Consider the following 63,497-nt stretch of genomic DNA (forward strand, 5'->3'; position numbering starts at 1 on the left):
CAAGATTATTGTTAATGTTCGCATGGCACTAAACAAGCTTTTTCCTCTTGAAGTTTTCTAGTGTTGAAAACCATGTTCTTATTGTCAAAGAGAATAATAAGTCTAAACTATGCCATTTACAATATGTGCATTTGAAGTGAAAAGTTTAAAATTGTTGAGTCAAAAAGAAATTGTTTTTGGATTGCCAAAACATGAGTCTTTAAATTTGTGTGAATGGTGCATATTGGGAAACAATGCAAAAAGTCATTTCCTGTAGGCAACTCTATAAGGGCATCTGAGTGTCTTGGGCTTGTAAATGTTGATATTTGTGGTCTTATGAGAACTGAATCATTAGGTGGAAGTCATATTTTTATTGTTTACAGATGATTATAGACGCATGAGTTGGGTGTAGTTCTTTCACTCCAAAACAGAAATAATCGAGATTTTTAAAAAGTTCAAAGTGGTTGTTGAGAAGCAAAGTGGAAAAAGTATAAAGTCATTGTGCACTGATTAGGGGGGAGAATTTTTTTTAAATGAATTTAATCATTTTTGTGATGTGCAGGGTGTGCACAGAGAATTGACAACACCTTATACACCGCAACAAAACGGAGTGGCTAGACATAAGAATCGAACAATTGTTGAAATGGCAAGAAGCTTGCTGAAATCTAAAGGGTTGCCAGATAAGTTTTAGGTAGAAAGTGTTGTTGTTGTTGTTTACTTGTTGAATTTATCTCCAACAAAGGCGGTCCTCAACCAAACGTCATATGAAGTGTGAAATGTGTAACACCCTAAACCCGACCCAATCACCAAGCCCAAGCTATGGGATATATCAATTCTCAATAAAGTAAAATAGTCCTTGTATGTTCAATTTTGATTTGATAAATTTTGCTAATTGGATGGTTAATTAAAGTACAAGTGGTTTGACACTAAAGTCAATGGTTTTGGAAAATGATGTATCGACACCTCATTTCCATAAACTGAACCCATTTACGGAGTTGTTATATAGGTGTATTTAATTTTGGTCAGGAAATTTTAGTACTTGGATGATGAATTAAGGTGCAAGAATTAAATTGTAAAAACCGTAAGAGTTAATTATTATTGATTAACTAGCTAAATGGATTAAAAGTTAATAATGCAAGTGTTAATATGGAACATTTACCACCTTTTAATGATAATAGCGGTTGGTTTGAATTTCCTAAGTAAAAAAAATGTTATATTATAATTTAAAAAACTAAGTTTTATGTTATATTAAAATTAAACAAAATGTGTCATCCATTTTTCATTCTTTCTTTCCCCAACTGAAAACTAAAAAGAAACCTAAAGAAGCCATAGTCATTCTTCAAGTTCATTCGGCCTTGGTGCATGGTAATTAAGCTCGTTTTTTACATCGTTATAGGTTAATCTAACTAACTCATGTATTAAATCGTAAAACTGCTAAAGATTTTAAAAGTTACCATTGTTTTATTTGAAGCTTTTTGAATATTAAATGGTTGAGTTTGAAGCTTTGATGGAAAATAGGACTATTTTGTAAAGTGAATTTGGTTAGTTTTGAGTTTAGGGATTAAAACGATAATATGTTTAAATTGACATGAAATTCTTATAAATTTAGATGCTTGAAGGCTGTATAAGGATGGTTTTAAAGTTGGATTAAAAGTTTGAGGGTTTAAATATGAAAAATATGCTTGTTTCGATTTTAGAGATTGAATTGAATAAAAAGTAAAACTTTAGGGAAATTTTTAAAAAAATGAATAAAAGATATCATATATATGAAATGAGATGATTAAAAGTGTTTGGAACTGATAATTGGAAATAAATTACTATATAGATCAAGAACCGATAAATAATTGAAGAAAAAAAATTACAAATTAGTCCCTGACACTCCTGCTTTTGTTGTTTGCCCCTGGTAAGTTCATATGATATAATTAATTATATTTATGTAATGTGTGTGGTTGGATTGTAAAATTATAATATTTGAATCCATTTTACAATTGTTTACAAATTGGTACAAAAAGGTGAGAAAAGGGCTACATTGAGAAAATGCGGTAAATACGGATAGATATATAGTATTGAATTAATGTAAAATTTATTATACGAGCATATGATTTATTCATGGTTATGTTAGATTGTTAAAAGACATATGTATATATATTTTTGATATCAAGAGGGCTAAATTCATAGTATGTGATTATATCTTGAGTTATGATTGGAATAGTACAAAACGTGAGAAATGGAATGAAATGAATTAAATGTTTTGATATGTGTATTGAGCCCGGATGAACATAGGATTGGATACAATTGGCATGCCAATAAAATTATATGCACGCTGTAAAGGTTTTATATGAGATGAGATGTTGACAAATGAGATGTATATATTCACTTATGATATTGGAATATGGTATTTGTTGCGAATTACTGATTTATATTCATAGTGATTTATGTGTGTCTTTGGAGGGATGTTTAGCCTACGGGGTTGACACTCAGTTCCCAAGCGTGTTCTTGGATGGTTTAACTTGTTTGAGCAATTAGACGTGTTTTGGGTGGTACCTGCATATCCGTATTTGTTCTTTAAAGTTCATCAGGCTAAATTGTTGTTGCAAATGGATAATGATGATTGATAAATGGTTAAAGTTAAAAAAATCAATTTTTCGATATTGTATAAATGGATAATGTCATATGACCGAAATGATTATATGTGTTGTGGATTGAAATATTATTTGATGATTGAATAATGTAATTGTAGTAGACAAGAATTGATAATGCTGATTAAATGACATTGAATGGAACCAAATGGTTTTATAATAGAAATGACGACTGAATGGTGATATATATAATGTAATGAGGAATGAATGTTCTAATGAATTAGTATTGAACTGTATAGCAAGAAATGAAATGAAGTATAATATGATTGAACATGATATACTCACCTTGTATCTGTGAAATGTGATGACAGAAAGATTGTTTAATTAGCTAGTTTGATATGTTAATTATGCTATAAAGTGAGTTTACTGTTTTTGTTTGTATGAACTTACTAAGCATATAAAATGCTTACTTGGTTACGTTTCTGTTTTGTAGTTGCCCTTTGCGGAATGTGGCGATCAGATCACCTTAGAGCTCACACTATCAAACCTTCGATTTGGTAGATTTAACGTTCTAAACTCGATTATATGGCATGTGTCTAAGTTTAAGTGTGATTATATGTTTATTTTGGATGTTGAAGAAATGATATATGTCTTTAATGTTTATATTTGTTGGCAAGTTGATATGTTAACTTATGGATTGAAATGGAAGTTTCGAATGTGATTGTTAAATACAGGAAATGTGATGGTACATAGGAAATATTGATATGCTTGAAGGTGAAGTTTGTTGGATGACATGATACAATAGTTTGATGCCTATTTGCAATGATATAGGTATGATATGTAACACGGTTTTGGTATTAATCTCATAGGTTGTTGGTTTGGCATTATAGTCAATATTAAGTGAAAGAAAATTTGGTATTTGATGACATATAAGACATATGCATGGTTAGTTCTAATTTGGTATGAAATGGATTATAAAATTGGTATTGATTCATGTTTGTGATGGTTCCTTGAGACATATTGGTTAGAAATAGGAAAATGATATGTTTGACATATGTTTGGTGCATTTTGAATAGGTTTAAAAATGTGTTAAGTGCATACCTATGGTATATGTAAAATTTTGGGGTTATATTTTGTATAATAAAGTACCTATTGGCACACATGGGATAACACACAACCGGTTGTCACACACAAGCACATGACACAATCGTGTGCTCTTACTAAATGGGAGGTGATTAATATAACACAGTTAGAGTTTGTTACATGGGTTGGCCACACATCCGTATGGTACTGTAGATTTGGTTAATGTATTTTCACACGATCTCAGTCTCTTACACGGCCTAGCCACATAGCCATGTGAATGTTAGTAAGATTTTGCATTTAGGTCCACACGGCCTAGATACACGGTTGTGTGACTACAACTTACACGGTCTCAATTTTTAACACGATTCCCACACACGACCGTGTTAAAACATCTCATTTTTTAGTGGTGTCAGAAATAGTGGTTTTGGGACCATAATTCCAACTAGTATGTCAGTTTTTTTATTAATTATTATTTATAGGGTTATTACAAGGTCGTATTAAAATTTGGGTAAGAAATGTTAATGTTTAGTTGGTTAATTAAATAAAAAGGACCAAATCGTAAAAGCTATAAAAGTTAGTATCTATTAGTTAAATGTGTTGAATGGCTATGGAAATGTAATTAATGTACTTAAAATATAAGTATACCATATAGGTATATAGTGGACGGTTATGGACATTAGTTTGTTATTTGTTAAGTAAAATTTTATTAAAGGTAAAAGAGTAATTAGATAAATAAAACTAAAACAAATTAAACTAAAATGAAGTTATCATCTTCCTAAAGCCACTACCAAATTTTAAAGGGAAAAACACCATTAAAGAAGCTTGGTTTCGGCTTGGTTAAATTCACTTACCTAGTATGTAAATTTTTACCCGTTTCTAGTGGTTTATATTTTTATGATTGTTTTAGCTTAATCTAGCTAACCCGAGGGTTAATTTGTAAAAATATTAAATATTTTAGATTATGACATTGATGATTTTAAAGTGTTTTTGAATTTTTATGATAAATTATTAAGCTTGGTTGTTAAATAGGACTATTTTGTAAAGTGATTTTTAGTGATTTTGATGTTTAAAGATTTAATTGTTAAAGTTGTAAAATCTCATGAAAATATTGTGAAATAGAGAAATTTATGGGCTTTTCATAGATTATAGGAAATTCGGGTAGCTTGGTTTAAGCTTAAGTGTGTTCAATTTGATGGTTTCAGGTTTAGGGAATAAATTGCATAAAGTGTAAAGTTTAGGGGTAAATTTGTAAAATATGATTAAAAGGACTTAAATGCATAAATTTGATTTTTTATGTGGTTTGAATTGACTTAATTAAACTAAACTATATTTTATGATCAAGAATCTCAATGATTAGAGGACGTACGAGGAAAAGAAAAATTGTCGATTAGTCCCTAATAGTTGAATCACTTAACAAGTAAGTTCATACTACCTTCCATGGTTACAATTTGTTATTAAATGTTGTTAATTATATATATTTTCTTTTGAAATGGAAATCGAACTTTATGGTAATAAATTAAATTTCTGATATACTTTCGATGGAACGAGTAAAACTATCATATACAAGGTTTCTGAATGATTCCCATTTTGGACTGAGCTTCAACATTTTTTGCGGACTCAGATATACATGTGACACTGATTTAGCCTAAACTAGTAATCTATTTTCGTTTTAAAGGTTTAGCCTGAACCGGTAACCTTACATGTATATATAGCCTTGTCCAAGCTATTTTTCTATGTTGCCATTGGTTTAGCCCGGATGGGTAACCTGACACATATATTTCTGTATCTGATTAGCTCATACGAGCATCATTTGTTTCCGGACTTGTGTATCGGATTCTTTTACAAAGTTATATCGGAAAAACAAAGAATGTGCAGTGTTAAACTATTTCATTAAAATGGATAAAATACGAATTCTGAATATTTGTATATTGTTGTTTACTGACTTGGAAGTGTTGAATCATGTTGTGTTAAGGTTAACACTTTGAATGGCTATATGAAATTAACTATTAATTGAGTATGGTAAGTTATTTAATTGAATTGTATGAGCTTGCTAAGCATTTTATATACTTATTTATGTTATTATTCTCTATAGATTTTTGGATACTTGGAGCGTGTCGAATGGATCAACGGAGCTCACACCTATCGTCTTCTATTTCGTTAAGTTTTGAAGTTTTGAACTATGGTTACTTGTGGAATGTATATAGGGTGTTTGTTTTGCTAAGGTTGAACATGTTTTGATATCTTGGTTGTAATATCCATATGCCAAATTGATGTATATATTGTATGTTTGGCCTTTTGGTAGTGTGTGATAAATGTCATGTTGAATGGTATTTTGGTTGATATAAGGTATCAAGTCATGGATGTGAATGTTGTTAGTTCATTTAGAATAGATGAAATGAATGGACTTGGACAATTGTTAATTTTTTTTGTTGTAATGTGGTATCATTGGTGGCACATTGGTTAGACACATAGGTTGAGTGTTTTTTTACATGTTTTGGTTTGTTTAATTGTGTTTTGAATAAGTGAATAGGGTTGGAAATGGTTTGACTTGATATATAATAAATGAATATTGTTTTGCCTTGTTTTGGAAGCCATTTTAGGTGCACATGGCCTAGGACACGAGCTGTCACACAACCGTGTGCCACACACGGTCATACCATACAGCCATGTGGATTATTTAATTTTGGTGCAGGTTTGTCCCACATGGTCACAGGTTGTTACACGGTCTGCAACACAGCCATGTGACCTTATTTTCAAATTGCACACGATTTGGTCACACAACCATGTTCCTGAGCCACACGACCTAGGCTCTATTACACGGCTTGGTCACACAAGCATGTGACCCCTGTTTTCAAAATTTTTAAAATTTTCTTCATGTTTTCTATTTTGTTTCGAATTAGTCTCTGATTGTTTCCAAACTATTTTTAAGGTCCTATAAGCTCGATATAAGGCCTATAAATGTATATATATGTTATGTTTAATGTGTGGGTTGAATATTGATATTTAAATTAATAATTGAATAGTTTTATGATGTCATTTGTTTCGATATGTGTTGAAATATTCTATAACCCTACTCCAATGACGAAGACGAATTAGGGGTGTTACACTTGTGACATGCCCTTCTTCGTTTTAAAAGTTTTAATTTGGTCCTTATTCAATTCCAGACTTGATTTAGAGCTTTCATTAGCTCAATTAAAATTGGGATTAGTTCGTAAATCATGTTTTGTATGGATTATGAAATGAGTAATTTATTTTAAGTCTAAATTGCTTGTGATGTTCTCTATTTTCAGTGATAGCATTCCTGTAAACTCGAATCCGGTGACCGGATCAGGTATGGGGTATTACACCTCCAAACTTGTATAACCAATTTACATGGTCTTTCACATGCCATCCATATCCATATATCGTAAATATGCATCTATAGTATTATCAACTCATATTTCCAATTCATTTTAAAAATCCTTTTAACCAATTTACATTTATATCCCCTATTAACATGACTCAGACTCAAACGGATACACGAATTCCAACCAATGCACTAATTTGACACTCAATGCCTCATTGGAACATCCAAAATATATTGATTGTGCCTAACGCTCATCAGTATAACCGAAGTAAAAGTTGTGCGCAGTACTCATCAAAAATGTTCGAAGGAAAATGCACCCAACACTCATTAACATACAGTCGAAGTAACCCGTACTCAATCTATCCTATGACATGCTAACTATATGTAACTCTACCCAAACAGTTAATAGGGTACCAATGTTCAATTACATTATACAATCCAATATATTTATATCATCATCTCATTTACATTTCAATTTATCAACAAAACACAATTATCACATATCATATAGTATATTTCAATCCATTTTCACTTCATATTTCATATCTCAACTAAATCATGCAACTTTCTATTTTATTCGATTCAACCTACTGTCTCGATATTCAATATTAATCATAGCAATTCAATTCAAATGACCATTATCAACTCACCTCAATACCACATTATGCAAAATATCATGAATATGCATTAGTTAAACTGATCTCAAATCATAAAAATACAAACCGAAATATCTCGTCACTCATCGTCGGTTCTCACTTTTCCTTTCCCTCTCGATAGCCCAATGTCATCTTTAGCTACAAATGATAAATCAACAAATAAAAAATATTAAATTTCATCCAATTCAAATTCAAATAGAATCCAAACATATTTTTCATTTTATTCAATTTAGTCCCTAAACTCGGGATTTGCATAACTTTCGATATATAGCTTCGAATTAAAATTCGATTTCACATTTACTCATTAGAGACCTATACTTTATATTCCTAACATAATTTTGTAACAAGTTTTAACTTTATTCAATTCGGTCCCTAATGTAACAAAGTTACCAACTAAGCTTATTAAGCTTTACAATTTAGTTCTTTTCATAATTTAAGCTTAATTTCTATCAATTTCAAGCCTAATTCTTTAATTTCTCAACAATGAAAAATTATCAAAATTTCAACAATTGAACAAATTGATACATGAGCTACCTAAATCAAGCTCCCATGATCATAAATCTATAAAAATCAAAGAAAAAGGGACTTACTTGAAATTGATGGCCGAATGTTTAAGGGTTTTTAAGCTTTCTTCTTCCTTTAAAAAATGGTGAATAGTAGAAAGGGAGAAGATGATGTTATAATTAAACTTAGTTAATTAGTTTAATCTTAATTAAATTATACATTAATCTTCAATTAACAAAATCTAATGAAATCCACCATCATAATCATCCACTATTACCTATTTAAAATTGGTTTATTAACCATTTTAGTCCCTTGAATAATTACTATCTAAGTCCTCAAGTCTTTTTCTATTTAAAACTCTATAACGATTGGACTTTTACAATTTACCTAACCAAATTTCAATATATTTTTATATTAATTTCGTAAATATTCGAAAAGAAAGTTTATGTCTATCAACCAAAGGTTTTGTTGTTAATGGGAAAGAACAAGTCTACAAATTAAAGAAGCTTTATGTAGCGTAAAGCAAGCTTGGAGGGCGTGGTACAACAAAATTAACTCATACTTTCTTTTTAATGGCTTGGAGAAATGTAAGAATGAACCTACTTTGTGCTTTAAAAAGCGAGGTAAAAATGACCTCATCGTTTGCCTTTACATTGATAACATGGCATACATGGGTTCTTCTTCTTTTCTTATTAATGAGTTTAAGTTGTGCATGAAAAGAAAGTTTGGAATGTCAGACTTGGATTTGTTGCATTATTGTCTTGAGTTAGAAGTGAAGCAAGTTGTAGATGGAATAATCAAGTTGCAGTATTGTAATACAAATGAGCAAGTAGCTGACATTTTTACGAAGTCTGGCCAGGGACAAACATGTTTCTTTCAGAGATCAGCTTGATGTATGCAATTTTGAATAAGGGGGAGTGTTGAATAAGTGATTTAAAATATTTGACTGTTGCAACATTTACTTAGTTTGTAGTTTGTTGCTTTATTTTTCTGAGTTCGTTGAGATGTGATTTAGTGGAAGATTTTTTTTAGTATGACATATTGCTTTGTAAAACCTATATAAAGAGCTTATTTCACTTGAATAAATGTATCCATCTTTAAGAGTATTTCAACATATTTGTGCCCATCACCTGTTTGTTTTAATTCCTCTTAAAAATTTTCCCACTTCCTTTGCAATTTTAAACACTATTTTTAAGTTTTTGTCATACTTTGAATTCTCTTCCTCAACAGGTACAACATTTTACAATTCCCGAAGAAGTTGTATCACCATGGTATGAACAGGTAAGTGGGGAGCCAACAAATGGTTTCTCATTTTGTGGTACCAAAAACAATCTTAGGGGCTCCATAATTTTGATTTTGACCCATATACATATTTAAAAGCGATATCTGTGATAGTATGGTACATTAGATATCAGGAACCTGTCTGGCTGTTGATGCAAAGGTTTAGACTCACTCCTGCTTTTCTAATGCTTCCTTTTTCAATATCAAGAACCCGATTAAAAGAAACTGCTCTTCTTCAAGTTCTGACTGACTTTCCCTAGAGATGAGGCTGTTGAATGCATCAGAGAATTCAATTTACTTTCATCACTCTTATGGTCTGCATGGACCCCAGAGTTGTTATCTGTTGATGTGATCTCTGGCACTGGGGCGAGAGATCTAGTGCCATGTGCTTTAACCGGAACCACTACTTTTGACATCGGTTGGTTCTCAACTACATCAAACTTGACCTTATTTCTCGTCGAGGCTCCTTTATCACCGGACAAATATCTCCTTACAGGAGGGGTAGGTGACTGAGGCTTTCCAAGACGTGAAGCTCTCTCTTCAGGCACCTTTAGTGATATGTCCTTCCCTATGAGTGCAGACGAAAACTTTGATCGCCTTAGCTTAGCTGAAGAAACAGTCCTGGCCTGGAAATCACATACAAACACAAGATATAGCATTAGCTTCTAAGTTTGCTTTGGCTTTATACAGTTTCTTGTTTCTGGTTACCTCAGAGCCTTTAGTATCATCATTAGGGCGTTGATATGTCTCAGGCTTAAAGTTGGAAGAGATTCCAAATCTAAGCACTTTTGCCTTTTGAGATGGTGTAATGCTTCCAGCATTTCCAACCTTGAATTGTTCTACTTCAGCTTCTTTCTTCTCCAATGCCAGCTTAAGATTTGTTATCTAAGATAGATACAAGAAATACTTAACAAGGATATGTTGCATTTAGAAACAAGCAAAAGGGATGCCATCCATTAAAAAGAAATGAAAGGAACTTAACCTCTTCTTTCAATTCTAGTATGTCATCAGTTTCTTTGTTAGATCGAGCTGCTCCGAGTTCTATCGAGGCTACTCTTTCAGCAAACTTCAATGTGCTAATTGTCTCTCCAATGGCATCAGGTTCAGGGCTTATATGTACAAGCATTAATGTCTTAGCATGCCCACCTATCATATTCAAAATCAGAGTGTTGAAGAAACAAGAAGAGAAAATGGGGAATTGTAAGGAGAAGAAAGCTGAATATTGGAAAAGAACAATAGACCTAAAGAGTTCTGCAATATTTGAGTTAGCTTGCTGTTTCTGTAAGGAATATGTGTACTCTTTTGGGCAAGAGCTGAGATGACATCTCCAAGTGCAGAGAGTGATCTGTTGATGTATTGAGCTTCCTTCAGTCTATCGCCTTGAACTTTCGATTTATCCATTCTTTCACTCCCAGCCAAGTCCACCAAATTGAGGGAACCTTTGAAAATCGATCCAGAAACCAATTCTTTTCCATGAACGTGAACGGTCAAAATGCTGGCGAAAAGGACGTAGACATAAACCATGCTTAACAAAGTATTCAACATGATTAACACAATTTTCCTGGATAAAATTCTACCTATGAGAACGGCTGCTTCGCTCATTAAATGCAGTTGGACCTACGATACGATTCTTTTGGCCAATTCTTATCAAATCAAGAACATCTTGAGTACTAGAAACTGGAACCCAACTTGCATCAGGAACAGTAAGGCCATTCAATTGTGTATTGTTATATATATCTAATGTAACATGTAGTTATGGGAACTTTATGCCTGAAGGAGACAAAAGTAAATCCAAATCTAAACAAGATAGAAAGCATAGCAAGGCTTCTCTTAGATATAAACTGAATTGCAGATAGAAAGAAAATTCAAAAGGATATCTTTTAGTAGAGCCATCAATAACTAGCAAATCTCTCACTTGTTCATTGTATATTTCAATCATTTGGACCCCAACTTTGTATTCTATGACATCTTCTCTTGTTTTTGATATTTGAAATAAGTCACATATAGCTCGAAAGTTCACGCCCCATGTCTCCTTAGTGTTCAAGTCATACCCGCTCTATCAAACACACACAAATTCCAGCAACATGTTTACACATCTGAATGATAAGCTTCTTGAGCATCATAGCAACATGCAGATTGTAATATCATCAAAAACAACTCACTTACCATGGTATATGTCTTGCCCGATCCAGTTTGTCCATACGCAAAAATGCATACGTTATAACCATCAAGTACAGACCTGATCAATGGTTGAATGTTTGTGTATATTTGTTCTGCACATATAGCAGGAGAAAAATGAATGATCACCTTTAGCTTATTCAGGTCAAATTGAAAGCTGGAAGAAGAAGAAGAAATCAAGAAAATACCTTGAGAAACAGTTGGTCCAAACACTCTGTCAAATGAGAATACTTTTTTTGAATCTTTTCCTTTCCTTAAAGAATTGACAATGAGGATACTTCCATTTTCTCCAACATAATCTACAGTTGATTGATCTTTCGATTCCCCTGGTAAAATGGGCCTTACTCGACAGTATATTCTTATTTTTCCTACATGAAAGCATGGAAAATAAGTCCATCTCTCAACTATATTCCAATTTAGTTTTTAATAACAAAAATAAAAGAGTATGCACCTTTGAGGTCTAACACTTCATTGAACAGCATTTGATTCTCTTGTAAGATCTTGAGGTAAGAAGAAGATGCCACTTCAAGATCTCTAACATGATGCTCTAAGGTAAACGGGCCAAGGTAATTCCAGTCAATGGAAAATGTAGCATTTTGATAGTAGGTGTAAGTTTAATGGTGACAAGTTTGGAAACTTTTACCTAATCTTTTAATATCTGCCTCCCAATATGAATGAAACTTTCTAACTTCTAACCTTGTTTCGCGAAAAAATAATTTAAGATCCTGAGAGTTTCCAAAACAAGGAAGCAGCAGGAGTTATAAACTAAATTTGGTACTATCTTACAATTTTATTTAAAATTTATGTAGGTTGGTGGGAGATTTTTCACCTCGATATGTCTTTGTATAAGATCGGTAAGTATTTCGACACGGCCAGGAGAACGACAAACACTATTGAGAACAACCTCATTATTGCCAATACAGATGTAGGCTTTGGAGATATCAGTTGCTGCCTGCAGGTTACTTCTTTTGTCAATATAATCTGAGGTCGCTTCTATAAAATCAGATTTGGACACTGGACCATCATCAGCTTTCAATATTTTCTTCAAAAACAGTCCAAGCTGTAAATAAAGGTAAAGAATCAATATCCTCACATTAAATCAGCAATGTAATTAAGTTTTTATGGTAAAAAAAGTAACAATAAAATGCAGACCTTGATTCCTTGAGAAACTAGAAGTGTTGAGAAGTTATTAACTATCTTGCTGAGGAAAGCATCAATCACCTACAAATATTCAGTGAATCAATGCAAAAAGTCTTATGAAATCTAATACAACCAAGAGTATGAACTGATTGATATTAGAAAGTGTGGTTCTTGTTAAATGGATAGCAACTAAGTATGCCACTTGCTATTAACTGGTCTTGAACAGCTTGGCTTGAGCCTTGATTGAAGGATAATATGAATGAATAAATGTGAAGTGAAAATATGATGGATCTTACCTACCATTGCATTCAAGGGAAACTCTTCATCCATGTTGCCATCTGTAAGATAAGCCTGTAGAAGCCAAAGGCCGAAGCGATCGAACAGGAAAGTTAGAGCATTGGTTGTTTTGGATTCTTCAATAGAGGCCTTGTTAGAGAGCTGGATAAACTCTCGTAGCTGCTCATATTTTGATAATTCCAATTCTTCCCCAGATTCATCAGCAGCTCTTTCAGTTGCAGTTAAGGCATTTGGTAATTCATTTGGGGAGGATGTGATCTTTACAGTTCCACCATATCTCCAAACCCCAACTCCACCTGCTTTCTTCCACTCATGATATCCTTTTAGACACAGAATGCAATCCACCACTTTATTTATTGACCCACCCTGCACATATTAATTAAATTTTATATAAATATATATATGTATAAAGTTTATGGCTATAGTGTAAATGTGAAATACAGGTAACCTAAACCTTTTCCATATCTGATGTTTCAAAGGCCAGGAGCTGCTTGTCTTTAACTGCAGCCAGAAAGTTCGTCATGTTCTCAGAATCCTGATTTGGGGACTCTGCTGCCTCAGAAGAAGTCATAGAAGCTTTCACCACCTACATTTATGTTTTCAAAAAAAAGAAAAGGAATACTAATCAGGTTGTAGTATTGGTGTATTACATGCAACCAAGTTCATGTTAGAGTGTTTGAAAGAGAACCTTAGGAACAGCACCGGGATTGACTTTGTTGAGGACGTTGCAAAGAATGAATCCATTGCAAAGTGCACGGCGAAATTCTTCTTCAGAGGGATCTTTGGGCAGGAATTCCATTGCAACTTGATCCATCTGCCTTAACCACTCAGCTGCTTGGTACCTCCTTGAAGCTGATCAAGATAACAATAATTTTAGCTATATTTTTCATTTTTTATTAACTATTTTATCTCTCAATGATCTTAGTTTCAATAAGTACATAAATTGTATTGCCCCATTTGTTCATTAACTGGTTGGTTGAAGGCATATGTTCAAATGGCCAGTCCAAGTAGACTGTGACCAGGTACAATAAACAGTTCCTATAAACTATTTTAGAGCAATAAAAACAAAAGTTACCCTACCCATGACTTGCTTGGCTTTATGAGGGGCTTTTTCCATCTCAGCTAAGGCCTTCATAGAACTGACACTTGGGTTGGCACGCATCCATGGCCCATATTTCGGCAGTGAAGGATCTGGAATGGACATCACTGTATCCTTGTCACAGTGAAATTCTACATGGCCTACGCAACCGCAGCGGTAGCAGAAATCAGCTAAATGTTCATACTTGAATGAGACCCATACATTAGATTTTCCAGCTCTCGAAGCCCAAAACCCTGAGGGTAGTGGTTTACTAACATCTATTAGTACCCGAATCCTGAAGAAACCCCTTCTTATTCCATGTGAAGATATGGGATCCTCAATTTCCAACACCTTGCCTATCTGATCTCCAACCTTCTTTGCATTTTTGGGGCTCATTTGGTCCAATGAGAGGCCATGCACCTGGACCCAGTAGGCCACTTGTGAGAAATCCAGCTCATCCAGAGTAAGCCCTGGTTGCCATCGGTGCAAACATATGCAATACCCCATTACTGACCATGGCCCATCCTCCAATATCTGTTCAGCTGCTCTTGCTTCCTTGAAGGTGAACAGAAAGGTGTTCTCAGATAATTCAGTGATAGTGAAATCTCTCCATTCTCCCCACACTCTTCTGAAAACACCCTGTACTCCTCCTTTGCTCAGCGGCTTGTCTGCTATGATTTTTCCCAGCAAAGCTAACCTTCTTCCATCTAACTCTCCAGCCTCACTTTCATCAAGGGTCAAAACTTTTCCTTCTATCCAGGCTGTTTCCATTGTGTTATCAAACCACCAGATGGCTAATCAAAGGAAATGGATTCACTCTATTTCTGATAGCAAGCAAACTTGAAATAAGTAAATAGAAACCAAGAGAATGAGATGGATAGGATAGGATAGGATACAGAGAGATTTAAGTTTAAGTTTCTGAAAAGTACAGTTTATAGTGATGAAGATGAAGAATATGATCAGAGAAATGAAGGTGACAATATAAAAAGAGGCAACCAAAAAATGGTCATGGCCATGGAAGTAGGAGGTGGATGGTACAGAGACACCATCCACCATTAGTTGCAATGTCCATTGCTTTATACCAATAAGACATTTATAGAATTGGTAGCTCTATAATTCTCGTATCAAAATTTTCCTGTAATAACACTAGCAATCTAGAACAACCAGAAGCTGACAGTCAGGGAAGAATAAATGGTTTATAGGCATTAACTTTTCAGCCAAAGATACCAGCTTGAAAGCAAGCAACATTAATGGAAATTCAATCATGAAGCGTAAGGTAAACATTAACTATTAAAATCACTAATCTGCCAATGAAAAACAATTTGATCATGACATGTTTTATGTCTGCTTGCAAGCGAAATCCAAGCAAACTTGTTTAGCACTTATATGATTTTGTTATTTGATATACATGACAGACTTTTGAATAATTGCTATTTAGATATATTAGTTAGGTTTGAAGGTATCCTGGGGTTCAGAGGTAGTTTTCATTTATCCATATCTGTTATAGATAAATTATCATGGGCTCCATGCAACAAATAGCCAATTTTAGGTGGATTTTTTTTTCTTTTTTCTTTCCTTTCTCTTCATCAGTCCTTTCTCTTCTATTCTTTTTGTTCCTAATTGGATATTCTGTGAAAATAGAGGCATTTTCTCAGGCAAGATTGCCCCTGACCCTGAGGGAAGAAAAGAAAATCGGATAAAACAAACCATCTAAGTTTTTTTGAGTATAAAGACATCTTGATCAATAACCTCCTCTGAAAATGCAACCACTGTACAAAATTTAAAAGGAATATTTCGAAGGGTAGGAAACTAGTTCCCATATAGTGTAGAATCCTCAAGGCAAAACCAAAAATTTTCCGCGAGGAGTAGACCGGCTCCTTCTAAATTCAGGCATCAGATTAGTGTTACTTCCCTCCTTTGGAGACCTGTCAGTTTTTCCTCCCTGCAATGGTACTACCGCTTGCGGTTGCACTAATCCCCTGTACATGATGAGAATGCATTATTGGTTATAAACTAGAAATCAGGATACAAATCTTAAACTTGTGAAACACTTTTAAGATTATGTCAGGTTTTATTTATACCTTTGTTCAAAGTTGTGTGGATACCTTGACAGGTTGTGCCCAAGCTTCTTCATCTTCAAGGCAGCATACATAGGAGAGCCAACAAGTGATTGCTCAGTTTCTGGCTCAGAGAAGTCACTTTTTGGAGGCTGCTCCATTTTCTCACCATCATCCATTTCAGAAAGCAATGTCATTGCGACATCAGTTTTCTCAAGTGTTGCTGGCAGTTGGTGCTTTATTTTAGCCTTACTCTCAGCTTTGTTTTTCCTAATTCCACCTTGCCTAACATTAAGTGCTTGCCTAAACTGCTCATCTTCAAGTTCTGAGTGGACTTTCTTAATGCTAAGTTTACGGAGGTTGTATAACGCATCTGAGATATTCTCTTGTTTTGTGGTTTCTTGGAAACTGGAATGGACCCCAGAGGAGGTGGCATCTGAAGAAGGGGTCACAGTAGTTGTGGCAAAGGATTTGTTAACAGGTACTCTAGCCGGGAATGGTACTCTAGAGATTGGTTGATTGTCAACTGATTCAACCTTGGTCCTGCTTCTATTGGAGGCTCCTCTATCAGTGGATGAGGATCTCCTAACAGGAGGGGATGGTGACCTTGCCTTTAAGGCACTTGCTAATCTTTCTTCAGCTGGACTAGGCATCTTCGGCAACATCTCCTTATCTGCGACTGCGAATGCAGATGGAAATCTTGACCTCCTTTGCTTACCAGAAGAAGCGCTTCTGCTTGTGGCCTGAAAATCCAATAAATAAAATAGATAAAAAAAAAACATTCATTATTCAGCCAGGGGCGTAGCCCAGCCCGGGGGTCCCGGCCACCCTAAAATGGAAAATTTTCCATTTAGGCTTTTATTTTTTAAAAATTTTAAATTAGTAAAAGGTAAAATTACATTTTACTACCCAAAAATGATAAAAATTTGATTTAATCCTTTAAAAATTATAAAGATATAAACAAAATTACTTTTTTACTATCGTTAAACTTTAATTTCAGTCCCTGGTAAAGAAAATTTTCTGCCTTCCCCCTGTATTCAGCCAAGTTCAGTTGAGAGGCCATCATTTTTTAAAGTTACCTCAGAGGATCTATTATCGTCACCAGGCTTAATGCTGGAAGACGTTCCATGTCTTGGAATTTGGAAAGGAGAAACCGCTCTTCCTCTCTGAGATTCGGTCATGCTTCGAACGTTTCCAACTTTTAGTTGTTCTACTTCAGCTTCCTTCTTTTCCAATGCAAGTTTAAGATTTGATATCTAAAACAGATTTTTGAAAGATAAAAACCATGATAATGAAATAAGGTCCTATTGAAGCAAATAAAGTTTGCACCCAATCCAAAATATATTAATAAGAAATGCATTTGAACATGTTAGATTTTCACCTCTTCTTTAAGTTCTTGGATTTCACCAGTTTCCTTGTTGGATCGAGCTGCCCCAAGTTCTATGGAAGCGACCCTCTCGGCAAACTTCAGAGTGCTAATTGTCTCTCCAATGGCATTAACTTCAGGACTTATATGTACAAACATTAACGTTTTAGCTTGCCCACCTATCACAAGCAAGAATGATATGAATATAAATCACTATTATCAAATGACTAAAAATAGGATATATATATATGTATACATATATATACCTAAAGAATCCTGCAATACTTGAGTAAGCTTGCTGTTTCTGTAAGGAATATGTGCACTCTTCTGTGCAAGAGCAGAGATGACATCTCCTAGTGCAGACAGTGATCTATTGATATGTTGTGCTTCCTTCAATCTTTCGCCTACAGCCTCAGATTTATCCACTCTCTCACTCCCAGCCAAATCAACCAAATGCAGGCAACCTTTGAGAATAGATCCCGAAACCAACTCTTTTCCATATACGTGAATAGTCAAAACACTGAGGATGACAAACGTGCCAACAAGATAATTTTAAATTGCTTTAGTACAGTAGCTTGCTCGCATGAAAATAAAGAGAAGTTTTACCGCAATGGCCCACCTGTGAGAACGGCTACTTCGCTCATTTAAAGCAGTGGCACCTACAGCACGATTCGTTTGACCAATTCTCATAAACTCAAGAACATCTTGAGTACTTGAAACTGGAACCCAACTTGCATCCGGCACATTTAGGCCATTCAACTGAGAATTGTTACGAATATCCAATGTAGATGTTGTTAAGGTGAACTAAACCCCAAGATAGAAATTAAGCATTAACTTAAACAGTATAAGCTAGACTCCTGAAGTTGCAGTTCAACTATGTAAAGTAAACTAGAAACTAAATGGAAAAGGATATCTTCTATTAGAGCCATCCATGACTAATAAATCTCTCACTTGTTCATTGTATATTTCAATCATCTGCACCCCAACTTCATATCTAATAAAGTCTGATCTCTCCTTGGATATTTGAAACAGGTCACGTAAAGCACGGTAGTTTACGCCCCATGTTTGCTCGGTAGTCATATCTGGGCCACTCTATGAAGAACAAACAACAAGAAATCAAGAATAGCAATTTCCAAGTTGAATTGATAGAATATTACAGAAAAGGTTTGTCCATCGAAAGAAAAGAAGACTCTGTGCATTTGCATACGCAAATAGAGTGGATGAATATACCATGGTGTATGTCTTTCCTGATCCAGTTTGTCCATATGCAAAGATACAAACATTAAAGCCATCTAGGACAGATCTGATCAGTGGTTGAGTGTCGATATATATTTGTTCTGCACATTACATTATCGATTATGCAAAATGTAAGTACAAACAAGTGAAGGATAAAAACAACTTAAGTGAATGGATAGGAATAGGAAATACCTTGTGAGACATTTTGTCCGAACACCTTGTTAAAGGAGAATACTTTTCTTGCATCCTTGCCCTGCTTTAAAGGATTGACAATCATGATATTTCCGTTTTCTCCTATATAATCTACAGTTGATTGTCCATTTGTTTGGCCTTGCAGAAAGGGTCTCACTCTACAGTACACTCTTATCGTTCCTGTTCGAAAACCATAAAAGAGTCAAAATGTATAAATATCCAACACGAAGAATAGTAATAACAACAAAAGAACGAAAAAGTGCACACCTTTGAGGTCTTGAACTTGATTGTAAAGCATGCGGTTTTCTTCTAATACCTTGTGGTAAGAAGAGGATGCCACCTCAAGACCCTTGATATGATGCTCTAAAACCGCAGAATATATTGTTAAACAACCATCGGAAAGTCTATGGTAAAACAATGCTATAGATTCTTACCAAGCCTCCTAAGTTGTTCCGCCCAATTCGAGTGAATTTGTTTGACTCCAAGTTTTGTTTCTTGAAAATCTAATTTGATCTCCTAAAATGATATAAGCAAAACATAATTGTACAAGGTGTATATTGTTGAGAAACTTCACAAACTACCAAATGGTAAGGGAAAATGTTTAAACCTTGAGCTCTCTCTGGTGAAGATGAATAAGTTGTGCATATGCAGTTGAATGGTTAACTGTTTGGTGAATAACCTCACGTTTACCACCACAGATGCAGAACTTGAAGAAATCATTCGATGCCAGGCTAGTCCTTTGACCAAGATACAGTGAGATAGCTTCCATAAAATCAGATTTTGATAGAGAATTGAAGTCAGTTTTCAAGATTTTCTTCAGAAATAGCCCAAGCTGGAACACAGCAGAAAAACAAACTATTAGATCACTACAATGGCAATAAGGTCTTCATCTTTAAGAATCTCACTAACTTGCTTGAGTGGTAATAGCAAGAGTGGCAACTGAAACATATCATTACCTGAGTACCCTGAGAAACAAGCAATGCTGAGAAGTCCTTAACTATCTTGCTGATTAGTGTATCTATTACCTGCAAAGTTTAACCAATCAATTAATCAAACAGGACTGCATTATATAAGATATAATGAAGAAACGACTCATTGTTTGCTTTTCAGTTTAGACAGCAAGAATATTTCATCATTGAACAACAATTCGACATGGATCTTACCTACCATTGCATTCAAGGGAAATTCTTCAATCTCATTGCTCTCTCTAAGGTAAGCTTGTAGAAGCCAAAGCCCAAAGCGGTCGAAAAGGAAAGCCAGAGCATTGGCAGTTTTGGATTCCTCAATTGCAACTTCATTAGAGAGATGGAGAAACTCCAATAATTGTTCATATTGTGATGACTCTGATCCATCCAAAGAATCATCAGCACTTTCACTTCCAACCAAGGAGGGTGGTGACCCTTTCGGCAAAGCTGTAATTTTCACTGTTCCTCCATACCTCCAAACTCCAATGCCTCCTGCTTTCTTCCATTCGTAATATCCTTTCAGACAAAGAATGCAGTCTACAACTTTATTCATAGACCCACCCTGCCAATTAAAGCCTTTCATGTTCATAAAACAGCTAGCATAGCTACTAGATACCATTGAGATAGAAAGGGAGAAATTATGCTTCTTAATGACATATTTGTATAACGAAGTTTAAACTACTTGGTTGCCAAGTAGGCCATCAAACGAGTATTGAAGATTGAAGGTGCAGTAGTCCATTAGAACATTTAAGTTTCTCAAGGTTCATTTTGATCTTTCTGTCAAAATGCAAAATTTTAACACCACCCGTTATTATGTGATTCTGAAACTGAAATGTTGTGTCACGACCCATCCTAGCTTGGTAGGCCATATCATGAGACACAAACAGGAATTTTCCTCCTTGGTATCCACAAGTAACCCAAAGTTTTGCCAATCTCAGGTGCACCTACACTGCAACTACACAGATTCGAATATACGTCCTCATACATAAAGTACGTATCCATTCCACCCAGTGCACTCCTCTGTGTGTGAGAATGTCAATTTGAATCTGGAGAGACATACTTGATGGTGGCAAAACCTTTAGGGACTTGTGGATAACCAAAGAGGACAATTCCGATTTGTGTCTAACAATATACCCCAACGAGCTAGGTTGGGTCGTGCCATGTTGAGTTTCAGTATGTGTAAAGACTGAAGCCTTTAAAATGCATCTTTTAGGAAAAGTCAATACCTTTTCAACATCAGAAGCTTCAAATGTCAATAGTTGCATATCTTTTACAGATACCAGGAAATTCCTCATGTTCTCGAAATACTGGATTGCAGACTGTGCTGCCCCTTCTGTTGACTGCACTGGGATTACTGGATTTTCCACTATCTGTATTAATTACAAAAAGAAAAAACAAGTTTCATATTTCTCAAAAAAGAAAAATATTGGAGGGTAGAAATTAAGAAATGTAAATGAGTTGCAGCAACAAATTCCATTTAGAACCTTAGGAATAGCTCCAGGATTGACTTTGTTGAGGACATTGCAAAGAATGAGACCATTGCGAAGTGCAAGGCAAAACTCTTCTTCAGAAGGTTCTTTGGGCAGGGACTTTGAAGCACCCTGGTCCATCTCTCGTAGCCATTCCGTTGCTTGGTACCTCCTTGAAGCTGATTTGACATAAATAAATCAAGGATTAATTACATTCTTTAAGCTCTGAATTAAATTCAATTCTATGTAACTTGATAAATGTCATCATTCTTATTTTTTATCTGTCCTAGTCACAGTTATCATATGTTTTGAAGGAGAAAACTTTGATTCGTAGATAATAATTTTGAAGAATACAAAGTTGTTTTTTAGCTAGATAGTATGTGATGATTAGCGGATCATACTACCACTTCTTTACCACGTTCTTAGCACAACAAGAGTTTCTGTCACAATCATGACATCACTGTACCAAACGCTACTATTGTGGAAAAGACTATATTCAGGTTTTTCTATTTATTTCATAGAAAATAACTTTAAAAAAGAACTTTAAAAAATTGAGCTGTTTTCTAGAAAATTTAATATTATTTTTATGTTTGAATAATTCTGTTTAAAATATTTTTCATTAACAAATTTTGCAAAAATTATATTTTGAAAATTGTTTTCGAAAATATTTTATAATAACTAATATATTATATAATTTTAATAATAACCAGTGCCTCATTAAAATTTAAAGTTATAGTAAAGTTTAAAGCAATAAATGAAGCTAAAAATAATCATATCTATATTATTAAAATATTTTAGTTTTATAATATGAGACATTTATTATTAAATATTTAGAAATTATTATATATTATTAAAAATTAATATAAATTTTTTTCAATAAAATATTATGAACATTATTGAAAATTTAAATTTTAGAATTATTATTAATGTTACAATTTATTTATTAAAAATATTATTAAATAATTTTATTAAAATAATAAATTATATTAATAATTTATTATATGATTAAATATATATATATGTTTAAAGTGTTGAAAATTATAATATTTGAGATTAATATTTTTAATATTTTTAGCAATTAAAATTAAAAGTTTGTTATTATAATAATATTTGACTTTATTAAGTTAATTTTAATATAAAAATCGAGTTTCTTTTCAAAAAGTAACATACACTTTTAAAATGGGAAAGTCACAGTCATGATATTAATCAGTAAACCATTTTCTGTTATCAAATTACACAAAAAATTATTTCCATAAAACAAACATATCCTAATATTGTGCTCACAGCGTCTACCAACACAAGGCAAAATAGTGACAATACCTTACTGGTCTAAAGATGGTGACATAGTATATACTTAATCGGTCCTTCCTCAAGCACCGAAAGGAATAGTTTTGCCAAACGACGGACGTCTCAAAACTTTACACAGCTGCCATCAAACTAACATGCCTCTTCCAGTTTACCCACGTGATCCCTTTTTCTTTTTTTTTTTATCATCTTAATATTTATGATGAAAAATAAGTTAATACAATTGTTGTCCCAGCAATAAGGAAAAGAAAAATAAAGCAAAGAGGGATATGGTGCTTTATTAGTTGGAATGTCTGAATACCCCCCCTACACCAAATATAAAAGTGATTGTCAAGGTGGGTCTAAGCTAAATCAAAATCTTCATAATCAAGAACTAAACCTAGCTAGCTCTCCCTTTATCATGGCATTGGAAGTGGTGACTGCACTATATCATTTTCCACACCAACATCATGCATGTACCATATATGAAACCAACAGGGTTAAATAATGATAGTAATAATAATACAAGAACTAGGAGTCCTCTAAGTTATCCTAGGATGTAGTTTGAAGGATTGTTGTTGAGATGGTACCTGCTTCTTCAGCTTTTCTTTGAGCAAAGTCATAATAAACATTGAAGGTATCTTCAGAGAGTGGATTCTCCACATTGTTAGAGGGTAAAGCCTTTAAGCCTCTGGGATTCCTGGAAGGAGAAGTGGTTTCCTGTGGCATTTTTCTCTCTAATCTCTGAAACAAAAAGAGAATGAAATTGCATCAGAAACAATGGTATTGGTAGTCATTTCTGCATTATCGTCTCTTTAAGACAGAATGTTGGTAGTAGCAGTTACCAGCAACATGGAAAAAGAAAATAAAAAGAGGCATGCGGATGGAATCAAATAAATAAGAAAAAGACGAAGAAAGAACCAGTCCTTCCCACAAACAAGCTAGACATTCTTCAAGAAAACAACTTATTCGTTTATATATAAGCAAAGAACAGTAAACCTTCGAAGGGTGTGGCAGAAACTCGAAATAGGATGGAACTGATCAGTTTAATTATTGGTTGGATCCAAAATTATATATACATCTGACAAAGAAAGAAATAAACCAAGAAAGGAAGAAGGTGAAGCAGGTTTCCCGTGTGGTGTGAAAGACATGCATTCATCAAATAAAAAACTCAAAATATAAGGTCTTATATATAATGGCTATATACCCTACTTTAAGGTATATGCTTGTACTATTTTTATCATCACTACTATAAACTGCTAAAAAATAAAATTTAAATTATCAAATGGTTTGATATATTATTTAAAATTAATTATGGAATATAATTAGATTGCTCGGTAAATATAAATTTTAAATTATAAAAATAAATTAAAATTTTACTTTTTATCCTAGAGTCATATTTAGGGTTTAAGCTCGCGTATCATTATGTAAAAATGCACATTACAATATCATAATTGTATATAATATTTCATATCATTAATAATCTACCCTAATTATATAATGCTAATTGTATATATTATAATTTACCATAAAGTTATTTTTATTATAGAATATTAATTAAATTTTTGTTTAAAGTAATTTAATTGATTGAATTAATCAAAAAGGATACGGGCAAATTTAGTGATTCTATGACTCATTTCATTGTTTAGTTAAGTTTATGGATTAAAAAAATGGATTTAAAAGAAGTTACATGAGATTTAAGAGAAGAACATGTTAAAAAGATAATTTTTTTTCTAATAAAAAATTAAATATATTTAAAATAATTACTTTAACTATTAATTATTATATTTAATTTTATTATTAATTTATTTTTATAAATTATTTTTTAATTTTTATAAATTATAATTAAGGTTCAAGGAAAGTATTGATGGTTAAAACATGATTTTATATATAAGATCTTGAATTTAAATTTTATTGAAAGTAAAATTTAAGTATTTTGTAATTAATATATGAATAAATTTATTTATATCCACTTCAAATTCACAATCGATAATAATTTTAGTATCCAAATTCGTAAAATTTGAACAAGATGCATTAAATACCGGTATTAATAGAACATGGCATTCTGCTATTAAAATTACTGGTTTTATATGTATGTGTGAGAAATAGCAAAAGGCACAATTTCTTTGTTTCTTTTTATGTTGCTTTGTCTCTTGTGGGACCATTTTAATGGATGGACCGGACGGCAAGATTTGGCCAAAATGATGAATGGGGAGGGGAGGGCAGGCAATTAACTTTTGTTTGCTTTTAAAAGCCTTGAAATATGATGTTGTTTAATGTCTAATCATGCCTTTTACTTTTCTTTTTTCTTTCCATTAAGCATGTACATTTCTTGATTGGGATTTGTAATGATTATTAGTTTGGCATTGAATTCAATTGAGCCATGCATGCCCATACGAGTTACAATTCTTCATTTTTATATTCAACCCACCATATTTTGACTCGTACAAGTCTGGATTTCTTTTTCCAAGAGTGGTTCAAGCTATTTTTCATTAGAATTTTTAGGTAGGATCATGATATCACTTCCATACAATTTGTTTTGTCCGATGTATTTTACTAAATGTATTTTTCTAAAAATTTTATAAGTACTTTTTTTTGTCTATATTATTGTTGATACTGTGTACAACAAGAAAGGAGTATTAAAGAGAGGGGAGTGATTGTTATGGAGGTCGGTTCACCTAGTTGAGGTGAAAAGTCGGAGGTTATGAAGAGTGGTCATGAAGAGAATGTAAAGGTCGAGAGTTGAGACTGTGTTGGCATATGGTAGACTTAATATTCTTAAAGAGCCCTCCTTTCTTCATCGTTCCTGAGGATATTTATAGGTAGGGGTCCTGTGTAATATGGTGTTAACGTGTTGAACTTTTCATCTAGCCATCATTACAAAGCGTGTAGGAGGGACGTCTTCGGTGAGACGAAGATGTTTGTCGCAGGACAGATCTTGCCATTTGTTCTAACTCTAATGGGATAAAATAGTTGAGCCCACGTGATGTTTGATGACCAAACGACTCCATGTTCACAGTGAAGATTAGGTCATTTGTCGCCTAGGTAGTGATCCCATGAGGGTGAGTTCACAGGTGACCTCCCGGATTACCGGTGGTAGGTTTACTGTTGTTAGCGATTTACTAGTCTTTGTTGGTTTTCTGGAAAGATTTCTGCATTTTTGAAGTTCTTTTGTTTCAATTCTCTTTACCATTTTTGTTCACTATCGCTATCAAAGTTATTTTCACCATTTTGCTAAAAATTTGTTAACAAATGGCTAAAGGAGATGAAAAATCTAGCAGAACTCAGGGAAGATGTGGTGGTCGTATTGGTTGTTTTTGCCAAGAGAAGCGGCAAAAAGTCAGAAAGCAGCCATAGCGAAGTTTGACGAGCTACTACCATTAGATCCAAAAAGGGGTGATGAGCCTTCTATTAGTCACAACTATCTGTGTTCCATGATCCATCAAGAGATGAAAAACTTGCTATTATGTCGTGGTTTGATTACTAAACATCACAAATATGAGTTTAGTATCCCAGAAGGATCGCATCATCTAAGTGAGGTTTTTTGGCCCTAATTCTACTAGTGGAATGCCTGATTTCTTCCGTTACTTCTTCTTGAAGCGGGTTTTCCTCTTCCCTTCCCGAATTTCATTGGACATGTTCTGTACAATTTCCACGTAGCACTAGGTCAGCTGGTGGGTCTTTCTTGGTGGCTACTTGTTGGTTTTTTCATCATGGCTTGTAAGGAAGGAATATATCCTTCCAGTTGGCCATTCTGATACATGTTTTTCTTGTAGGAGTTGAACGCGGATCAATTTCTCAGGTTGTTCAAATTTAGGCCTCAAACATCCACTCCTTGAATAGTGAGCTTATTCTATGGTGGGAAGGTGACAATGCTAGTAGATTACAACAAATATATCCTCATAGAGTTGAAGTTTCGAAGGAGATTCACGCTTACAGGATATTCCTAATGGTTCTCATCACTTCAAGCTGATGAACCAAAAGGAATCATTGGTGCTCAAGCTAGTAGAAATACTTGGGATAGGTGGTATAAAGGTGTCGAGTGGAACGAAAAAGTTGACTTGGTCATCTGGGTTGTTGGTTTGGTTGGTTTGATAATTTTGAGTGCCATTATGGGATTGAAAAGCCATGTCTTCCACGCTTATTGCACCAATTGTTGATGTTATGTACAACGAGAGGAGTATTAAGAAAGGGCGAATGCTAGCTATGGGGATTAGTTCACCAAGTCAAGACAGAGAGCCAAAGGTTATAGAAAGTGGTTGTGAAAAAAACATAAAGGTCAAGAGTTGATAGTATGTTAACAAAGCACAGACTCGGTATTCTTGAAGGGTCTCCCTTTCTTCATCATTTCTGGAGATATTTATAACTAGGGGTCCCGTGTAATATGGTGTTTACATGTTGGACTTACCATTTAGTCATCATTACGAATCACATGGGAGGGATATCTTTGATGGGGTGAGGATGCTTATAGTAGGATAGATCCTGCCATTCATTCTTACTTTGATGGGATAAAGTAGTTGAACCCACGTGATGTTTGATGATCAAACAATTTCATGTTCCCAATGAAGATTAGGTCATCTATCATCTGGGTAGCCATCCTGGGTAGGTGAGTTCACAAGTAACCTCTCGATTTACTAGTGGTAGGTTTCTTGTTCAGGAGTCTTCTATACTTGCTACCGTCTTTGTTAGAATTAAGTGACCCGAATCCTTATTTAAATAAAATACAGTGGTAAAATAAAATAAAAGTAAAATCTCTATAGAACTACACTTCTTTTATTTTATTTTAGAATAAGGTTTTTTAAACCTTATTAAACTCCATCTATTTGATATTTATTAGAATAAGGTGTTTCAATCTTACTACACACCTATTAGAATATGGTTTTACAAGCCTATAAATAGACATAGTCTACTCCTCTTGTAATCATTCGAATTCGACATAGTAAATTTTTTCTCCTCTACCTGTGGGTTTTTTCCCGAAAGGGTTTCCACGTAAAAATCTATGTGTTCTTTATTTTTATTTCTCTTTTCTTTGCGATATATTGTCACTACCGACATTTTATTTTTTTACAGTCTTAAAGCGAATGGGGTATAACAATTATTATTAAAAATTTTGATTAAGTTAATGTCACCTCAATTGGGAAATTATCAAAAGTAGAATATTTTTTTAAAGCAACAAATACAAATTTGAGGGTATTTTTTTTATTTTTACATACAATCTAGAAAAATACATTCACATATTTAAACCTCGAAATCTCAAAAATCTTTTTTCTCTTAATTTTATCATTTCAAACAAAATTACATATAAGTTTCGTATCAATTTTTTTAGATTTATTATATGATTTTTTTTACTCATGTTGTAGGTATATTATAATCTAGTAATTGGGAAATTTTATTGTTGTTTTATATGTCAGTTACAATTAATACCATAGTTTTATAAAGTTTTATACCATAGAATATTAATAATAATAATAATAATAATAATAATAACAATAATAATGATGATGGTAGTGGTAGTGGTAGTGGTATACTTATAGAGGTAAAAAAGAGCAAGGGAAAAAGTCAAAAGAGTTTATTTTGGGAACATTGGATCCCTTAATATAAATGATTGTAGAGGCAAGCCTTTTTGTTTTTGGTTAACATTTTGTACCCACTGGCCAATGCCATTTGATGAACCACTGATTAAGAGAAGGTTCTCAGTCCCACACTCTCTCTCTCAAAGTATATAAACTGTACATTTGTAAATCGCTTTACTTGCTTTTGTGTTTTTGGTTTATTAAAGAATTACTACAATGCATATGTAAAGTTAGGTTCTCCTTGCACATCAAATATATAGATATACGCGTGTATATATAGGTCAATATATGTTCTAGGTCCTTGTACTTTTTACACATTTGGGATTTAGTTCTTCTACTTTTATTTCAAAAAATTTAATATTTTTTCTTTTAGATTTAAAAATATAAGATTGAAAAAAAATATGAGTTCAATTATTAACATAGTTAAAATTCTTCTGTTAAATTCAGGTTCAATACAACGTCTTTTTCTTTTGTCATGGTTACTACGTGAGTATTTCTTTCAGTTCAAAGTGTCACAATACAAATTTAACAAATAAATTTTAACAGTGTTAACAATTGAACTTAAATTTTGAAATATAAAAAAGTAGGAGTAAATTCCTAAGGAGATATTTGGTTCGCCGAATCTTAAATTATCGTTTCGTAATAGAATTATGGGAATATAACATTATGGGTGGAATATGAGATTATCTTATTTGGTTCAATTGGCTGAAATGTAAGATTTAAGTATTTGGTTGAAGGAATGCAAGATACCTGGAAGCACATTTTACTCAATTGTCCTTATTATAGAATTTGTTTTTCTTTTTAACAAGTTTAGTTCCTTTAATAATTTTTTAGTCTCAGTTTTCATAAAATTATGATAAATTATTACATATCTTACTCTTTCTATTACAATTTATATATTAATAAGTAAATATATTGTTTTGAAATAAATTTATAAATCATAATTCATGAAAAATTATTATAACACCAACTATAATTATAGTTATAACCATAATTAATATATTAATAAATAAATTATAATTATTATAATTGTAATTGTAATGTACGATACCTACTAGTTCACTATCAAGAAAAAAGAATTATTTTTAATTAGTGTTAAACTTTATTTAAGACGAAAGTCTAAATTGATCAGAATAATAAAAATAAAGGGCAAATTGATCCTAAATTTTAGATTATGCCCGTAATTTAAGATTACTTAAGAAATGGTTCGTAATGAGATTATACTTTATATTATGAAATGACCATAATGTGAGATTATAAAATAATCGGGATGTTGAAATTTAAACACTGTACTCTCATTCCGTGATGTTAGATTCTATGAATCAAATAATATAATGAGTATAGAAAAATCTTGAGCATATTTTAATCCAATTTTATATATATATGTTTTAGCTTATCTCTCAAAATATGATTGTAGCTATGCATGTGCAGGTCTTAGATTCTAAATTCTCGTACGACCGAGTAGAAAAGCTTATTTTTGTCAGTGTTAGATCATCTTTCATGTCTGTAGAGATGTATTAGCTTTGATGACAAACTTCTAAATTTAAAATTAAAATATAAATAAATAAAAGTCAAAACGTAAAATTAATTTGGGTACTAAATTAACTACAGTTAGTCTAAATAATTAATATCATTCACTTTTCGATTAAAACATTACGTAGTTATATATAATTTGAATATCTTAAGAGTCTCAGATATTAACACTTGACTTACCATTTGTTTTAGATTTACGTCTCTTTTTTCGACATTATATGACAATATTTGAATTTTAATTTTAACTTCTAGACTATGCTGAAACTTGAAATTTAATCTATATACTTTATTTTTATTATATAATTTAGTTCATCTATTTTGATAATGTCGCCAATTAGTCTAAATAGTTAATATTGTTTATTTTAATCAAGATGCTAATGTCAATTTTTTTAAGAACAATATTGTAACAGAACAAGAAAATTATTTTATCATGACAATTTTAAAGGGATGTTTCTAAGAAAAAGAAAATTCAAATCAGCATTTTCAACATTATTTTTATTGTTATATGACTATCAAGTGAATAAAGTTTTAATTTTAAAATGTCACACCAGATATTTTAATAGAAGAATTTTAGTGATGGTAACAATTAGACCTAAATTTTAAAATTCAAAAAATAAAAGGTCTAAATTTCTGAAAATAAAAGTAGGATTAAAGTGCTTTTTAACCTTCAAATTTGTACTCCATAATTTGACATAAATAAATAATCAACCCAACCTTAAGCGTAGAGATCATACTAATTACTAACATTCTTAAAATTTTCTATAATCAATTATTTTGTTCTTTTGTTATTTATATTAGAACATTTTGGGATAATAATTAAAGAAAATTTCAAATTTTATAGAAATAAAAAATAAGTCTCCAATATTTTACTTTACAAAACTAATAGTAGACAATTTGAAATTTTGATGAATAAATCCAATTATTAAAACTATAAAAATTCTTTACAAGAAATATTTGATATGTATTTCATCTAAATAAATACTTATCACAAACTATATCAATCAAGAAATCTTAACAAAATATGAAAATTTTGTGATTTCAAAACAAAATATTAATTTTTTTTTACAAATGTCTTTTAAAGTTGAAATAGAAATTTTCAAAAAATTTCAGTGACCAAAAATTTAATTTATTTTTTAATTTTAGCGGTTAAATTCATCATTCTAATTAATAGTTGGATGACCAAACCATAGTTTACCTTTTCTTTTTCCTATCAATCATGTATTACTATTAATATTATTCATGATGCATTATTTTTTTTATGATTATTAAGTTTTTTAACTACGAAATTTACTAGATTTAATGTTTCGGACCAGTGGCAGAGTTAGGAGGGCTAGAAGGTCCCGGTCCCCCTAAAATGAAATATTAAATTAGTAATGATAAAATTTGATTTAATCATTTAAAAATTATAAAATTATAGACTATTAAAATGATTAAATATAATAAAAATATACAATTTAATTCGAATCCTAAATTTTTTTTCTAGATCTGCCATTATTTGAGACAGATATTTGTCCCAAGTCCCAACTAAATCGTTACCTTGTTTACAACCAGAAGGGAAAAAAATCACTAAAAAAAGAGAAGATTATCATTTCATTATTCATCACTACTTTTGACATTCTGTCGTTAAAAAGAGAGAGAGAAATTATTCTCAGAATTCTGCGGCATGTAATGTGGAAGAGAGAGAGTGACATTCCCCATTCTGAGAGGAATTCTGATAGCTTAGCAACAGAATGAAGCATGCATTGCATTACCACCAAGAAATTATGATCAATATATATATGTCTTAATTTGCTTTTAATTAATAGGTAGAGCAGAGATAAGCGGAATATGGTAAATAGAGAGAGAACAAAATATAGACACAACAGTAGGTAGCAACTATTTGGTTAATTTGCTTTGAGTGTGATATACATATCAGCTTTTTCTTTTTCTTTTGTCTTTTTCCTTTTTGACTTAATTAAAGATTGCATTTTGGCACCATACTACCATCATTATTTGGACCCCTACCCTAATCCATCATTCACGCATGCACTCTTGCAACCCTCACTTTATTACTATTACTAATACTAATACTATATATATTCATATACGTGGGTATCTATCCAACAACAACACTATCCATTCAAGTCTAGATCTTGAAAGGATTTTGATAAAAAAATAAATAAAAACTCACGTTTAATTTGGCCTAAGCCTTAGAAAAAAGAATATGAGCAAACTTAGAGGTGTACAAAAATTCTGTTAATCGAATTGAACCGAATTAAATTCAAATATAAATCCAATTATTCAAATAACCCAATTCAGAATTTTAAATTACAAATTATAAATTACAATTAAATTAATCAATACTTTAAAAAGTAAAAGAAAATTTGAAAACTCGATCGAACCAAACCGAAAATTTTCAATTTGGTTTATTCAGTTTTGATACAAAGTCTATTTGTTTTGGGTTAGTTTTAATAGGTTAATCAATTTATTTTGTTCTTGATATATAAAAATTAAACCGACCGAATGCACACTCTTAAGCAAGCCAAGTTAAGCATTAGACAATAACTTCTTATATGGGTATTAACCTAATTAAGTCAAGATTGGATAAACAGAAAAGTTGTTGACATTTTACATAAACTCAATATGTATATCTAGTTCAATCCTCCATGATTGTTTGATGTTACAATCTTCTTTAAGATCTTTGTCCTTCCAATGGGCGCGTAGTGTGCTAATATGGTGACTCTCACCCTTGTTATGGTAACCTTATTACATGCAAACTACATTGGGTGGAAAGCTCTTCCCGCTAACATTTGTTTTATTGTAGTTTCAAATCTTATTTTCTCTTTGAATTATGAAGGCGAGTGACTTAGGACGGGATGTACGAGATAACCCTATGGTTTGGGTATAGTTTGTCCTCCCTTAAGAAATTCTAGTTTTACTATTTATTTTCCTACCATTAATGAATTACGCTTTACCTTAAAAAAACAAAACATATAAAAGTAAGATACACGCCAAACACATTAAATGTGCTTAGTTTAGAGGTAATGGATGAGCAAAACTTGATTCAAACTCAATTTTTTTGAAGTTTGAGTTACTCTAATTGAGTTTTTCGAGTAAACTCGAATGAGTAGTTTGAGTTTCAAGTTCAAGTCAAGTTGAACTTTACAATTTGAATAACTCAAATAACAAATTTGTGTAAATACCTCTTTGGTCCCTGCTCAATTTTGAAAATGAGCAAATTAGTCTCTTTCAACAAAAAAATTAAAAATTTCCAAAAAAAAATCAAAATAATTTTTAAAATCCAAATATTTATAAAATTTCCAAAATTTATATTTTTTAAGTATATATATAAATTTAAAAATAAAAAATCTAATTTTTTAAAAGAAAATATAGAAAAGTTTTAAAAAATCTAAAACAATAATTTTGAGGACCTATATAAGCAAATTAACAATTCAAATTCATTTTACTTTTTTTTTTCGTCTTATTTTGCTACTAGTGGGGAGTTCAATTATATAACTTTTTAAGTGTACATATTTTGATATATACATATATTTATATTGTGTTATATATATTTTTTTGTCATTTTTAATTATTTTAAAAAGGTTCATATTTTAAACCCCATGTGATGGTTTGATGGTTTGATGGTCAAGGGTGTTCACCGCCCCAAGTATAAGTTTATTTAAATTGCGCTAATTTTATTTTGTTATTATAATTCACCAAAAAATATATATATTCATATTTCAATTTATTTTATATATTAGTTTATCACAATGATTCAATAATTGTTTATTTAAGATAATAAAATGCAACAAAAATTCATATTATTTATCATATTTATTTGCAAAATTTTGCTTTGTTTATTTTTTAAGTAACATAATACAAGTATAAAACTAGAAACGATTTGATCATTCACTTGAGAAAAAAAAAACTATTTTTTATGTTTAAATGATACATATAGACTTAGGAATAAAAATGGCAAAAAAAACTTGAATCCAATAAATTTTGAATCCAATCCGTTTTTTTTTTAGAAAATTGGGTTCACAGATGGTGAAACTGAAAAATGATCGGATCAAGTTGATGTCGAGTTTAAGATAAATCCGTCTAAATCAAGATATTTATAAAAATGCCTCTAATGTATGTATATATTAAGTTTTTTATTTTAATAAATAAATATATTAATTCTAAAATTAAAAAAAATCTTATTTACTTCAAAATTAAAAGTAAAATAATTAAAAATGTAACTTTATTTACTTGAAAATGAAAAATAAAACAATTAAATTAAATTTGTGTTGGATCAGTCTATTAAATTTTAAATTTGAGGTAATTTGATTAAATTTTGGGTCAAGGGTGGGGTGGGCAAAAATTTGCCCCCTTGCCATCCCTACTTAGAAATTAATTTAAAATGTGTCCTAATCCTGAATCATTATCACAAATTTAATTTTTTATAATTAATAAAACCAATAAATAATATTTAATTTAAATTTAAATTTAAATTTAAATAAATTTTTATATCATATATATTTAATATAACAAGGTACATAGACTAAAATTGTAACAAGTGTCACAATTATGATTTTCTATTTGTTTTTTAAAAATTTAATTTTCCATTAAATTTATTTTTTAATAAAAAAAATATTATAGAAATACCATCAATTTTTTAAATAAAAATAATATGACTTTATTTTTATTAATATATACCTAACCAATTCCATTTCAAATTTCATTTTAAAATTATTTTGCATTTCTACTATATCTTTACTCTAAGAAATTATGCATCATATATAATAATAATTATTTAAGTCATTATATTTATCAAATAAAATATTAAATTAGAAAATACATAAAAAAATTTTAAATTTATTTATATAATATTAATCATAAAATTTGTACAATTTTTATATTAAGAAATTATATTTCAAATTTAAGATTAAAAAATTATCATAAAACTTAAAAAGATACCTAACAATTTCATTTCAAATTTCAAAATTTCCTTTTTACTTATTTAAAAATAAAATATCAAAAATGAAAATATTATTTTTAGAAATAGGAAAAAAATTGGTAAGTTTAGAGATTTAAATAATAATTAATGAGATAAACTAAATTTGTTAAGTTCAAAGATTTAAAATAATATTTAAGGAGATAAATATTGGTTTAAATTTTGATTTAAAGTTTGTATAAATTATAAATATGCATACTCCCATTCGTAATTTTTTTTATCCTGGCAGAAATTTTTTACATATTTTGTTCACATTACATGAAAAAAATGCTTTTTGATTTTTCAAAACACGAAATGGAAAGTTCTAGAACCAAAATGGGGTTTTTTTTTATGTTCAAAATTTGGAGGGGTCTTCTTTATATTTGAACGGTTAAGAGTTATGTGAGACGATTAGAGACCATGGTTAGAGCTGTGCGACTATTGAACTAAGGAAAAAAGAAAAAGGAAAAGGAATTTACTGGTAGTATCTATTATCGAATGTGCTAACCGAAATAAGAATTACGACAATTAGACTCCTTCAAGCTGAAGGAGAAGAACTGTAAAAAGAAAGAAAGAAAAACTTTAAATAAGGGTTTAATTTTTTTCATCGAAAGTTTATAAAAAATATTAGAAGGGATGTTCATAATAAGAGAAAAGAAAAGATATTTTTACTCAGACTCTTAAGCCGCATGGGTCTCCAATAGACCAATCTTATCTAGCCTAGTTTAGTAGTTAATAGCAATCCAACACTAACGAGGTCTGACGAAGATTTTGGCTCATAATTAGCCTAAATTTTTTATTAACATTTTCATCAATTGATTTAAATTTAAATTTTTAAAAACTTATATACAATTCTAATTAAAATTTTGAAAAAAATAATGATATTGATATTTTTAATTAATAACATAAGTATAAATATCATTTGTTTGGTCTTAGTTTATACTTTATACAACTCATAATACAAACTTTCATGGTATTTTACATAAGAAAAATCACTTAAAAAACTGAAATTTTGAAATATTCTCAATAATTGTTTTTTTTTTATAAACTTTTAACCATAGTTTTACTTGTATAAAAAGTTAACAAATAAATATATCATATTCTAATAAATATACATAATTAACCCGTGTATCGTATGAGATAAATAAACCATTACTAATAGAAAATAAAGAGGGAAAAATCAGTAGGATTAGTCTTAGCAACTACTAGGGAGATTAATGCTGTTTTAGTGTCAACCATGTAATTAACCGAGTTTAGCGCAACATATAGGCTACTGCTCTATGTATAATGGTGAACCTTTTTTTTTGTATTAATAGAAAATAAACTGACCGGCTACGTCTCTTATAAACCATAGCCTAATTTGAATGACTGACGTCCATATTTGATTATTGAAGTAGTAAATTAATGAAGCACAAGGTCAACTGGCCTATTAGCTCAGCTGGTTAGAGCGTCGTGCTAATAACGCGAAGGTCGCAGGTTCGAGACCTGCATGGGCCATTGTTTTTAAGATTTCTTGAGATTTTGTGAGCGTGTGTGCTAGTTTTGGACTTGATGTCCTTAGTTACTGGCCTTGGCCCAATCTCTGGCATTAAAAATTTAATTTCACCACTTGGTGATGAAAATGGTTCAGAATTATGGGCTAATTCTCAATCTTCACCTCTGCCTTCGGCCTCACTTCACTTCAAATTCCACTCATGGTTCTACAACAACATAAATTAATCTTCTATAACTTAAATAGATGTTTGTGTATGTATACTAACATATTAATTTTAAAATTCTTAATTATGTCCAATAACTTAGCTAAATGTTTATATATAATTATAAACAAAAGTATATATTAAAATATTGTGTAAATCAATATGGCTAATATAGATTGAAATTTACATGGAATAGAAATTAAATTGTTGTCTAGTTTACTACCAAAACGAGTTACACTAGGATGAAATTAACTTTCTTACTCCATACCATGCCACTAATTGGAATACATCACCAATATCCCTTGATCTCAAAAAAGTCACTTGTATAACCTCTATTTTGACTAAGAAAGTAATATTTGGATATGCTTCGATAGCCATACTTTGTCAAAACATGCCTTATCAAATATCAAAAGCACACCGAGTAAATAGCCTTTCCTAAGCTCACCAAGTTCACTAATTTCGCCCCACAAGAATACTGCCACTTATCACTTAAATTCACTGTCCATATTCCATTCAATCATATCACTGACCTAGCAAGAGAGATTTAGATTACAAGACTTTAATAACAATCCACCAATCAATAGAAGACATGTAACCTATGAATGTTCCCTTGAAATACTCACTTTGAAGCACAATCAAGGCAGACAACCACTATCTTCTTCAACTCTCTCCATCATCTGAATCCTCCCTATTGCTATGTATTCTTAGCCCACCAACAAGACTAAGGGTGGGTTTGGATGGGCGATTAGGTGCGGTGCGTTTAGCTTACTTTTTGTCTCACGCTACAGTATCGCTACAGTATCTAATCTCACCGCCACCGCTATTTTTACATAACCGCAGGTAAACGCACCACCTATCCAAACTCACCCTAAGAGCTAGTTTGGCAATACTTTGAAAAAGTGCTGTGGAAAAGTGTTTTTGAGAAGTACTTTTACAAAATTTAGTTTAAAATTTGAATGTTTAGCATTCCTATCAAAAAGTATTTTTGAGAAATAAAATGTCCATTTTAGACATGTTATTACCAAGTAATAAATATGCATTTAAATAATATTTAAATTAGTTAATATTATTATATTTTAGTTATAAAGTTTCAAGCTGATTTTGTAAATAAAGATATTAGTTGCTTCAATTAATATATATTTTAATATTTTTTATTTTTATTTTACGGTTCATGTTTGAGGTTCCTGAATATCACTAAATTAAAATTTATGAAAATTTTAATAAATAAAAAAAGAATATTTTTATATTTTTAAAAAATGTGTTGAAAAATCCAAAACTACCCAATTTTTAAAAAAAAGTTTGATAGAAAAAAAAGGTTGAAAGTTATTGTTCCAACACTAGACAATTAATGCTTTACTTTTTCAGTAACTAATCCTCACTTTCAGACTTTTAATATATTTTCCTTGGGTTTTTTACTAAATTATTATAAAAAAATAAAAAAATATCTAAAATATTATAATTTTTTTATTTACCAAAATATACCAAAAAATAAAAAATAGAAAAAAAAAAGCTGCACCGATTTGACAAGACCCTGGTGAAGGGTTTTTTATTAGCGGCACCAAAGGTGCCTAACTGATTGGCGGCACCGATGGTGCCATACTGGTTGGCGGCACCAACCTTATAATGGGGCCGATCGGTGGGGGGGAGAGAAGGAGAGGGAAAGAAGAAGAAATACAGAAAGAAAGAAAAGGAAATGAGAGGAAAGAAAATGAAAGGAGAAGAAGAAAAAAGAAAGAAAAAGAAGGAAAGAAAAGGAAAGGAGAAGAGAGAAAAAAAGAAGAAGAAGAAGAAGAAGAGGGAAGGAAGGAAAAAAAGAAATAAAAGGTAATTTTTATTATTAAATTAAATTTTTTGTAATATTTGTGTGTTAAAAATTTATGTTATGTACATTATACGTGTTTTATTATTTTATTTAGCAGATATATTTTATGAAATATATTTAGCATGAAAAAATTCATGGTATGTACATTGTATGTTGATTAGGAATTTTTTTTATGAAATTTACTTAGGATATTGAAATTAGTTTTTTTTAGGAAAATAACATTAAAAGTAAAATGATAAAAAAATATATTTAAGAAAGCATAAAATACGAAAAGAAGAAACGGAAATTGTACATTCACCGAAAGTAATAAAATGAGAAAAAAATTGTATATTTAATAAATTTCAAACATAATGCACTGAAATAATGTAAAATGATAAAATTAAAAATTACGATATTTTTTAAAGTAATATAATGCGGATAAAAAATACGAACAAATGGCCGAAGTAAGAGTGTATTACTAACTTTTTTAAAAATTCAGAAATGATTAATACAAATATTTCAAATAAAATACACTGAAATAATATAAAATAATAAAATACGAAAATAAAATATTGGCATTGAAAGTAATAAAAATCGGGAAAATAATACGAGCAAAGGGCAGGGATAAGGGTTTTTTTCTTACACTAAATTAATTTAAAAAACACACTAAATTAATAAATTTCAAACATTATGCACTGAAATAATGTAAAATGATAAAATTAGAAATTACGATATTTTTTAAAATAATATAATGCGGATAAAAAAATAGGAACAAATAGCCGAAGTAAGAGTGTATTACTAACTTTTTTAAAAATTCAGAAATAATTAATACAAATATTTCAAACAAAATGCACTGAAATAATATAAAATAATAAAATACGAAAATAATATATTTTTATTGAAAGTAATAAAAATCGGGAAAATAATACGAGCAAAGGGCAGGGATAAGGGTTTTTTTCTTACACCAAATTAATTTTAAAAACAAACTAAATTAATAAATTTCAAACATTATGCACTGAAATAATGTTAAAGTATAAAATTAGAAATTAAGATATTTTTTAAAGTAATAAAATGCGGAGAAAAAAATACGAACAAATGGCCGAAGTAAGAGTGTATTACTAACTTTTTTAAAAATTTAGAAATAATTAATACAAATATTTCAAACAAAATGCACTGAAATAATATAAAATAATAAAATACAAAAATAATATATTTTTATTGAAAGTAATAAAAATTGGGAAAATAATACGAGCAAAGGGCAGAGATAAGGGTTTTTTTTTACACCAAATTAATTTAAAAAACACACTAAATTAATAAATTTCAAACATTATGCACTGAAATAATGTAAAATTATAAAATTAGAAATTAAGATATTTTTTAAAGTAATAAAATGCGGAGAAAAAAATACGAACAAATGGCCGAAGTAAGAGTTTTTTACTAACTTTTTTTTCAACTTGCAGGCATCGCAATGGCTCCATTGATTCGAACCGATAGACACATATCTGATGCGGCTAATAACGCGGTATGATTTATTATTTGTTAATCACAGGTTCTATTTATTTAAAAAGGATATACGTAGTATATACAAATAAATCATGTTATCGTAATATTTTTTCTGTAATTTAACACTATCAGGACTCGTACCGAGTATTAAGGGGCCGTGTGAGAGGTTTAAAGAAAGCTTCGGATGCACGATTAATGCCGTACTTGGAGCAAGTCGGATTTGGGTCAGTAGTATTGATCCGGTCCTCCGACTTGCGCTATGATTTATTATCTGCGCTAGTGGAGCGATGGCGCCCGGAGACCCACACTTTTCATTTTCCGTGCGAGGAGTGCACGGTGACCTTAGAGGATGTTGCAATGCAGCTTGGGCTCCCAATTGACGGGAGTCCCGTAACGGGAGTATCTTCATTTACCGATCCGGCTGCACTTTGTTATGAGCTCCTAGGGGACTCGCCAGGGGATGGTGAGTCAAATTTTACAGGCTTACAATTTACATGGTTGAAAGGCAAATTTGGACAATTATCAGCGACTGCTACCGAAGGTGAGTTGATGTGCGTTGCTCTAGCGTACATCATGCATATTGTAGGGGGAGTACTCATGCTTGATGCAAACAACGACAAGGTGCATTTGATGTACTTGCCCCTATTAGCTAATTTGTCCACTGTTAGCTCGTATAGCTGGGGCTCCGCCATTCTAGCAGTGTTGTACCGGGAGCTTTGTCGAGTGACAAACCTGGATGTTGTAGACATGGGCGGATGCCTCACACTACTGCAGTCTTGGGCGCTCTATCGGATGCCATTTTTGGCATCCGTTAGTCACCAACCGTATGTCTATCCACTGCTGAACAGGTGATAAAATATAAATTGTCATTATTTGTAGTCATAATATATTGACTAATGTTACCAACCCTAAACCCTATATTTGTTTTTTGTAGGTGGAGTGTTCGTCCAGGTATCGGGAGGTCGTACACAATCCCGATATACCGCCTCATGATCGAACAGTATGCCCGGGAAGGGGTAAGCTGCTATTCTAATATTCATGACATCTTACTTTCTATATCTTACTCACACGTTATGGCTCTAACTCGTTACAATGTTATTAATCATGCAGTTTATATGGATGCCATACCGTAGGCCGGAAATTACAAATGTGGTACCCTCGTTCGCATACGTTGATTCCCACATATGGTGCACTAACGCACCAATTATCAATTCCAACATGGTCGAGTGGTATCACGGAGATCGGGTGCTACGACAGTTTGGCTGCATCCAACCTATCCCGGATCGGCATGAATAAAAGAGGAAAACAGATGTTGGATTGGGGAATTAAGCACCGAAAATTTGTGGCGCTGTGGAACGATCGATTGCGTCAAAGACCTCAGATGGTTAAGTCTACCGACCCGCAACTATCATTAGAGTATATACAATGGTACTATAGTTGCGGGAAGTCATATACTTGGAGGCCAGTCAACTGCAGTCCCCCTGCACGTGAAGCAAACTGGGGGATCGGACGCAGCGAGCCGGATGGATTCGTATCTTGTGGCATATTATTCTCCGCAACCACCAGAGCCAAATCCCGAATAATCACAGTCACATGTGGATTCAGATGGCTATCATTCGGATTTGGCGGGCGGTGACTATTTTTCTAGCTTCTCAGGGGGCAAATACGCCTACAAGTGTAATATTCAGGTCGATACCGATCCTACATCGGGATCACTGTCACTATTGACCTCTTCATCCCAATGATCGCCATCACCTTCTTCTTCACCACCAACCATATCAACATCGGGTGTAATATTCAGGTCGATACCGATTTCACCCATAGTCGATTCACTATCAACATATGATATTGGAGCCACCATCCACGGTTCTTGAGATCCGTGTTCTTCATCAGATGCATTGACATCTTCATTTTGCTCCATACCGACTAACTCAGCAAATTAGTGAATCGGTGCATTCTTGTCACTCCCATTCCCACAGTAGAGATTGACCATTGTCTCCACGTCTTCGTCGTCTACAAGTTCCATTTTGACGAATTTGACCGGATTTGTCGAAACTGGAAACTTGTAGAAAATTTTTGATGTCCTTCTCCCACAACGTCTAAGAATTTTTGCATTAATCCTTGCCTTCATTTCATCGAACGAGACATTTCTATTAAATCTTATTGCTATTTGTTGCCGACATTCAAATACACATCCAACACTTGTTGTCAAGATGACTCCATCGAAATAAACGCATACAAAAAACTTAGCATCCATCTTCAATATTTAATCTGTCAAAAAATAAATAAAATCTCATAAAAAATCTCAAACGGTAAATAAATTACTTAAAAAAATTAATGTTTCAATATGCAATTTTGTACATGAAAACCGTTTAACCACTAATCCTAATAACTAACACAATAATAATATTAATAATTTTATACTCAAAATAATACTAACTAAAATTATTAATTAGGGTTTTACTAAAAATAATAACTAACTATAATAATAATACTAGTTTTTTACTAACTAGTTTATTTTGGTAAATAAAAATAATAACTAACCATAATAATAATACTAGTTTTTTACTAACAATAATACTAAGTAACATCTTAATACCTTAATAACATCTTAATACTAACAATAATAATAATAATAATAATAATAATAATAATAATAATAATACTATCAATTTGAGTTTTATTAATCTTAATAACTAAACTAAAACAAAAAACAATACAAATTATACAAAACAATAACAACAAGATAATCAATTATTTTTTAAAAAATACCTTCTTTTTCTCTTCTCTTTCTCCCTTTTTCTCTTTTTTTTTCCGCAGCACCTCTTCTTCCTCTTATTTTTCTTCTTATTTTTCTCCCTTCAGCTGGACAGAGCTCGTGTTTATAACACGAGTAGTCCCGCCAATCAGTATGGCACCATTGGTGCCGCCAACCAGTATGGCACCATCGGTGCCGCCAATCAGTTAGGCACCTTTGGTGCTGCCAATCAAAAACCCTCCACCAAGGTCTTGTCAAATCGGCGCAACTTTTTTTTTTCTGTTTTTTGTTTTGGTATATTTTAGTAAATAAAAAAATTTATAATATTTTGGATGTTTTTATTTTTTTATAACAATTTAGTAAAAAACCCATTTTCCCTACATTTCTATTTACCAAATTAGATGACATGGAAAAAATATCAAATTTATTTATTTATTTATTTAAGAGGTGCCACTTGATACATTGGCAGTATCAATTAAAAAATATTTTTTTCTTTCAACTTTTTTTCTTGTCAAACTTTTTTCTAAAGTTCATTAATACCGCTAATGTGTCAAGCAGCACCTAAAGTTATTGTAACAAATATTCTATTTTCGTAATTAATTTGTTCTCACCTATTTTTATATTTAATTTTCTTTAATATTTTATTCATAAAAAAAAAAAACCAAATGGGGGCTGCTGATAGGTTTTGGTTTCGGCCACTGGGGCCAACTCCTTTACCAAAGTATTGATTTTAATTATCATTTTTTAAAATTTTATTTTAAAATAATTTAGTAATTATCTTTTATTGATTGTTTAAAATTTTGGACTAACATGCTGTTTTTAGAAGACTTATGGATGGTATTGATAAAATAAAATAAAAGCACGGAAAAAGGTGTAGTTATTTAAGTAGAGAAGTCAGGAGTGGAGCCCAGAGGTGATTGGGTACTTACGTGGAAATCTAAATCTAAATCTAAATTTCTAATCTAATCCAACTGCACACACACTGACAGACAGATGTCACGTGGATGCTAGGATCTCTTTCTCACTTTTTAGAAACACATTTTCTTAATTGGTAAATTATACATAAAGTTACTTAACTATTAGTAAATTCATTTTTTTATTACTTAATTTAATAAAATTATAAAATAGTCACTAAATTATTAGTCTTCATTTAAATTATTGAGCTGTTAAAATCGTTATTATATAACCTTATCTGTTAACACTGCTTACACCAATCGAACTTGACCAATTTATAACTATGCTTTTAATTTTTAAATTCTATTTGCAATGTACTAAATATTCACCCATTTTATAAAATACACACTCAATTTCAATTTTCCTTATCATTTTAATTTATAATGATTTATTTTTATATATTTTGATTGAAAATATTTTTTTCAATTGTGCCATATATATATACTATTTTAGATATGGCTAACACCAACAATAATGCATATTGTTGGTGGACATCTTTTCTTTAATTTAATATATATACATATATCCCTCTTTATACATAAATTGTTGAATTATTAGTAGTAGTACATCATATTGAGAAAGTTATGGAGGATTATATTTTAATTATGAATATTTAAAAGGATGAAATTAATATTTTATTATTTTGAGGATTAAAGTATAATTTTATTATTGTATATAATTTCAAACTTTTTTAAGAGGTGATTAAAATTCTTGTGAAATATCCGTTTGACAATGACTCAAACTATATTATCTCATCTCTACTCATAATATTATATAATTTTTTTTACCATTTTATGTATTAATATTTGATATTCTATGAAATTTTATTCCGATAAAAAAATATTAAATGTCTATTTTTTTAATACTTGTTTTTACTTATTTATTTAATACATTCTAAAGTCTAAATTTGTGAAATCTGAAATTTTACCAATAATATATGATTTATCAAATCTTTTTGTATACATATAAGCTAAAAGATTTTTAGGACTTATATATATATATATATTTGTTTGACGATAGCCACATATATCTTTAGCTAAAAGAAAATGAAAAGAAATTGTGTAAATAAATAATAGGAGAATAATAAAAATGTGAAATTGGTGAGTTTACCTATCATTGTCCATTTGAAGTGAAATACAAAGTTCAAAAAATAAAAATCCAATACAATAAAAGGGTAAATATAGTGTATTTTTTTATTTCATAAATAATTTTAAAAATTTATCATGTACTTTTTTAATATTTTGTTATATTTTTATAGGACACTTGTCATCGTTTGGTCTTGTTTGTGGAGTCTAAAGATTCTATTGACAATGTACTAAAATATTTTCCCACAATGGAACTAACTATTATTTTTTAAATTAAAGTATTCAAGGAATTGTCATTTTCAATACTTTTGTGCAAAGTTCGAATTTGAATTCTCTTTCTTAAATATAATATATTTTATCATTACATTCAATTTAATATTCTTAATTCTTTAAAAATAACCAATTGAGTTTTAACTTGAGTGGCATAGGCATTGTTGTCAATGTAAGAGGATGTGAGTTGGGAAGGGGCTATGGGTAGTTCTAGGCATTGTGTCAAAAGAGCAGATATTTTAAGAATAAAATAAACAAGGTTAAATTATGCTATTAGTCCCTATACTTCACAAAATTTATAGATTTAGTCCTTATACTTTATTTTGATCAATTTTAGTTATTGTACTCTTTGAAATTTGAAATTTTAATCTTGACCCAAACAATACTAGTTAAATCTATTTGGTTAATTTCAATTACTAGTTTTGTTCTATGCGTACAGTTGTAGATTTAGTTCATATTCTCTAATTGCATCATTCTAAGTCTCTATATTTTTTCAAAAATTGAAATTTCAGTGTTGACGCAATAAACCGTCGTTAATCATTAATTGAATTTTAGGAAATAATATGTGAAAATAACAAACTGATATGGTGTTGCACTTTTAATAATATGTTCGCGCATCATCTTTGTAAACAACAAAACTAAATTTAATGAATTTAACAATTATCATTTGGTAAGGACTGAAATTTTAAAAATTGAAAAGTATAAGGACTAAAAATACCAAATTAAAGTACATAAACTAAATCCACAAGTTTTGTAAAGTACAGGGACTAATAGCAGAATTTAACCAATAAATGAAATGCTTATTTTACAGGAGGCTTAGGTCTCCCTCACTCTTAAACTGTATAAATACCTCGAAACCAATCCTCTCCGTTTTACCCACCCCTTTCTCTCGCTCCTCAAAAATATAGAAAAAAATTCGATATTTTTCTTAATCAGGTAATTTAACTCAATGTTCCTCATTAAATTACTATTTAAGCTTTTCTTTTTCTTTTTGCATTAGCTGATGTGAGAATTAGTAGTCTTTGCTTAATTCAATATTAAATTGATTTTTGTTTTTTTTTTCCGGGTATTTTTAATTCTTCCCAAAGGTGTTAGATTTAGTTTTTACGTGTGCTTTTTCATTGGTGATTTTGAAGGAGTAGATAGATTTTAGCTTCAGATTATTGGATTATTATGTTATAATTGGGAGCTAATACCAGTTCATATCTTGGTAATTTTCACTTGAATGCTGCTGAGTATTACTCTATTTTGTTGTATGAGAGGTTTGATTCACGTGGCTTACCAAAAAGTCGGTGCTTGTTTCTCGATGTTTGTGATTGACTGGAAGTACTTGGACATATGCTTTTGTTGTGTTAGTTTGCAGCAATCAGTTCAGTTGAGTGTGATCGGTAATGTGGAAAAATGGAGAAAGAAAGGAACTTTACTGGACTAGTTTCCACCATGATTCTACTTCTTAATGAATATTCTGTGATGGGATCGCAATGTGCATGAATCTTTTTTCTTTTTAAGTTGGTTGAAGTTGAATTGTAATCGTAAAATCGAAAAAAAAGGGACAACTTTTATGGGATTTGGTAATAAGCAGAGAACTTTGCTTTCCTGTGAAGTGAAGGGGATTGCTGCATCTATGAATGTTTTCTTTCTTCTTGGAAGGGAAGAGAAAATTTACTAAGACATGAATCAATCAAGCGGGTGTCCATTCAGGATTTAACTTCTATCTTATTTTTATGATCTCATTTATTTGTTTTCTTAACTTGTAAGTTTTATGTATAGGTCTTAGCATATGGGTTCTAACTCAGTTGAGGATATGATAGAAGCCTCATCTGGGGTCCACTTTTCTGGATTCCATATGGATGGTTTGGAGTCAAAAAATATTGAGAAGCCTACAACCTCACCGGGTGCTGAAAATGTGCATAAACAACCTTTTATTATTGGTAAGTTTGAACAAGAGTAGGGTTGTTAACCTGTTACTTGCATCGTGTTTTGGATGAAATAATGATCAAAATTAGTTAGTGAAAAAGTTTGGATAAGAATGCTGACTTGACGGCAATCCAGGCTCTTTTTCCTTTTTCCTTGAAGAAGAGTTGCCATAATATAATATTTTACCACATAATGGATCTTTTCGGTTCACTGTGCTTGAGGCACAAGCGTTGTTTGTATAATGTACTTTTCTACAATTTTGTTTGAATTATAGTTAAGAAACTACGTTCAGGCACTGAACTAAATACTTATTTGGTACTAGTTCTGTTATTAAATTGGTTTCTTTCAACTATATTATGAATTCTTTTGTCTTTCTGATTTTCACTTTTATCTAACTTTGGCTATTATTTTGTGGGCCAGGAGTTGCTGGGGGAGCAGCATCTGGTAAGACTACAGTCTGCGATATGATTATTCAGCAACTTCATGATCAGCGTGTAGTATTAGTTAATCAGGTAATCAGTCTTCTCTTAGTTTCAAGTCTGGATTTTATTAAGGGTTATTTAGAGAAAAGAATCTTAAAAGTAAACTTGTAACTAACATGAATGTTCAAAGCTGAATAGTTAAAGCTCTAGAAAATGTATGAAATTTGAAATGCAGTCTTCCCCTCTCTCCTGTTTTGAAATTCATTTTCCACTGAAGTTCACTTTAAACTTGGGTTTATGAATGTTTACTCAGTCCATTGGTTCTTTGATTAACCTAGCTATGAGGGTGAGAATGGATCATTGGCTTCGTTCCATTATTGTTTTTTCCTGTCTTAAATTGGTTATGCATTAATCGATCATGAATTTGTTGGTCATTATTCATAAAAAGGAAAGGAAGAGAGGGTAGGCATTTGTCATTTGAACATCATTTGCAGAAGGAAATTGTTCAACATTTTGATCTGACCACTTCTGTAGCTTTCTTTTTCTGCACTGCTAAAAACAATTAGTCTCCTCTCTCCTGTTGGTTAGAGTTTTAATCTGAAAAATGTGCCAGGATTCCTTTTATCACAATCTCACTGAAGAGGAACTTGCTAGGGTTCATGAATACAACTTTGACCATCCTGGTGAGAATATTTCTATAACAGAGATCCAAAATATTAAAAAAACCCATGACATGCTGGATCGTTGTGCTTATTATTTGACAAAAACTCATACTCTCTCTCTTTCATCACTACTTAATTGTTCAACAAGTGTTTTCTATGAACTGTCTTGGTAACAAGGGCACTATCTGAATTTAGTTTTTCTTATTCTGAACTTTTAGGCATTTGATATTTTGCACATCTGGTAAATTTTGAAGTATTTAATATTTTCTGAGAGCATTTGAGTACTATTAACGGGCAAATGTCAAAAGGCATGTTTTCACTAATTGATCTTTAGGAGATGTGAATGTTTTATGTGAAAGACGTTTGGTTCCACCATATGTTTTCTTTGAATTTTAATGATACAGTACTGTTCCTTTCTGCAGATGCATTTGACACAGAGAAATTATTAGATTCTATAGAAAACTTGAGGCATGACCGAGCAGTAGATATTCCAAACTATGATTTCAAGAGTTATAAAAGTAATGCTTTTCCTGCAAGAAGGGTAAGGTCTCACAATGTTCAAATGTATGTTAATATGACATGGACCCATGTTATTATATCTTTGATACAGGCACTTTTTGGTTCAAGGGTTCCCTAAATCATTTTCAATGCAGTACACCGAGTCCAATTATTAAAACATCTTTCGCCTTCTTAATCACCTAGAATTCAATTATAATTGTATATATGTACAATGTCCTAGCTGTTAATGTCTTCTTACAATTCCTTATAACCGGTAGACATGTCTTTCCACAACCCTTTTGATTGCTTTTTTTTTTCTTTTCACAAAGGAACTGTAGTAATAAATTTCAACTGATATTTGTTATTTTCTTGACTTTTAGAAACTCATTGTGATAAAGTTTCTGCAGGTTAATCCTTCAGATGTTATAATTTTGGAAGGGATACTCATTTTTCATGACCCTCGTGTGCGAGAGTTGATGAACATGAAGATATTTGTTGATACAGGTTAAAAGTTAAACGTTTATTTCAGTTCTTTGGCTGATCCTATTTATTTGCATGCTGCTTATAGCTGGCATGAAACTTTACTGTTACCTAAATTCTGTTGTAGATGATGAACTGATGAAACGGTGCTATTATAATGTTGATTCTGTTATGGTAATTTGTTTTCTAACTCCCCAATATTGCTATTCCTTTTAAAGATCTGTAGCTGCCTATTGCTAGGGACATTTTAGATTGGTTGTACTGCATTTTGTCAATATGCATCATTAGATTACCAAACTGTTTTGGTTGCGTGCTATTCTTAATACGGATGCAATAATAGTTACTACTAAGAAAAGGAAATCAGTGATGACTTATTTATTATTTATTGCTGAAAGCTTCAAGTGAATAACTTGCATATATTGGAGAATGTATCCTTCATGTTGCTTCATTGGTGTTACTAAGTTGGGCTGTCACTTCACATTGTAAAATTTTCAGTGCAGATGCTGATGTACGTCTGGCTAGAAGAATAAGGCGTGATACTGTTGACAAAGGAAGAGATATCGGTGCAGTCCTTGATCAGGTCTAACTTTTCTTCACCACTCACATGCTCATGATAAATTGGCTTAAGGTTTTTGAATCATGTTGTGTTCTCTCTCCCACTAGAAACAATAAACTGCAGCATCACTGCATTATGAAGCTTGGATTTGATTTGTTTCCTCAATGCAAGAAATATTTGGCTCAATAATTTATGATCTTTTATAGTCTCATTTACTAACCTTTCAGCTTTCTCTTCTTTTGGAGGTGCTTCCTTTCAGCTGATATTTATATGCAGTTAACTTTTAATGCAGTATTCAAAGTTTGTGAAGCCTGCCTTTGATGACTTTATACTTCCAACAAAGAAGTATGCAGATATTATCATTCCCCGTGGGGGAGATAATCATGTAGCAATTGATTTGATTGTGCAACATATCAGGACAAAGCTTGGACAGCATGATCTTTGTAAAATCTACCCAAATTTATATGTCATTCAATCAACTTTTCAGGTATAACACTTTTGTTTCCTTCAATTAACTAAGGGTGAACTATTTGTTCTGCATGTATTGAGCTCCAATAGCTACTTGAAAAAGATCAATGTACATTTTTTAAACGAACATGATCTTTTTATTTATGTAGATGCGGGGCATGCATACCCTCATTCGTGATTCTCTAACAACAAAACATGACTTCGTTTTTTACTCTGATCGGTTGATTCGTCTGGTGGGTATATTTTGGATTAGATGCAATATTTATCTTTTGGTTTCCTTTGCATGTTAATTAATGCAACAAAAATTCCCCCTTAGGTTTCTCAGTCATTTAAGATAATCTTTTCTAGGTTGTTGAACATGGGCTGGGACATCTGCCTTTTACAGAAAAGCAAGTGATCACTCCAACTGGTTAGTTGATGTTACTTCGTCTAGTCCGGGCATTATATGAAGTATTATCGGGGTTATCTATCACATCATTATTATGTTTTTATCACATCCTTATTACACTTTATTAAGGTTATGTCTGTCAGATATAGTTGTATAGATTTGTTATCTGACATCATCTGGTTCTAATGCTCTCTGGAATTGAGTTTTCTACTTTCTAAAAGCATTTAGCATGTATGATTGCTAATTGCTTCTTTAATGTTCTAAGTTGTCATGTTTCTTAATTTCATTTGCTTATACAGTGCTACTTAGTCATAATTATTAATATTGTTGTTATTGTGGATGCAGGGTCTGTATATACAGGTGTGGATTTCTGTAAGAGGTTATGTGGTGTTTCGGTTATTAGGAGGTACAACTCTGGTCTCAAATCTTAAGGAACTAGATCAATAATGTTGAGAATCTTTGATTTATTTGACAGCATTGAATGGCTAATCTTTAGGGATTATAGCTGATTTTTAGAGATTCTAATTAGAAATATTCTTTCCTTACATGATTCAATGCTTCATGTATATATATCTGTACATATTTCTAAGAAATACATAGTTTTGAGTGAGTTTTTCCTCAATATATTAGAGTATTCATCTCTAATTTCATCAAATAATTGCATGGTTTCCTTGATTTAAAACTTTCTTGGGGATATTTGAAGGAGGTGGGACGTTTCTAAAGAGTTAAATCATAGGGAGTAATGGTCAGAAATTAATCAATGACGACTTAAGTGGTCGAATATTTATTTCTATTGCTGATGTCATAAGAATAAACCAAAGATACTTTCGGTATGCCATGGACATGTGAACTTAAAATTAATACGACTTAGCTTACCATGGTTAAGTAGGTGTGAGTTGGAAGATATTTCAGATAGCTCTAGACCAATAGGGAAGGTGGTTGAGTGACTGCAATTGCTTTTCGAATAAAATTTGAATTTGTCATGGTTGTTAACTTATTGATACTATTACCACACTATCCATGCACACTATTTTAAACCATTAGCTACCGATCTCTTGAAACTAAACTAATACTAGTGGTGAGAGTATGGAGAATGCGTTGCGAGCATGCTGCAAAGGTATCAAGATTGGCAAAATTCTTATTCACAGGGAAGGTGACAATGGTCAGCAGGTTTGTAAACACAACTACTTTCCATATAAAAGTTGTGTTTTTTGCCTCCATTCTCACTTCTTCATTCATGCTTCGATGATTGAATAGCTTATTTATGAAAAACTACCGCAAGACATCTCAGAGAGGCATGTACTGCTACTGGATCCTATCCTAGGCACAGGTGCGTTTCTATTCATGGTTGATAATCATCTTCTGTTTGCTATCATTTTCAAGTATCGTTTGGTTCACATACAGATTGTGGGCTGAGCTGGGTTGGTATTTATGCACCAGATGAAAAATCTCGGGATTGTCGTCATGGTCCTGAGTCATCCCATGTGTTCTAACCTAGAACTATAATCCCATTTGGGACATTGTTAAGTTTTTCTTGCTTAATAACTTTAGCCACAGAGTCTAAGAGCTAGTAGTTTGTTTTGGACATTTTTATTCAACTCAATATCATAATCTTGTGGTTTTAAGATGTTACAAACTTTTCTACAGGCAATTCAGCTGTTCAAGCTATTTCCTTGCTTATAAAAAAGGGTGTACCAGAGTCCAACATCATATTTCTCAATCTCATATCTGTAAGCTATTGTCGGTACAAGCCGTCGTGAATGGATTAGTATCTCGCTTATAGCTTTCTTCTCTTAAGCAATTCCTGTTTAAATTTACTATCATCTTGCTGGCCAGGCACCTCAGGGTGTACATGTGGTGTGCAAAAGCTTCCCAACATTAAAGATTGTAACGTCTGAGATTGAAATTGGTTTAAATGAAGATTTCCGAGTTGTCCCTGGTATGGGTGAGTTTGGAGACCGATATTTTGGAACAGATGATGATGATAACCTGCAAGCGGTGGCCCCTATGCAATTGTCCAATCAGAGCCGTTGAAATTTCAATACCAAGATGATATACTGCCTCAACTGGAGGGTTCAACTAAGTATGTTTTAGTCATAATGAACTTGGAAACAATTTTGACTTAATCAGACCTGGAGTTCCCATAGTTGAATTGTTATTATTATCATTATTATTTTTTGCCTTTTTTTTCCCCCTAAAATCTTTGGAGTCACGCACTAGGGCTGCCATTTACAGAATCCTTATCATCAGCTGATAATACTTGAATGGTGTTATAGGGAACTAGGGGGTAGTAGCCTATTTCTTTTCTTTGATGTTATTATAGGGGACTGGGGAGTAGAGTTGCAGGCACAAGTAGTTTTATAGAATGATAATTACATGATATTTATGTGTACTTTTATAAACTCCGATAGTTGAGTTCAATATAATGAAAATCCAGACTTCTTTCAATCCGCTAATTAAGACCAAAGGCTTTCACATCAGCTATTTGCTTCTGCTGACCAACAATGTGCACAACCGTTCAACAACAATAATTACTAATATGAAAGTCGTCTAGTTTTATTCGTTATGTATAATTATTCCTAATTATTCCACAGAACTGCTTCACAAATACAAAATTTATCTCAAAGGTTGTCTTCTCTATTACGTAATATTTGTTTAGATAGAAATAACAAAGGTTAGACAATAATCAGATTACTCAATGAGTGCCACGTCCAATACCATCTTTTACTTAGAACTTCGAAGGTTAGGTTGTTGATATGATGATAATTGTTAAACCCATGAAAATCTCTCGCTCGATAATACTCCACCTCGCTTCAACTCTAGGAAGACAGCTTATTTGGAAATCGCCAAACTCCTCCTATAAACCACCTTGCCAAGGATAGAGAGGACCTCATCCAAGTAAGGGTTTTTTACAATAATATCATAAAAAAAAATAAAAAATAACTAAAATATTATAATTTTTTTTATTTATCAAAATATTATAATTTTTTTTATTATTTACCAAAATATATCAAAAAACAAAAACCAAAAAAAAACCTGCAAAAAGTTGAAAAAGCTGATCAGGCAATGCCATTGGCGGCACCAATGGTGCCAAAACCATTAGCGGCACCAATGCCATAATAGGGGGGGTCGGTGGTGGGGGGGGAAGGAGAGGGAAAGAAAGAAAGAAAGAAAGAAAGGAAGGAGAGGAAAGAAAGAAAAAGAAGGAAAGAAAAGGAAAGAAGAAGAGAAAAAAAAGGAAAGAAGAAGAAGAGGAAAGGACAAGAAAAAAGAAAGAAAAAGAGGAAAAAAAAGGAAAGGAGAAGAGAAAAAAAAAAGAAGAAGAGGGAAGGAAGGAAGGAAAAATAAAGGAAAAAAAGGAATTTTTTTTATAAATTTAATTTTTTTGTAATATTTGTGTGTTAAACATTTATGTTATGTACATTAATTGTACGTATTTTATTATTTTATTTAGCATATATATTTTATGAAATATATTTAGAATGAAAAAATTAATGGTATGTACATTGTATGTTGATTAGGGATTTTTTTTATGAAATTTACTTAGGAAGTTGGAATTAGTTATTTTAGGAAAATAGCATTAAAAGTAAAATAATAAAGAAATATGTTTAAGAAAACATAAAATACGAAAAGAAAAAACGGAAATTGTATATTCACCGAAAATAATAAAATGCGAAAAATGTACATGTAATAAATTTCAAACATAATAAATTGAAATAATGTAAAATTATAAAATTAAAAATTACGATATTTTTTAAAATAATAAAATGCGAATAAAAAAATACGAACAAATGGTCGAAGTAAGAGTGTATTAGTAATTTTTTTTAAAAATTCAGAAATAATTAATAAAAATAATTGAAACAAAATGTACCGAAATAATATAAAATAATAAAATACGAAAATAATATATTTTTGTTTAAAGTAATAAAAATCGGGAAAATAATAATACGAGCAAAGGACAGGAAAAAGGGTTTTTTTCGGGTTTTTTTACCAAAATATTACAAAAAAATAAAAAATACCAAAATATTATAAACATTTTTTTATTTACCAAAATAATAGAGGAAAAAAAAGAGGGTGATGGAGGGGAATAAAAAAGCGACACCAATGGAGAGGAATAAAAAGGCGACACCAATATGTGGCTAATTGCCTTTTAATTCCTCCTTATTTATTATTTTATTTTATTCCCCTTCAAGACACTAAATTAATAAATTTCAAACATTATGCACTGAAATAATGTAAAATTATAAAAGATTAAGTTTATGAGATTTTTTAAAATAATAAAATGCGGAGAAAAAAATACGAACAAATGGCGGAAGTAAGAGTGTATTACTAACTTTTTTAAAATTCAAAAATAATTAATACAAAATATTTCAAAGAAAATGTATTGAAATAATATAAAATAATAAAATACGAGAATAATATATTTTTATTTAAAGTAATAAAAATCGAGAAAATAATACGAGCAAAGGGCAGGGGTAAGAGTTATTTTCTTACACCAAACTAATTTCAAACATTATGCACTGAAATAATGTAAAATTATAAAATTAGAAATTATGAAATTTTTTAAAGAAATAAAATGCGGAGAAAAAAATATGAATAAATGACCGAAGTAAGATTTTTTTTACTAATTTTTTTTTCAACTTGCAGGCATCGCAATGGCTGGATTGATTAGAAACGATGAACACATATCTGATGCGGCTAATAACGAGGTATGATTTTTTATTTGTTAATCACGAGTTTTATTTATTTAAAAAGGATATACGCACTATATACAGATAAATTATGTTATCGTAATATTTTTTTGTAATTTAACACTATTAGGACTCGGTCCGAGTATTAAGGGGCCGTGGTGAGTGTTTTAAAGAAAGCTCCGAATGCACGATTGATGGCGTACTTGGAGCTAGCCGGATTTGGGTCAGTAGCATTGATCCGATCCTCCGACTTGCGCTTTGATTTATTATCCGCGCTAGTGGAGCGATGGCGCCTGGAGACCCACACTTTCCATTTTCCAATTGACGGGAGTCCCGTAACGGGAGTATCTTCATTTACGAATCTGGCTGCACTTTGTTATCAGCTCCTTGGAGACTCGCCAGGGGACGGTGAGTCATATTTTTCTGGCATAAAATTTACATGGCTGAAAGCCAAAATTGGACAATTATCAGCGACCGCCACTGAAGGTGAGTTGATGTGCGTTGCTCGAACGTACATCATGCATATGCTAGGGGCAGTACTCATGCCTGATGCAAATGGCGACAGTGTTCATTTTATGTACTTGCCCCTGCTAGCTAATTTGTCCATTGCTAGATCGTATAGCTAGGGTTCCGCTGTCCTAGCAATGCTATACCGGGAGCTTTGTTGAGCGACAAAGCCGGATGTGCGCGACATCGGCGGATGCCTCATACTGCTGCAGACTTGGGCGCTTTATCGGCTGCCGTTTTTGGCATCCGTTAGTCACCAACCGTATCTGTATCCACTGCCACTCAGGTGATAAAATATAAATTGTCATTATTTGTAGTCATAATATATTGACTAATGTTACCAACCCTAAACCCTATAATATTTTTTATAGGTGGACTGCTCGTCCAGGCATCGGGAAGTCGTATGATGTCCCAATATACCGCCTCATGATTGAACAGCATGCCCGGGAAGAGGTAACCTGCTATTCTAATGTTCATGACATCTATTCTATTTCTATATCTTACTCACATGTTATGGCTCTAACTCGTTACAATGTTATTAATCATGCAGTTTATATGGATGCCATATCGGAGACCGAAAATTACAAATGTTGTACCCTCGTCTGCATACGTTGATTCCCACATATGGTGCACTAACGCACCAATTATCAATTTCAACGTAGTCGAGTGGTATCAGAGAGACCGGGTGCTACGGCAGTTTGGATGCATCCAACTTATCTCGGAGCCGCCGTGCTAGTTGGGGGAAGTTCACGGCATGACAAAGAGAGGGAGATTTCAATTGGATTGGGGAATTCAGCACTGGAAATTTATGGCACTGTGGAACGGTAGATTGCTTCGAGTACCTCAGATGGTTATGGCTACCGACCTGCAACCATCATTAGAGTATATACAATGGTATTATGGTTGCGGGAAGCCATATTTACTTGGAGGCCAATCGACTGTAATCCCCCGGCACGTACAGCAAGTTGGGGGATCAGATGCAAGGAGCCCGGTGGATCCGGATCCGATGGCATATTATCCTCCGCAACCAGCAGAGCCCGAGTAGGAGCCCCAGCCAGATCCCGAATAGTCAGGGACAAATGTGGATTCACATGGCTATCGTCCGGATTTGGCGGTCGGACACTATTTTTCGAGCTTCGCAGAGGGTGAATACGCCTACGAGTATGAACTGTTTGGATCTTACCCGCCGCAGTACGGTATACCCGGCCCGTCCGACCCGTATCCGCAGCACCATGGGACTCATTCCGGTTCAAGTTCGTCGGCCGCGAACGAGCCACAGGATTTTTCCTCTATGTACGCCACACCCCCACCTGTACCAGATGATGATGTTTGTCGTCGTTTAGGACGTGATCGTCGACCTCTGCGTAGGTATACCCCTAGGACAACACCATCGAACCATCAATTTTAGGGGTTTAATGCACTTTTTGTATAAATTTAATATTTCTAATTTAATTTTTTCTTACTTTTGAATTTTTTTTGTATAAATAGAAATTATTTTATTTATTCTTGGCATTAAAGCTGAATCCAATTATGAATGCCTCAATTTTTGATATAATTTTAAGCGTTCCAAATGCGCACATGGTATTTTATAACTTAATTTGAATACAATTTAGATACTATTTAAACGTAAGCATAAGTCGAATAATAAAAATTATTTCAAATCAATTATACTTTTTATAACAATATGCATAAAAGTTTTACAGCATTGGGTCAATTCCGACCCAATCTGGACGACTGTCCAACATGAAAGTTTCTGTTAGGGTATTTATTTCGACTATGACCAATTAACCTGCATATTCCACAACGCTTTCCGTCTGATTTCTCCCTAATATCCATCTCATTACGGAGTCTGCTTGACTGCGAACGACCCATTGGATTTCTCCGTAGCCCTCTGTCTGGGAGAAGCTCGAAAGTCATCGGCGGTACCTCCCACGTAGATAGGTCAGGCAGGACGGGGAACTCATTCTCCCAGACACGCAATGTGCGCTCCAGCGTGTACACATCATTGACATATTGTTCAGCATCAAGGTTGACTTTAGCACACGCTGCCACGACATGCGCACAGGGATAATGAAGTGTTTCGAACCTCCTGCACTCGCACCGTCTATTCCGGAGATCAACTCCGTATGACCTAGTTGGTATACCAGGTCGATGATTGATGGTCTCAGTAACTCGAAATGTTTCCAATCGTCGTGAATATATTTCCACGTTCATTGACCTCGCCAACCGACAGTTTACGACCATTGCATCCTTGACATGTTCGACAAACACATGTCCCGCCTGAATCTGGTCGACTTGCTACTGACCCATTCTTGGCATCAAAGTAGCCAGTCTGTAGAAAGTGGCAGAAAATACCGATGCAATCGGAAGATGACGTGTTTTCAACAAGAGCATTGATCCCCTCCACTAAGTTTGTGGTCATTTGGCCATAATGAAGCCCTCGTCAAAACTTTGAGCCCATTGCCACGGCTCCATTGTGTCCAACCATTGTTAGAAAGATATGTTTGTCTGCCCCTCCATGTCACTCTCAAGTCAGATCATTCTTTTCCGGAAAATATGTGGCTCTAACTTGTACGCTGCATACGTATTAAGGAAAAATAAGTTCTAGTAAGTCGATAACATCAAACAATACAACTTATATTGAAAATATAAGGTTATCATTTACCCATTGCCACGACTTGTCTTTTCCAGTCTGCATTCTTATAATCTTTATGAAAGTTAGCGCAATGTGACGAATGCAGTAAACGGATCTCCACGGCAAACCAGAACGCCTAATAGCTGCAATTAAACCCTTCCCTCTATCGGAGATGATGCAAATGTTATCGTTCCTAATAACATACCTCCGCAGATTTGTGAGGAAGAATTCCCAAGACTCCATGTTCTCTTTTTCTACGATAGAAAATGATATTGGGAGTACATTTCTGTTACCGTCTTGAGCAACTGCAACAAGTAGGATCTGTGTATATTTTCCATATAGCCAGGTCCCATCCACCTGCACAAGTGGCTTGCAGTGGGGAAATGCCCGCACACATGGATCGAACGTCCAGAACATCCGATGGAAAATCCTCTTTGCCGGCTGTAACTGGTCATCCGGGCCGTAATATGACATTGTTTGCAACTCAAACACACACCTCGGTACGTACTCCCACATAGCAGCTATCCAACCTTGAAACTCGTTATACGACGAATCGTAATCCCCATACAGTTGCTCCATCGCCATCTGTTTAGGTATCCATGCCTTCCGATATGAGACTCGATACTGGAATCATGCTTGCATTTCGATAATCAGTACCGAAACTTTAATGGTCGGCATGTCCTTCACCATTGGCATGATACACGTACAAATAGTTTTCGAATCAAGTTTTCCATGATCTTCTGTCATACGTGTTGATGTGCATGTATAAGGACCAACAAATTTTCGTATCTCCCACATCTGAGAACTTCTAATGAATACAACTCGTACCCGCCAATTGCAGCCTTCCGCTGCCTTCCAACACTTCCCAACATATATTATCGGGTAGACACGAAGACTTTATAATCCACCGATATATTCATGTTGTACCGTTTAATGGCATATACGCACTCTTCTTTACAGCTAAATCTCTGGCATATGAATAACTCCTCATCATCAGATGTTACGGCCAGCCCGCGAGGATGAACTATTTCAGGGTACTCCGAGAACTCAGCTATATACGCTGCGTCGGGGTCTATGAGCGACATGTGTGGCCCAGGATTATTGTGTATCAAAATACGCCGTATCTGTTCCCCGACCGAAGAAGCGTTAATGCCTTCATCATCAATATCACCAGGTACATCGTCTACATCGGGATCACCGTCACTATCGACCTCTTCATCCCAATGATCGCCACCACCTTCTTCTTCGCCAGCACCTTCTTCTTCACCACCAACCATATCAACATCGGGTGTAATATTCAGGTCGATACCGATCCCACCCATAGTTGATTCACTATCAACATATGATATTGGAGCCACCATCCACTGTTCTTCAGCCCCGTCTTCTTCATCAGATGCATTAACATCTTCATTTTTCTCAATACCGACTAACTCAGCAAATAAGTGAATCGGTGCATTCTTCTCACTCCCATTCCCACAGTAGAGATCGACCATTGTCTCCACGTCTTCGTCGTTTACAAGTTCCATTTCGACGAATTTGACCGGATTTGTCGAAACTGGAAACTTGTAGAAAATTTTTGATATCCTTCTCCCACGACGTCTAAGAATTTTTGCATTAATCCTTGCCTTCACTTCATCAAACGATACATTTCTATTAAATCTCATTGCTATTTGTTGCCGACATTCAAATACACATCTAACACTTGTTGTCAAGATGACTCCATCGAAATAAACGCATACAAGAAACTTAGCATCCATCTTCAATATTTAATCTGTCAAAAAAAAAATAAAATCTCATAAAAATTCTCGAACGGTAAATATATTACTAATCCTAATAACTAACACAATAATAATATTAATAATTTTATACTCAAAATAATACACACTAAAATTATTAATTAGGGTTTTACTAAAAATAATAACTAACTAACTAACTAACTATAATAATAATACTAGTTTTTTATTAACTAGTTTATATTGGTAAATAAAAATAATTACTAACTATAATAATAATACTAGTTTTTTACTAACAATAATACTACTGAATTACATCTTAATACATTAATAACATCTTAATACTAATAACAACAACAGTAATAATAATAATAATAATAATAATAATAATAATAATAATAATAATAATTGTTGACACCATTTTTTGGATGAAAAACGGGGTCGACCTGGGTTTTAAAAATGAAAACGAAAACGGGAGTCGCCACCAATCCTTTTTGATAAGGTGTGATTGGATCACCTCGAAAAGTGGTTGTTTTTAATAAACGGTTTGATTTTATTAAAACAACAAGTTTGGTCCACGAAATTCAGAAAAACGGGTTCAGGAGTTGGTTACGCATGAGGAAGGATTAGCATCCTCGATACGCCCAAAATTGGTACCTAGTTGATTTTAAAAATACGATCATTGTATTAAAATGTTGAAAATTTTCAGGAAAAGGGGCATATTTCTTCGGGAAAAAAGGCATCATATCCAGTAAGTTAGGATCCAATGTCTCAAATTCTCGATATGCGAATAAATGCCAAAATTTTACTTATTTAAGAGATATTTTATTACCTCGGGTTTAGAAAAGGGGTTATGTCCAGTAAGTTAGGACACGATCTTTTCTTAATTCCCCAGATCATTTAAAAACTCGAGTTTGAAAAGATTTGTGTATTTAGATTTATTGTGAAAATCGAAACCCAGTAAGTTAGGGTACGATCCTCTCGAATTTAAACACGAAATATTATTTATTCAAAACAAATTTTATTATTTCGAGTAAATTAAAACACGAAATCGTGGTAAAGAATGTGAAAGCAAATTGCATCGTTGTTATGCATGGCAAAATCATAATGAATACAAAAGTATAAAAATGATATGAGCAATAGCAACAATAATAAATAAAAGTCAAACCTACAATCATATAAAATAACAATGTATATAAACAAATAAATTAAAACATTCATTCAAAATAATAATGAAAATGAAATAAATAGTGAACACAAATAAAAATGTAAAGGGATATATATATGTATATAAACATAAATTAAAATATGTGTGTATACGTAAATTACAAAATATATAAAGTATATATAAAGTATATTTTAAAATATAAAAAAAATATGTACATATATGTAGGTGTGTAAAATTATGGAATATGAAAATAATGAAATACATATAAAAAGTAGGTGCATATATACATTGTAAAATAAAAGAAAATATGTATTTAAAAATATATATAAATATGTATTTATATTCATGTAAATTAAAAAATGTATATAGATATTTATAGATATGTATATAAGTAAAAAAAATATGTATATATGTATATATATGTATATGAATTAAAATATATAAATATATATTATATGTACGTAAAAAAACAAAAATAAATGTGAAACATAAAATATATATATATTTATAATAATAAAAATATGTAAGTATATATTATAAAAATGTATTTGTATATATATTATAAAAATACAATAATAATAATAGTACTAACTTAATTGGTTTAATAATAAAATAAAAAATAGAAAGGGACTAAAATAATAAAAAAATAACATTTGGGGCGAAATCGAAAATGGATGAAGAAATGATCAACTCGAACGCGTGGAAAACTAGGAGGGGGCAAACGGGAAATAATCCCATTCCTGCAAAACGCAGAATTCCAGTGGGGGCTAAATTGAAAACAAAAAAAACAATCCGAGGCCAAATTATAAAAAAGGAAAAACTTGATTATAAGACCATTAAAAAGCGGAAGGGCTAAAGGTGCAATTAGCCCTTCCGTCGAAAACACGCGTATCCTCTGGTGGTTCGGGTCGGGTCGGTCCGATCCAAGACAAAACGGCGTCGTTTTGGGCGCTTTGGAGATAGGCCAAAACGGCGCCGTTTCACACTCCTATATATTTCAAAAATTTTCCAAAAAATTTCATTTCCCCCTCTTTTTAGAAAAAAATTCCGAAAATTTTCTCTTTCTCCCCCTTTCTTCTCCCCAAAATCTGGCCAAGCTTCCGACGAGCCAACGCTGTAGCACCACCGCGCCGGCCACCAAAATCATAAAAGGTATTATTTTTTGCTCTTTCTCTTTATATTTTTTTCTTTTTTTGCAAATGTAAACTGTTTTCAAAAAAATAAAAATAAAAATAAAAATAAACAACAATAAAAAAGAGATAAAAAAGAAAAGAAATGCAAAATGAAAATCACCTTCGATTTTTATATTTCTTGGTTTTGTGAAATGTTACAAAAGAAAGAAAAAAGAGAATCCCCCTTTTACAGTGTTCGGCTTTTGCGGAAAGAGAAGAAGAAAAAACTCAAAAAAATCCCCTAAACCCAATAATCAAGTTCAGCCCCCAAAATCTCGTAGAGAAAAAAAATAAAAATAGAGACCCCCCATTTTACATTGAATTTTTTAATTTTATAGCCAAAGTGCCTATTTGTTTTTTTTCTCTGTTTGTTACTGCTTCTCTGCTATTTGGGCTGCCATTGCGTGTTGCAGATGATGGAGTAGGTGGCGGAGCAGTTGGTGGCGTGCGGCGCTGGAGAAGGCATGGCAAGTGGCCGATGGGACAGAGGCATGGGTACGGCGGCAGAAGATTTAGGGAAACCCCAGGGTTTCTCTGTTTGTGTTTAATTTTTTGGACTTGGGCCAATTTAGATTTTGGGCCACTTGGGCCTTGTGTTTTGGGTTGAATTTAGCTTGTTAGGCTGGGGTATTTTGGGCTAATGGGCCCCGGGCAAATTTGGGCTTCTACAATAATAATAATAATAATAATAATACTAACTAAAACTATCAATTTGAGTTTTATTAATCTTAATAACTAACTTAAAACAAAAAATATTACAAAATATACAAAAAAGTAACAACAATATAATCAATTATTTTTTAAAAAATACCTTCTTTTTCTCTTCTCTCTCTCTTTTTCTCTTCTTTTCCGCTGCACCTCTTTTTCTTCTTTTTTTTCTTCTGATTTTTCTCCCTTCAGCTGGGCAGAGGTCGTATTTATAACACGAGTAGTGCCGCCAATGGTTTTGGCACCATTGGTGCCACCAATGGTTTTGGCACCTTTGGTGTCGCCAATGCCATTGGCCTGATCAGGCTTTTTGCAGCTTTTTGCAGGTTTTTTTTTTGGTTTTTTGTTTTTTTTTATATATTTTGGTAAATAATAAAAATAATATTAATATTTTGGTAAATAAAAAAAATTTATAATATTTTGGTTATTTTTTATTTATTTTTATAATATTATTGTAAAAAACCCTCCAAGTAAGGAGTCACTATCAAGGATCATTAGAGTTGGGCCCACAAAATCCTGAAGAAATCTACAATGAATAAAACTATTAATCATTTTTTAGCACTAGCTTTCCATAATCATGTCTAGTTATAATTGGTCACATTAAGTTAATTCAGGCATACTCTTAAGTCTCATCATCCATCACTCTACCTCTAGACTTCTGTAGTAGGGTACCC

The 63,497-nt window shown here is 32.2% G+C and overlaps 3 protein-coding genes and 1 non-coding gene across 6 annotated transcripts; 2 read left to right on the plus strand and 2 right to left on the minus strand.

Annotated features, from left to right (window-relative positions):
• Positions 1-9,316: 9,316 nt before the first annotated feature.
• On the minus strand, positions 9,317-14,892 carry LOC121213849 (kinesin-like protein KIN-14F). Its single transcript, XM_041087063.1, has 16 exons — positions 14,124-14,892; positions 13,732-13,895; positions 13,498-13,629; positions 13,047-13,409; positions 12,759-12,827; positions 12,436-12,666; positions 12,250-12,331; positions 12,058-12,153; positions 11,795-11,974; positions 11,595-11,701; positions 11,306-11,484; positions 11,006-11,170; positions 10,670-10,923; positions 10,411-10,574; positions 10,137-10,313; positions 9,317-10,054 (listed from the first exon to the last, which is right to left on the minus strand). Exons 1-16 carry the CDS (start codon positions 14,890-14,892, stop codon positions 9,644-9,646), a joined length of 3,543 nt encoding a protein of 1,180 aa, XP_040942997.1. The 3' UTR covers positions 9,317-9,643.
• A 926-nt stretch (positions 14,893-15,818) lies between these two features.
• Positions 15,819-23,852, minus strand: LOC107922069 (kinesin-like protein KIN-14F). Of its 3 annotated transcripts, none has more exons than XM_041087065.1 (18): positions 23,690-23,852; positions 23,281-23,434; positions 21,422-21,585; positions 21,164-21,307; positions 20,140-20,499; positions 19,929-19,997; positions 19,580-19,804; positions 19,407-19,488; positions 19,240-19,335; positions 18,973-19,152; positions 18,775-18,881; positions 18,458-18,636; positions 18,164-18,328; positions 17,811-18,064; positions 17,560-17,723; positions 17,258-17,434; positions 16,227-16,921; positions 15,819-16,100 (listed from the first exon to the last, which is right to left on the minus strand). In XM_041087065.1, the coding sequence occupies exons 2-18, from the start codon at positions 23,417-23,419 to the stop codon at positions 15,956-15,958; spliced, it is 3,345 nt and encodes a 1,114-aa protein (XP_040942999.1). In that variant the 5' UTR covers positions 23,420-23,434; positions 23,690-23,852; the 3' UTR covers positions 15,819-15,955. The 3 variants fall into 3 exon arrangements, with proteins under 3 accessions (XP_040942999.1, XP_040942998.1, XP_040943000.1); XM_041087064.1 differs by having other exon boundaries at positions 16,203-16,921; XM_041087066.1 differs by lacking the exons at positions 23,281-23,434; positions 23,690-23,852 and adding an exon at positions 22,727-22,871 and having other exon boundaries at positions 16,203-16,921.
• Positions 23,853-36,173: 12,321 nt separating this feature from the next.
• Positions 36,174-36,247, plus strand: TRNAI-AAU (transfer RNA isoleucine (anticodon AAU)). The gene has a single exon. It is a non-coding gene; the product is annotated as a tRNA-Ile (tRNA).
• A 9,413-nt stretch (positions 36,248-45,660) lies between these two features.
• LOC121213850 (uridine kinase-like protein 3) lies at positions 45,661-52,657 on the plus strand. The gene is made up of 15 exons (XM_041087067.1): positions 45,661-45,754; positions 46,589-46,749; positions 47,156-47,247; positions 47,771-47,840; positions 48,242-48,360; positions 48,725-48,821; positions 49,298-49,377; positions 49,646-49,840; positions 49,971-50,054; positions 50,170-50,230; positions 50,555-50,615; positions 51,286-51,379; positions 51,467-51,539; positions 51,857-51,939; positions 52,046-52,657. Exons 2-15 carry the CDS (start codon positions 46,599-46,601, stop codon positions 52,241-52,243), a joined length of 1,458 nt encoding a protein of 485 aa, XP_040943001.1. The 5' UTR covers positions 45,661-45,754; positions 46,589-46,598; the 3' UTR covers positions 52,244-52,657.
• Positions 52,658-63,497: the final 10,840 nt, after the last annotated feature.

Source organism: Gossypium hirsutum, chromosome D01 (genome assembly GCF_007990345.1).
Source record: "Gossypium hirsutum isolate 1008001.06 chromosome D01, Gossypium_hirsutum_v2.1, whole genome shotgun sequence".
NCBI lineage: Eukaryota > Viridiplantae > Streptophyta > Magnoliopsida > Malvales > Malvaceae > Gossypium > Gossypium hirsutum.

What these genes read in the sequence shown, in the direction of transcription:
- LOC107922069 (XM_041087064.1), bottom strand. Translation starts at nt 23,419, where the DNA reads ATGCCACAGGAAACCACTTCTCCTTCCAGGAATCCCAGAGGCTTAAAG. An exon ending in TTCACCAGAGAGAGCTCAAG is followed by an intron (nt 19,489 to 19,579) that starts GTTTAAACATTT and finishes ATATCATTTTAG; the next exon opens with GAGATCAAATTAGATTTTCA. An exon ending in GGAACAACTTAGGAGGCTTG is followed by an intron (nt 19,336 to 19,406) that starts GTAAGAATCTAT and finishes CTGCGGTTTTAG; the next exon opens with AGCATCATATCAAGGGTCTT.
- LOC121213849 (XM_041087063.1), bottom strand. Translation starts at nt 14,892, where the DNA reads ATGGAAACAGCCTGGATAGAAGGAAAAGTTTTGACCCTTGATGAAAGT. An exon ending in TAGTTTCTCAAGGAATCAAG is followed by an intron (nt 12,667 to 12,758) that starts GTCTGCATTTTA and finishes CTTTATTTACAG; the next exon opens with CTTGGACTGTTTTTGAAGAA. An exon ending in TTATACAAAGACATATCGAG is followed by an intron (nt 12,332 to 12,435) that starts GTGAAAAATCTC and finishes GGAAACTCTCAG; the next exon opens with GATCTTAAATTATTTTTTCG.
- LOC121213850 (XM_041087067.1), top strand. Translation starts at nt 46,599, where the DNA reads ATGGGTTCTAACTCAGTTGAGGATATGATAGAAGCCTCATCTGGGGTC. An exon ending in TCGGTGCAGTCCTTGATCAG is followed by an intron (nt 49,378 to 49,645) that starts GTCTAACTTTTC and finishes CTTTTAATGCAG; the next exon opens with TATTCAAAGTTTGTGAAGCC. An exon ending in TCATTCAATCAACTTTTCAG is followed by an intron (nt 49,841 to 49,970) that starts GTATAACACTTT and finishes TTATTTATGTAG; the next exon opens with ATGCGGGGCATGCATACCCT.